The following is a 72,089-nucleotide window of genomic DNA, read 5'->3' as shown; positions in this document are numbered from 1 at the left end:
GGAGTGAGGAAGCCATGCAGAAAGCAAGGAGGGGGGACCAGAGATTTCTCCATTTTTTGTCCATGTCTCAAAGCTGATAACCAAAGGTTGATATGTGCTCGCGAGTCATGGCTTTCACTGGAAAAACGTTATTTTAGTTCGGCGGAAATCAATCTCAGTAGCTGCAATTCCAAAGCTTTTTAAGCTGGTTAGAGCCAGAAATTGAATATCAAACACTTTAGATAACAAAAAAAATTGAATGAATATCAAAGACTTGGATAACATAGCCTTTTGTTTAAAATATCAGTAACTCCGTAGTTACATTGCAAATTTGGTACTAATTTCAGTGCCAACAGGAACCAAACTCTTTGATCTCTCCATTACACACATACTATAACTCAAATATATACATGCAAAGCTGAAAATAGTGCATGCAAATGTTTTTTGTTTTGAAAAAAGGTAGACTACCCAAATCTACAGCTTCCCTTGTTTCAGATTTCTCCAAAACAGGCGTTTGTGTTATAAGACACCAGTTGCATGTTGCTCTATCTTTTATGAATTGTTATGTATAGTTACAACTATCATAACAATTCATAAGCATTGCAATTTGGTATAAGCAATAGAACCAAATCATGCAATGATGCAACTCTGGTAGAAATACATCAAAAACCAAATTTAATACCTGGAAAGATGGAAAACTGGGTTGCATGTCCTCTATCGATCACTGGCTCAGCTCCTCGTACTGCTTGCTTACCACCAGCAAATGGGTCGATGTAGTTCGAAAACTCCAACGAAAAGGGCTTGTTTTGGCCACAATAATCTCCATAAACTGGTTGAGATCCTAAGCCATTCCACCATGGAGCGGAAGTTCCAGATGACAACTGTCCAACAGAATTGTGAACAATTCCTTCGTGTTCTTTCAGGTAAGCAGTCTGCATCGCCATTTTCAGCCTCCAAACGATGTCTTAATACCACCAGGTTGATAAAGTAAACTACTTCCTGAAAGAAAAGATTCAAAAACAGTTAAAACGAAAAAAAAAAGTACTAAAAAAGCAGTTAAAAAAGAGAACAATTTTCCAACAAAGGCAAACAAAATAACAAGGTGGCATGTCTATGTCTACCTCTAGCTTTCAAGATTCTCTTAGCTCCACGAAGCACCTAAAAACCACTAATCTGCCTCAGATTTCTCCACTCATCGACGGCAGCATCAAGCAAAAGGAGAGCTGAAATATAAAAAAGACAAAAAAGTAAACTTCAATTAGCATAGTATACCAATAAAATTATATAAAAGAAAGCAAGAATGTTGCTGAGATCCTGAACCGTGAGTCTCAAAACAAAACTTTAATGCTTCCAAGTGGAACACGAAGATAAAAATACACAGATATATACAATATAGCAGTTGAAGTTAAAGTAAAGTTTAACAGATTGAGCTGCGAAGACGCATTATCTGGGACGAGGAGGAGCAACTAAAGAAAGGGATAACACTCACTTCTGAGAGTGAGTAGTAAAAGTAGAAGAAGAATAAGTAGCAGCATCGATTTCTACGAAGTAGAAGTAGTAGATGAATCACCACCCCAACAGGTTGGAGTCATGTCGGTACTTAATGAAGCAAAACACACACACACATAGTACACTTACACACAAGAGAGAAGAAGGAGCAAAGTGAGAGAAAGGGGCAAAAAGAATTCGTACATGTGATGTAGAAGTAGAAATCAAATCACCTATGTTCTTTGGTATTGATGGGTCGAAAGGATGTGCCTCCTTTTAGTACTATGTTTTTCCGCTTTTTATTATTTTTTTCATTTTTAGATTAATTTATAATAATTTTATGGGTTTTGTGCTAATATTTTAATAAATAAAATATGAACACAGTTTCGCATTTCAATGCACTCCAAAGTTTAAAGTTTTACGATGATGATTTCTTTTCAAAAGGAGACATTACAGGTCCCAGTTTTTATCGGTTGTTAGGTGTAAGAATATGTTTTTACAAGTTTGAAGTCTCAAAATCTCATATTTGTGGTTAACTTTTTGAAATTTAGAATTTTATTGAGGAGTGAAAACACCTGTTTATAGTTTATTATAGTAGTAAATATGAATTTAATTTTACAATCCAATTTTGTAAAATTATCATTTTTAACAAGATTTAAAAGATATATTGTTTGTTAGATTTATTATTCTATTATCTATTGAAGAATTATAAAATTATTTAGTTTCACATTCAACATATATATCTTGGTATAAGAGAGTATATTGGAAATTGTACATTGATTAATTAATGATAATACCATTTTAGAATATTGTAAAATTTAAAAGTATAAAAAACTAATATAAAAATATATATATCTTATTTATCAATGTTACATCACGAAGATATCTATATTTCAAATATAGTGACATTGTGTAAAATTAAAAATTTAGGTTATAAGAATAAAAGAAAATTTCTGTCTTGAAAACCTTAACAATCAAATATGACACTCATTAAAGTATAAAATAAATTAAGACATCATATTATAATTCTTAACTCTTATTATAATGAAGGTGGCTAAAAGAATCTTTAACATGAAGTTTTAATTTATTTTTTCTTAGATCCTCCTAGATATTATCATTTTTAAGACCTCATTGTAAGTTTTATGTTGATAAAAGAGTTTTGTAAGAGCCCACTTTACTAATATGTTTCTTTAATATTTTTAAGAGAAGATCTGCTTTAAAGAAAACAATTTTTTCTTTCTTTTACTTAAGATTTTATCTAAGATCCTAAATCTCAAATTTATAAAATCTAATTTAAAACTTTAAATATGATAGATACCCTTGCAAAAATCCATTCTTATCTTTCTACAACCTTTTTACCAAATATATGAGTAGAGAAGGTGATTATATATAAAGGGGAAATATTTGAACAGGTGTTAGTGGGGATATATATTAAATTAAGAAGTGATTAGTGTTATATTATATATTTGAAGAGAGCAAGTTGGGGTGGGTTGTTCGTATTCGAAAAGTGGTCCCAACAATTTGCATAGTTACTGAGTCATACGGTGCATTAAGATGGGTCTCTGTGGCCCATCATCTCGTGACGAGGTGCGCAGCGTTAGGCTCATTTTTCTATTCAAAATTTTCGATATTCAAGAATCTCGTCGTTGCTTTCAAGGTGATCGTGATCGTGTTGTCATAATAGTCTAATACATATTGTTGCTTTCATCACCTCAAACCGATCATGCCTCTGCCTGACAACTACATTTGATGTAGCCAATTCATTCTTGTAGGCTTATGTAATTACAAAGGTTGTTTCAGTAGATAGATAGATTCAAACCTTGGACTTCCTCTCTCTTTCTCTTCATCTTTAATTCCTTAACCTTACTTTATCGCTTCTAATCTTCATGCATCATAATTAACCAAACAAAACATCATATTAACCTTTGTTCATATGTATCTATCACTAAAAGTTATGCAAAAAGATATGTGTGACTAAAGTTTTACAAGTAACCCTAATTAGCTAAAATGTGGTTGAGTGGCTGTACTTTTTTGCAGACAAAGTATACATGTGTAAAGAGTGAAAGATGTACTACCCCCATAAGAACCATAACATAGGTAAAACAATTTTAACTTTGACCACAAGATATTGTCAACTGTACTAACAACAAACAGGTAAAAGTACACCAGATCTCTGTGTCCTTTTTCAGCTTATGAGTTAACTCACCCATGCATATTCCACAACTAATACTTAAACCCGACATAATTGCATTACATACGGGGAATGTTACCTATGTTAATCACCAAAAGGCAAATTCGAAAGTTTAAGGTAATTTTCTAGTATATGAAACCTTGAAGCTGGTGCATAGTTAACTAGTTATGTCACGGTCATCATCCTAGCAGTTGCTACAGTAGTTAAATTGGACATTTTTAAAAAATCTTAAGCCAAAATTCATCATAAGTCAATTTTAGCTCTTTGCTCTATAGTAAATACACTGTATCAAAGTCTAAATACCTTCAAGCTGAGATTGGGCTATTTTTCAGCCGCCCATCATCAACATTTTTTATTTAAATGTATTAAAAAAAAACTGATTAATTAATGATAAAAAAATGGTTTATACTAGATTTGGCTCTACAATGAAATGAAATCAGTTAGATTCTGTTTTTAGATTCATCATTTTAATTACATTAAGAAACAACATTTTCCGTTTAAGATATAAAAAAAGTCAATCTCATTTGTAGCAACTCTTTTGTTTGCACTATATGTTTCCTTCTAAGTGATACTTTTCGTGCTTTGTTTCTCTTTTAAGAACTTCTTTTTAATTTCTTGTCACTAACTAAGAAAGGAAAAAAATTTCTATTAAACACTTAATTTACCACTAGAGAGAAAAAGAGAGAAGAAATATGAAAAGAAGAAAGAGAGAGATAGATAGAGGGAACAGAGGACCACATGTTAATGTCAATGGGTTGGAATTGTCGGTTCTTTTTTTATGTTCCCAAGATGGTAATGTAGTATTGAATGAATTACTTTTCTTAATCTTGTTTATGTGTCGTTAATTGTTATCAGATAAATAAATGAGAATCAATACCTTCTTCTTCTTTGATAGATGTGCTCTTCATATTATATAAATTATTTTAGTTATTTTGTGAGATTTCTCACTGTTTTACTTTTTCTTCTTAGGATAAGTATGAAGTTGGTAATTAAAAAGATAATGTCAAATCTTCATGCTATGTCCTCCCTAACATAGTTACTAAGATCAATCTTTAACTTTTGGATACTATATTATAAGACACATTTTTATAAAAAAAAATTGTGAAGATTTTTGTAATATGATATTTGTCTTAATGAATATACTAATAGTGTTTATGTTGATCTAGCTATAGAAGAGTAGAATGATATGTTGTTTTATATTTTCCAATGTGCTTCTTTCATAAGTGGAAAGGTTATTTTCTTTTTCTTTTTCTTTTTATTTTTTTCTTCTCAAGAGTTATAAAAGAGAAGAATCCTATGCGGACGCATTCAAGAGAGCCATAGTCGTCTTCAATTTCTAATATTTAAGGTTCATATCGGCATTCACCCCATATAATAAATGTCCAACTACTGAAAAAAAAAAAAGTCAAAGTTCTAATTATTATTTTTTTTTAATTATGAGATTGTTGAAAAAAAATATTTTGTTAAAAATTATTACCAATTCTTTTTTCTACTACGTTTAACCATTTCATCTATAAAATTAATAGACATTTTATATTACTAAAATGATTATCCAAAAAATATAAAGGGTTTGAAATTTTGTTTTAATCCAGATGTTGTGGTTGTTTAAACACTCTAAAATGGGTTGATTCTTAATCCAACTGCTAATTATTTTAAAGAATGGTTTATACAGAACAGTTTTGAATTGGATTGGTTATGGAAAACTCTTAGTAAATGAATTGGTTTCAAATTGGTTTTAGAGATTCAACATGATGAAAAATATTTTGATTTTCATTTTGATTAATCATAATAAATACTAAATAAGTCAATAAATTCAAATAAAAAGAGTTAATTTCCATTTTATTAAATGTGCAATTGAGTGCAATTTTATAGGATCTGATGTTAAGTTTTTTTTTATATATTAATTATCTAGCAACAATTAAACTATTCATTAGGTTGCTATGTCAGATTGTTAATATAAATTTGCAATTTTTTATAATTTGTTCAGCCTTCAAACTTCACTGAAAAAAAAACATATATTATTCTGGATTGAAACATGAAAACAACATAAAGTAAAGAAGGTTCATTGTTATGTACTTTGATTCCTGCAAAAGTTATTTTCAGGACTTATTATTGGATCTCTGGTGAAAATATATATTACTTAAAAAATTTATGCATTCAATAAGCCTATTTTATTTGTTTATTTTTTATCATAGAATACTTTTACAGACTAATGTTTATTTGTCTGCCTTTTACACCAAGTGACATTTATCCAGATTCATGATCATTTGTACTTACCGAGGTGTCAACCAACTCAATTTAAACAGCCTATATGCACTTTTTTTGGTTTAGACTTGTCATTACATTCCAATTTAATATCCCTTTGGGGATTTATAATCAATCAAAGGATGATAAGTCATTTTCTACCTTTTAATTTGATCATATGATAATAAAGAAAATTATCATTTCAGGTATATGGGATGCATGCAGATTTATAATTAGTTCTATGTAGAGTAGAGTATGTTCCTGAAATTTAGAACTCACAACGTATCATCTAATTTTATGCTGGAAAAAAATAATAGGGACGTATTTTTTTTATCATCAAACAATTACATAATTATATTAGAATATTTAGATATTCTAATCTATTTACAAAGTATACGTCTATATTATTTTTCATTTATATCATATATTAAATATTCAATATGTTTATAAAAACCCAATACATGATACTTGTTATCATATTTAAAATCTTTATTATGAAACAAAATATATGCTACTTGTTCTTAAAAAAAATATTAATAGTTGAATGTTATCCTCTTTTTTCACAAACCTTGACAGTATCCGGGTGTAGATATGTTATTGAGGGCTCAAGTTTTGTCCTCATATAGGTGGTGATTTACACCTTTAAGGGCTTATTGTAGCTCTTTCTATATTTTGGCTTTAAGTTGTATGTGCATCACTATTTTCAGGAGGCATTCATGTGTTATCTTGACTTCTCTTTCTCCTTTTATAATTCTTGTGGAGTTGATTGGGTTCTTTCAACTCCTTGACTAGTTTATTATTATTTTTTAAAATATTTCATAATTTCCATAATTAATTGTAGTGTATGAGAATAGTCAACATTGTCCTTTATGTTGTACTTTAGAATGACATATGTAACACAATTTTTTTTTTATAATAGTTAAGACTTGTGGTATTTTTTTAGATTAAATATCTTTAAATATGATCTAACATAACTTTAGAGATATATAATCAATTTTGTTTTTTTATTAACAAGAAAGAATATAATATATAATTGAAATATTTAGAATATTTTAACCCATACAAAAACCTAATTTTAAAAGAGAAGAAAAGATAGAAAATAAAAGAAACATAGATAAGAAGTGTTAAACGGTGGATTTTAAGCCTAACTTAATTTCACAAAATCTGGTTAGGATATGTTTTAAATTGGCTTTAGTATTATGTTAAGAAGTGAATTTAAGTCTAATTCAATCTCACAAAGTTGACTTGTAAGGTGAGGTATGCACCCACATGGATACTTTAAATTGGCATTATCTGTAGTTTATGTGGGACTTTCAACACACCCCTTCACTCCTATCTATATACCTCGGCATGAAGGGAGTGTGTTGGAAGTCTCACATTGACTAGACATGAGATTATTTTAGAGTATATAATTGGATTCAAAGCTCATCTTACAAACCGATATTTTGTGGGGTTGAGTTAAACATAAAATTCACTTTTGAACATGATATCAAAGTTGGGTTAGTCTTGGTAAACAGCTTAGATGAGTACAATGGTTCCTGTATCGAAAGTCTTATTGACAAAAGTTTCAGGTAAGTGTGTTCCATTAAGATGAATGATGGTACAAAAGGGTACTCGTGGTTGGAAATGCTTCCGCTGGAGGGGGAGTATACCAATATAAAAGGGACTTTCTCGCCTCTGCCACTACACCTACCGCAGGTGATGGTGGCAGTGCTGCCATCTACTGCTGCCACCGTCAGAGTTCCAATTTCAACCGGCGACCAAATGATTTTGATCGTTTTAGCTAGGTTACCCACATGCAGTCAAGGATAACCATAAGTGTAAGACCCGTATAAAATAAAAATACTTTTTTATTTTATTATTATATTTTGTTGTATACTAAATACTTAATTATGATAAGTATTTGTGTGAAGGAAATGTTAAAAAAGTGGATAAAAATTTATTAATATTGATTTTTATTTAAAATTTCAAAAATACATTAAATAAGACTTAAGTAGTGTTTTTTGCAATACATTATCATTGAAAGGGACCTTGGTCTAGTGGTTATGTGTACTTGTGTGAAGGGGGGTTGTTGTATGGTTTTGAGTTTAAACCCCCATAGCCCAAAATAATATTCCCTAGCTCCTTTTTCTATTAGTAGAAAGGTGATTGTTAGAGAAAAGAAAAAACCTTAGCTTTTTGTGGTCTTTTTGCTTCCTTTCTCTTTCGAAAAAGACAAAATTGGTTATTCTGGTGAAGTTAAGAAATGAGACATGAGGTTAGTTTAAAGTGGGATATTGGAACAAAATGGTAGAGATATTTGGTCGATATTTTAACTCGATAGTCCTTGAGAAGTTGGAGAGATAGGTCTTAAGTTGCGATGGAAGACGACTCGAATTGTCATGTTTTACGAAACAGGTTTGTACAACAAGTTCAAGGAAACGACATATGTTTGTGTGAATGATCTCGGTTATGAGTTTATTATTGTCATGTAATATGATTTGATGACGGATATACTTTGTGTTTGATGATATTATATTGAATCGTATGCTGTTATATTTCCTAGTTACTCACCCTTGCATGTTTTGATTGTGGTTCCACCTACGATGATCGTACTTGTAGGAGAGTATATTGTGTTGCCAATGAGGTTGGACTGGAGTAACTTGACGAGAGATGAGGAATAATATTTGTTTGGATTTTTATATTGTTTTTTTTACGTATGTTTGATTTTGGTGTTTTAAAGGACAAGTAAGATTTGTTTTGTTATGATGTATGCACATTTGATACGTTTATGGTTTTACTTCTGCGATGATAATTTTTAAATAAATAAATATATATATATATATATATTTGACAAGAACGATTTTATACAATTTGCACTTTATTATTTTTTTACACGTGACACTCTATTAGAGGTGTTACAATAAGAATTCTATAGCTCTCTACAATGTCATTTTCATTGTTGTCCACTATCAGTTGTCGTGGTCTACTGTCATTCCCCGTGAAGGGGAGTCTATTTCTAGGCGCTTTGATGAATAAAAGAGACCATTCTTTTGAAAAGCTCAATCTTCCACCTTCACTGTTTGTCATCTGAACGCAATCATTTTCGTCATTCATCGTGACGGGGAGTTTGTTTTTATGTGGTCCAATGTAGTCCTTGTAATCTATCATTGTCAGCCACTGTAAGCCATCATCCCTTATTAATAACAATATAGTCCCTGTAGTTTGTCGATGCTCGTCGTTAGTAATGCATGGTGGCCTATAGTGGCTGACAATGATAGATTGCAGAGACTAGATTTGACCACATAAAAACAAATTACCTCTCATATTGTCAATATGAAACAAAGAATGTTCTACTACAATATTCATAACCACCCTTCTAATACTTAATAAAATAAATAAATAAGACAATAAGTTCAGTCTGCCTTTTCATTTAGATATAAATATGTTAAGAAATTATATATTTTATGCTATTTTGGTATACCAAAGATTTAAGCACATTCTTGCTAATTGCATGCTATGTTTCCCAAAATTATTTCTTTGATTGAAATATTCTTTTTGTAGTTCACAATCCACAATCCACATGAACTTCAAATAGCCTAATCTTTTGGTTTTATTTTTTAAGCCCTTGTAGATTTATTTTCTCAAGCTAACACATAATTGAAACATTTCTTGTATAGTCCATAATCCACAAGTTCTCACAACTTCCTTAAACTTTTCTTGTAACAGTTGTTTTAGATTTTTATAATGTATTCTTCCTTACAAATAAATCTAATATGTGAAAGGTAAATATATAGAGAAACATTCTCGAAATTTTGATTTTTTACGATAATGTTCATCCATTCTACTTCATTCTTTTTACATTGTATATTTAAAGTAAATGACAAACATTACTAGTGGATTAATATTCTAAATCTTTTTCATTTGACCTACTGGGGGTGATTCATATGATTTGGTTGTTAAATTGTGTAAAAGAATTCTTTTAGAATCTTCTTGTAGTTTTTAAAATGTGAAGATTCTTCTGTCTTGGAATCTACACCTTTTATAATGACCTCCTTAATTTATTCACCAATAATAAAAAAAAAGTTGAGTAGAGAGGTACGTCATTCTGTTGATCCTCCACATATAATAATTATAATAATTGATATTACATGACAGTAGAAATAATTATTTAGTACTAATTTATATTTTGTGGGTTATGCAAGCTACATGATGAGATATAAGTAGATGATTTCGTTTGTCTCAGAGAAGTTATTTAAATACACTTCGTGAGATTAATTAAACTAGTGGCTCTTTTATAGTGTGCAATAAAAAGAACTGATAAGAGAATTTGAACTTAAAAAATAATGAGAGAAGATTTCTTATAGTGAAATATTTTCTCTGAAATATTTATAAATAAAATAATTTGTATTTATAAACTAATTTTAGTTTATAAGAAAATTTACTTCGCTTTATTAAAAGTGTTTGTCAAAAGTTTATGTGAACAATATTCATTTATATATGGTTCCTTTTAAAGAAGTACAGAAAGTAATCTTTAGCCATAATTTTTATGATACAAAATGTAGCTTGCTAATTGGAGGACCTTGGATCCATGCATGTGTTGGTATGGAAAACTCATCTCACCCTAAATTTTAACTGTATTTATTTTGAAAGAATTTAATAGAATATATTCATTATATAAAATTATTTTATATTGTTAACCAATATTAAATTTTCATCATCTGAAAATTATTAAATTCTATAATAATTTTAAAATGAAATAGTGTAATTAATTAGTTAGTAAATTGAATTCATTTTTCAAACAAAAAAATGAACATAAATTCATTAATTCACATAGTCAAATTAAGCATAATTTAGTGAAGGTGTTGATTGTATGAATTGTTGGCAATTATATATATATATAAGGTGTCAAATATCTCATTTCTTAAATATAAGGTGTCAAATATCTCAAATGAAAAGTTAGGTTTTAAAACACCTTAGTTATATCTCATTTTTTAAATATAAGGTGTCAAATATAAGCTCTTTCAGCAAGGCTAACATAAAAACCTATTTAGAAACTTACTTAAGATTTATATAACAGGATATACATCAAACGGTCAACCTAGTTCTTCTAGTAAGTCAGATCTAGCTTTTTATAAAAGCTTATTTCGTTGAAAATATCTAACTTTAGGTCATTGAATGGTCTTTTAGACCTCATGAATTTGTATAAATAATATTTTTTTCTCAATATTATTATTTTAAATTTGTTACTGTATATTAAAATCATATATTTCCTTACCTTTATTAATTATTAAACAATGTATGTGAAAAAGGTCAAATAAGATTGTTTATAGATAAATGTATATTTTCTTTAATGGTCTTAATAAAAGAATAGATTTTTTAATAACAAATTTATTTTGTTCTTTATAAAATAGTTGCCACTTGAATTGAGTCACTTGGTGGTTGTTGAGAAACACCTGGTGAACTAGGCACAATTTGATTAATACAAATAACAGGAATATTGACTACAATGTTAGAAAGAGACATATCACAAGAAGAATGATAGTTAAAATAAAAGGAAGACTCATCATTAAAGGTGACATCTACAAAATTAAAATAGTGGTTAAGAGAAAGAGAAAAACACTTGTATCTTTTTTATCTAGTAAAGCATAAAAAAACACATATGTGTAGACCCAAAAACTTTTAGAGGTAAAGGGTGAATGAGTTCATGAGGAAATAAAATAGAATGAGGTATTTTATTATCTAAAATAGAAGAAGGCATATGACTAATGAGATAACATGCATTAAGAATAGAATAACCATACAAATATTGAGAAATATTACCATAAATTTAAAGAGTTCGAGTTGTTTCAATAAGATGTCTATTTTTGTGTTTAGCCACCCCATTTGTCGATGTGTATAAGCACATGAAGTTTGATGGAAAATATACTGAGAAGCCATAAATTGTTTAAAAGAATGGAAAAGAAATTCACGGTCATTATCAATACGCAAAGTTTGAATAGAAACAACAAACTGAATTTTCATTTCATTATAAAAGGTTTGAAAAATATACAATAAATCAGAATGATTTTTCATTAAAAATAGTGAAGTACATCTAGAATAATCATCCATAAAAGTAACAAAATATTGAAAACCTAAATTAGACTTAACGCAACTAGGTCCCCAAATGTAAGAATTTACTAAAGCAAAAAGAGACGAAGCATGTTGTGAGACACTACAAGAAAAGGAACTATATGAATATGTTTTCCTAATTGACACGACTCACAAACCAGATTGGACAACTTGGATAAGCTAGGAATATAGTGTTGCAATTTGGCAATACTAGATGACCTAATTGAGCATGAAAAAGATAGAGACTTAATAACTACGCTAACATGTGTAGAAGGGTGAAGATGATAAAGACCATGAGACTCACATATGGTGTTAATCACCTGTCTCAAACTTTGGTCCTGTAAACTAACAAAATCTTTGTTAAAAGAAATACTACAATCAAGAGAACGAATTAGACGATTGATGGATAATAAGTTAAAAGAAAACCCAAGGGCATAAAGAACATTATCAATGGATAAAAATAAAAAAATGTTAACAGCCTTAATACCATGAGCTAAAACTCTAAATCCATCAACCATTGTAACAGAAGGTAAAGAATTCAGATAAAACAAAGAAAAAACAAATATTTGTTACTAGTGATGTGATATGTGGCTCTTCAAGAACCCAAGATCCAAGAGAAGAAGATGTAGTCAGACCAACAAAAGATGTACCTATGTGTGCTACAGATGTAGTGGAACTAGAAGATTGTTGATCCTTGTACCATTTGAAAAATTTACTGAAAATAACAGAGTCGTCGGTAATATCGAATGAAGGAGGATTTCTTGTAGATAATTACGAGGGAGGAGCAATCTGAACAATAGTATCATATCTAGGAGGATTACCATGTAATGCATAACACTTGTCAATCTTGTGGCCTGGTCTGCCACAATGGTCACACTTGGGACATCCTTTTTCCGGCTTGGGACGTCATTTTCCCTACTTACGAGAGTGATTGCAATCATGATGTTGAGATGCCAATGTAAAGGAAATAGGTGTATCCTTGATGGGTTTACTAGACACATGTAAAAGAATGGAACAAGTAGAACTCAAAGTGGGTACAACATGTGAACCCAAAACCTAATCATAGGTATGAGAATATTCATTAGCAAGGCCGTACAATGTCAATATCATGAAAAACTTTGATCGTTGCTCTATTTCTTGGGCAGGAGAAGTAGGAGACAATAATTCATTAAATTCATGAAAAAGAGCATGAATTTTATCCATATAATCAGTTATAGAGTCTTTATATCGAGAAGCAACAACATTAAAAAGATCATAACAAACACCTTAAAGACGTTGGGTGTCGTTGGTGTATACTATGTTGAATATAGTAAAAGCTATGTATGTAATTAATCTCCCTTATATTGAATATACATATAAGATACTCTATTTATAATAAAAAATATAGGTTAAGTTTAAAATACAAATAAAAAATAACAAACAAACTAAAAATAAAATATAAAAATAAAATATATAAAGATAAAATATATAAGATATTCAATAATAATATATATAATATATCTAACATATGGTTTATCTTTTTAAATTTTCCATTTAGCTTTTAAGCAAAATAAATCAAAATTTTGAGAAGTGGTGAAGAGGAAGAAAAAGGGTGGGGTAAGCAAAGTCGGAGTGGGCTCTGGTGGATGGAGGACAAAAAAGAAATATGAATTTTAATTTGTTTTAGTTACAGTGATGATTGAAAACAGCTTGCATATATAGTGAATATATTTTTCTAAAAAATTTGTTTTGGTATAGTCAATACGGTTAAATTGTTAAAGTAATAGGTCTAAATTGATAAAAGAATTTAAATCTAAATTTAATAGTCAATACGGGTTTTATTTTTTAAAAATATAAAGGATTAAATTAAATATTTTAAAAGATAAAAACTAAACTGACTGAAAGGATAAAGACATGTAAAACCTTTAATATATACACAAATATATATATATATATATATATATATATATATATATATATATATATATATATATATATATATAATATAATATAATATAATATAATATAATATAATATAAGAAAATTAAAATCATTAATAAGTTTATTTAAATTAATAATATAATAAGTTTATTAGTTTTTTAGAGGTAAGATACCTAAAGACACTTTAAACTGGTATGTCAGAACAAAACCATTTCATTCCAAATCTTTAAGAAAACCTATAACAGATCAAGACTTCATGGTTTTAACAAATGCAATATTCATCCTTTAATTTCTAGAGGAATGAACGGAGAAATAATGCAATTTTTCTTTTCTAAACACAGTTTAAATAATTTTCATCAAACAATAAATAAAATATGATACATTACTAACAATTATATATTGTTTTAGAAAAATACTTTAGAAAGGCATAAAATAAAAACTACAACAAAAATTGAGCACAAATATATATCTTGTAAATTATGATAGTAAAGTTTTAGAAATACAAGTCCAATATTAAAACTTTAATCTAAACTTAATATTTAAAATAATACAGTTATGAACAAACGAAAATTTTAATTATAATGATTTAGATCATGGATGACCACATGTAAGGATTTTAATTATAATGATTTAGATATAATGACAGTAAGGTCGAACATAAATAATACTTATCCATTCGCAAAAAAAATATCATTTATTATCCTCCCGTTATATTTATCAGATATGTATTTTTTTAAAATATCGACAAATACTTTAAAAAATATCCATGGACAATATATAGAGACAAAATAAGATTTAGAGAAAAAAAAATTGAGGTAAAAAAATAAACAATATTTTTATTAGTTGTATTTTTAATACGAGGATTTTGTTGTAATATTTAAATGGTTTTAAATGACATGAACAGTACATATTTATATCAGAACAATACTTAAGATTCAATTTGTTTACCATGAGAGCACTTCGAGCACTTTTAAGGCACTCAAATAGAAGACCCTTTAAATAATTCGTCATCCATGGCAATAGGCAATAGCTAACTGCACCTCGGAATAATATATGGTAACTGTCCACTTGCTAAATAATGGACATGTATCAGTTTATCACATCTCACACACTAATCATTATTTAAATTTCAGCTGAATAATATATGATGATTGATACATGTTAATTTCTCAACAAAAAAAATAGTGTTACTTTGTTTCCTAATTCAGTCCTCCCCTCTCCAATATTAGATGCAAAAACATGCATCGCTCAATAATTCATGTGGAACTAGAAGGACTTTGCATGCTAGTTTGGTCGAAGTTTGGACAAACTACATTCTTCATTCACACTATTTGGAATCTCCTAGTCCAACACAGTTCACTTCAGTCAATAACAAATTCATATGTTTTGTACTCCTTCCAACATAAAACATAACTTTGGTATACAATATACAAGCCATCATTCTGGGTTCTCACAAATATATTGATAAGAGAAGGGTTGGGATGTGGATAACGTAATAACAAGAGCAAATCACAACAGAATGATACAAAACAAAATTAAAAAAAAAAATAACTAAAGGGAATTAGAAAAATTTATCATACTGGCTAGTGAGGGAATCTCTAAGATTTGAATAAAGGCCATACAGTGAATATTGGCGAAGGTTTTTCACTTCATACCAAGAATTGAGAACTGCAAGGTGCTTATCTGTGCCAGAGAATGCCAGCTGTATACCTATGCTGCAATCCACAGTTCCTCCATGGCTCTTGCAACTGGACGTTTGTAGTGCACAATCCTGATTGTTGAGACACACAGCTTTCGAATTACTCGAGCATTTAGCACACCCATCTCTTTTCCAGTATAAATTTTGCAGTCTCCCCTTCTTAAACTCAAGGACCTACAAAGCCAGGTTCAGTTGGTGGTATGGATTATGATTATGACCACAAATATCAAAACACTACTTTCAAAAGATAAACCACTCCTTACAAGAGTAAAACTGGTAACGGTATATGTGCTGTTTGCGACAAAAGCAGGGGGAGACCTTGCTGCATATCTCCTTCCAGCAAATGCAACCATATAGCCATACGTGTCCTGCACAAGAAACAGTTAACAGACACAAAACAATAAAAAATAAATTAATCAACAGAGACAAAAATACGAAAGTTAACCACACTGATAATCAAATCAAATCATGCGTTAGGAACTGTTATAAACTGGCCTTCCATTCGCTTAAGCCCAACCAATATGACATATCTGTATGAAGCCCAAACAACTCCAGGATATTTTGACTATAGTCAAAACAGGGACACTAGTTTATTGCACATACACGCCGTGGTAGCCTATAATTGTCCATAAGGGACCTTTGACCCTCAGCTATAAGGATTCTAGCCTTGAGTTAACAATTATAAATGCTACCAAAATCGTGAAAGATATACATCTACTACATCTAGTTACTTGAGTGAATTATTATTGGTGTCTTGAATGTTGAAGTATCTTTACAAGTACACCACATCTTATACTTTGGACATAAGACATGTCCCGTATGTGTGTCAGTATCATGTTCAATTTTGTGTTAGAGTCGATTTGGTGTTTAATAGATTATTACTTGAATGATCAAGTGTTTTTAAAAAAGTATCATGCATTTTGGCCACTCTAAAGTCTAAGCCTGAATCAATAAGCTCGAATGACTAAACCATCAGTTTGGTCAAATTGTCAATCAATTTGGACTGATCAGTGACCTTGCTCAAACTAGTAGCCCCATCCATTTTTGACAAAAACAGGAACAAATCAGACTCAATTAGGGGGCCAAACAAATTTGAATTTTGCTATAAAACTGAGGCAATGTTTATGTAAGTTGAAAATGCGAAAGTAGAAAATAATAAGAGAATTGAAATTGGAACGAGACAGAGGTTTCAATCAGGTTTCACTAAAAAATAATTTCAACTCACTTTCATACGAAAGGATGCTTAACTAGAAAAAAAAAATTGCATTCTGAGTTGCACTCCACTTTAAACCGTCCATATTGTTATGTTGTAACGAAGAAAGGAGAAATAAGCTTCCTTCCAAATCCCCCAACTCCACAATTTCCAGTTACTCAAACAAGCATAGCTTGAATTTAGCATAAACAAAACATCTCACAAAAAAAAGAGATTCCTATTCACATGAACCAAGGATTATGAAATTAGGGTTTCGTGAATACTTTCTAGTCAACTGGCATAAATGATCGTAGTTCAATGCTAGATTTTGGAGTAGCAAAAGAGAATTAAAAAAAACACACTAATTAACCAAATTATGAATTAACAAAAGAAATTGACTTCGGTTACTTCGATCCCCAAAGGAAACTATACCAATCTCTAATATCAAAATTGAGAAAACAAATAGAGAAACTGAGAACGAACCGCGGTGAATGATGAGGAGTTAACCGTCAGGAGCGAGATTTCGTCGACCTTGGGTCTGAACACAGAGATCTGATAATTCGAATTGGAGAGAGAGAGTCTCGTATCACACGGTGACAGCTGAACGCTGTTATTGTTGTTCAAAAAGAACTTGTCCTTCGGCGCGAACACGATTCCGAACGAGAATCCGTCGGATCTCTGCACACGAGTATCGGAGCAGGGAGAGAATACTTGGTTGTTGTCGCCGGCTTCCGCCGTCAACGCCGCCAGGAGCACCGCCACCACGATTGCCGGCGCTAGTCCTCTGATAACCTCCATGGAAGAATATTCTAGAAGTTTTCCCCAAACCACAGGGAGTCGCTGCGTGCGGCAGAGTGCGAATTTCGGTTTTCTCGCGTTAACTTCAGTCGTTCATCCGGTTGAAGAACTAATGTCGTTTTTAGGTTAAACGACTTCGTTTCTATTAAACAACTACATTTCTATCAAACGGCTTCTTTTGTGTCAAAAGACTTCTGAAAATGCTACAAGCGTTTTTAAATAATAATAATTAGGTCTGGATATACTTTTTTTTTATTCATAGTGTAATTTTGATTTCTTTCAAAAAAAATTATATATTTGATCATCCGGGTTTCAAAATTTAGTAATTTTTCCATTTTAAGAAAAAAATATATTCGTGACCACAAGTTCTTTTAAAATGATTAAGTAATCAATTATTCGTGTGAAAATTATCAGATTGAATTACAGAATTTAAGGATAAAATTTAATTATGCTGGGTAAAATTTTAGAAACTAATTAATAGAGTAAAACTTCGGCTTGACCCACGTTGCTATTGGACTCATGACCGAGATATATATAAATGAGAATGAGAGCTGCTCCCTTCACCACCACAGAGTTCTCCTTGTACTTCTCCAATTTGTTTTAAATTCTAAAATTATCCTTTTTACTTTTAACATTTATCTTTTTTTATTTTTTGTCAAAACCCTAATTATCCTACACCTCCTTCTCATTTTCACTCGCAGTCCCACCCCCTACTCTCACGTTCTCTGTTTGTCTCCGTGTCTGTTTCTTCCTCCTACCATTCTCCATTTCTGTTTCGAATTCCTTCCTTCTTTTGGGACATCTGTTTGGTACTGTTGCTGTTTCAATAAACCTTACCATCTCACTAGTCACTACTTCCCGTTCTTGCATCCCTTCGATTTTCAAATCACTTAATCTTGTATTGATAGCATATGTGCTTATCTCCATACTCTCGTTGTCTTTGAATGCATTTCTCAGTATTAGTTGCAATGAATGAATGATGTCCATTTCATAATCCTTCCAGGGCAAACTTCTTGTCTTCACAACTTCAAGGAAAGCCTTAAATGAAGATATTGGATGCATCCTGCTACCATCATCCCTTTCACCAGGTTCATGCTTTGCACCACCCCATCGAATTTCTGTGGTTGTGTGAGATCGGAACCAGAAAACTATATCTTTGGAAGATATTCTGACAACTGCCATTCCACAAGTTGTATCACCAAGAGTAGTAGCCCCTGGGAAGCCTGTATTAGACAAGCTATATGTACTTAAACCTATGGGATCCTTGTGACATTCAGAGAGCCACAAAGTTATCTCTCTTATTTGGGATTCACTTGGTGTTACCCCTAATCTCCATACCTTGTTTTTATACAACAGTGTTGCATCATCGCACTTAACAAGATCCATTATGTTAGGGCTCTGTGATACAATACCTAGGGGTGCATCTCGCATTAGCATATCGCACAACGGATATAGGACATTCGATGTCCATATACATTCACGGATGTTCGTATCCATTTAGTGAAAGTTAAAATAGAAATTAAAAATTTATAAAAGGGCAAAAGAGCGATGGGGAGGTGCAGGAAGCACATTATGGTGGTGGAGGGAGCAACTCTCTGTATAAATTTGGATTACTTCTTGCATCCTACTATTTTCTTCTTGTATCCAAAAATTTTCTAAATACTATTACTTTTTATTTTTACTATAAAAATATAATTATCCTTTCTCTCTCTTATCTTCACCCCTCACATTTATCCTAACGTTTCACACTCACCCTGTCTCCATCCCACGATTCTTCTACCTCCTTCCTTTGTTCCTACGCTCCACAAAGCACAATATCTCCCCCCCACCACACTCTCTTCTTCACATAACACTCTCTTCAAGTAAATTTTATTCTTATTTTTTTTTATTGCTTATTAATTTGGAAATAACTCGGGGTGAATAAAATTTGAAATTTGACATTTAGATAATTAATTTTGGTTGATAGGTGAAACAAATTTAGAAATTCATAGTAAGTAAGATTTATTGAGAAAGCACCAAATTTTAAAATGATAAATACTGGATTTCAAAATTCGATTAAGATATTAGATTTCAAAATTTCGTTCAGAAAGTTACCTTTTAAAATCTTTTTCAAGTTACCATATGCAAAATCTAACATATATATATATATATATATATATATATATATATATATATATATATAATTTTAATATACTTTTTGGTTGTTTTAATGGTTTATGGTTTTTTTAGAAAAGAATTTTTTTTGTGTTGTTGTTTTGTTTTTTATTCTCTTTAAATTTCGTTAGGTGTATTGTTTTCAATGTTTGTTTGAATTTGTTTATTATAGAAATAACAAGAATACGAGGTGCCTCTACATACTGAGTTGAGAGTTATGCACAAACTAAAACTAGAAAGATACCTACAGTCTCTACTTGTAGATAGGGTCGTGATGGTGAAGCTGGAGATGCTACAACATTAGCTTATCCAGATGTTGATGACTAACAAGAGGGTGTTATTGAGCAGGACCAAGATGTTGTTCACAAAAAAAATGAAGTATTTGAATATCCAAGAGGTTCACATGACACTTATTTGCTCACGAACTATGTTGATTGCGTTGCATTTGCATTGTTGAAAGGCTAGTTTAGTATTATTTAATTTTGTTTTGATGGTTGATGACTTGTTTAAATTTTATATGCAATTTTTATGTGTAGGACCGAGGGAAGATAAATTTGGTCTCCTATGGAAAAAAAATTAAACAAATTTGGAGCATATAATCTCATTGTTCAGAATTATGTGTTGAATTCTAGTTTAATGTCTTTATGCGATATTTCGTACGATTACGCCGATGAGGGGTTGATATTGGCATTTGTTGAAAGATGGCATAGAGACAAACATTTTCCATGTCCCTATTGGTGAGATGATCGTCACACTAGATGATGTGTTTGTGTTGCTACATCTGTTGATAGTGGGACAATTTTTTCAAGCGACTTTGAAAACACTCATGGACCTTTTGGACGTGGATTGCACAAGAGCTACATCTAAATTCAGGCAATGTCGTGGTCCCCACGTAAAACTCAGTTGGTTGAGAGATGTATATAATGATTGTTGTGAGAACTAATAGTAGGAGTATAGCGCACAAGCCTATTTGTTGGATCTTGTTGAATGCACAATTTTTGCAAATAAGAGTGTGTACATCCATGTATCCTACTGGGTGCTCTTTAGATATTTGAGTTCTAGTAAGTATGGGGAGTTGTTGTATTTGCCCACTTGTACGAGCAGTTTGGAGATGCTAACTTTGCAAAGAGAAAGCAATTAGCAGGATATCTAACTCTTTTACAAGTACACATATATATCTTACACTTTGATTTTTTTATTGTTTAATTATTGAAATACATTTTCACTTTTTTGTAAAGTTGGATATATGAGCACTTTTCTAAGATGAGAAGGGAAAAAATTGTGGCTAGCTATGATGAGGCTAGGTCTTGGGCCGCATGTTTTGTGACACAGGGAGGAAAATTTCCAACTTACATGAGGTCAGAGCCCAATTAAATGCCTTGACATATGATGGGTGATTTTTTCCCAAATGGGTCACATCAAACTACATGCCCTTATCTGGCAATTTGTATCTTCTATGGCTTCATCGGGGTAGGTGGGATTGTTCACTTTCATCTACTCGAACGTGTGTTAAGGTAATTTGTGAATAAGTTTATCCCACGATCGTCAAATGTTGTTCTAGAGGCTAAGTTGGAAACTATTGATAATTGTTGGGTTACACTTCACCAAGCATTTATTGGTCAATGTCACAACAGTCTCCTCTTTATCTGCATGTGTTTAAGGATACATGTAGTGATTCAGAAAGGTATCCATCTTTATGTTATTTATGTTGCTGAGGACGACTGATGAGTTAATATTTAATCAATTTCACTTAGCTTATTGTACCGAATTTAATCAGGGAATTGTGCTTAAATGTCCGGTATTTTTCCGTTTTTGTTAAATGTGCTTAATTTGATCGGAAATTCTTATTTTAATTAATTCGAATTACCTGAGCTAATTATTTACATTAGTAATTGCAGGAAAAATTTTGGTAATACAAATTGGGATATTTGAAAGAATATTCATTTGCACACAATGATTGATTAAATTGAAGAGAAGTAACTCGTTAATGATGAAGCACATTCTCATTTCTTTTCTCTATAAGCAAGCACATAGCACACGGCCTTCCCTTGATTGAAGAAAATTATGAAGACATGGGACATGGTGGGGGAACCACTCACGGTTATTTCTATGAATCATAAGCAATGAATATTAAATGAATTGGAGATGCACGTGAAAGGCAACCATCCCATCTAATTCTTGAAAGTTATGAAGCATAATGGAGGGGCACATACAACATCTCTCACGTGTTTGGAAGATAGCAAGTTGCTGGAAAATTCATTTGCCAAGGGATTATCAAAGCTTGAAGTCAAAGTGGGAGCCACCTCCTTGGTGAAGAAGCATTCACGGCAAACAAATGAAGAAATGAAGAGTATTGTTTATCTTTAAGTGGGAGACAACATGTAGGGGCCACCATTGGAGGAGAAACCAAATTGGCTTGAAAGATGTAGAGACATCACACGGCCCTATAGGGTCACCAGTCCAGCACTTAGCATATCACGGCATTCCAGCAGTGTAGTAGCCGTGAGCTGAAGACAAGCCAACGAAAGAGTGAAGAGCAACTGATCCAAAACCAGCAACAAACGTTCAGGAGCTTTCCAGTGGTAACAACATCACTCACGGCTGGAAGTAGGAGCAACGGCGGTGAGCTTGAAGCAGCAGCGTCCTCCATCAGTAGCAGCGGCAGGAGCTGGAGAAGCCACGGGTCCAGGAGAGCAGCTGCATGGTGATGGATGGAAGTATGAGAAGTGTTCACGGGAAGAGAATGGAATAGGAAAGGAAGCACACTCCACACCATGGTCCCGCACGCCTTCAAACCCAGCATACAGCAGCCACAAGTAAGGAGATGAAGGCATGGCTGGAAGCAAAAGAAGAAGCTGGTCTAGCACCACATCACGGTCCATGGCAGCAAGGAAAAGCTGCAGCATCACATGGAAGAGAAGACAATAGCCATTGGTGATGAGAATGGAGGGCTCATGCTTCCTCTTGGTACGTCCATGAAGTGCTGAATAATGGATTGAATAAAGATGGAGAAAAAGACAAAAAGAAGGGGTGTTGGATGGAAATAAAAGTCACGTAAGTGGGTGCATGGACTGCTGGAAGAAGTTGTCACTTAATACAAAAGTGAATAATTACTCTTTTTTTTGCATTTTAAGTGGTATGCTCACGTGAAAGGAAGAGGGGTACACATGGTTAAGAATTTTGACTATAAAATGGGCAGCAGAGAAGTGGATCAAGCAGATTTCAGCATTAGATTTTAGTGGAGTTTAGGATAGCAGCCACCTTGGGAGGAGGCTCTCGCCTCTTCCTTCCCCTAAGCTATCTGTGTTTTTATTTTCCAGTGTAGAATTTTATTTCTGAATGCTTGTTACATTAATTTGATCATTTTCATTTTCATTTTTCATCTGTTGGGAAACATTTTAATTTCAAGTATTGAATCTTTTCCTAAATTTTATTTTCAGTTAAGTGCTTTTAATTTTATTGTCTCTTTTATTTTACCGTTTAGTATTTTCTGCACCGTTAAATTTTACCGTTTCTGCATATTTACTGTTCCGTTTTTACTGTCTTTTACCATTTGGTTTTACCGTTTTCAAAACTTGTTTCAGTGTTTTTTAAATTCTGTTGTGTTTAATTTCAAGTTTTAAATTTTATTTACCACACAAAAATCACAAAAACACCCCCCTACTTCGTGTAAAAATCTGAGACTGAACCCACAAAATTGGTCCTTGAGAGACGACTTAGGAGTCACTTCCTAGTAATATACTGCATTAATTCATGCAATAAAATTTGTATGACCGCGACAGTCTTACCAACGACTGATTAAGTCTCGTACCTCAATTTTGTCAACATCTCCTAGATGATATTTCAATGAGTAGGGGATTGGAGTCAGGACCTATTTTATTCGTATGAAACAAAAAAAAATGTTTATGTATTTATGTTATGAAACAATGTTAATTAGTATGTTGTTATCGTCATTACAAGACACTATCAGACACATTGTGACCATCTTAGAAAGGATGATTGATTGTCGTGATGTGAGTGAAGGCATTGTAGCCTAAGACCAGACTAATGAGGCATTACAGATAGCTCATGGGGCGTTCGAATAACATGCCCTTAACAATAAAGGAAATCACAATGTATGCGATAAACGTTCATCTACATCTGGCTAGTAGCATGATTATTTAATTATCTCTTAACCTATGCTGATTTTCGTGTAATACCAACGTTTTTATTATGACTTATGTTGTTTTGAACTTTAAGACAATGTTTGTAACTAAAAAACTTTGTATTTATTATTTGCATTTATATCATTGTATACATAATACAAATATCAGTTCTGATGCAAGTCAACATAACTGGTATTCGTGCCATCAACTCTACAAATGTTTACATCCTACTGACATAAAAAGATGATCATGCCTGAGCCTTGGGGTAACAATGGGTAGACAATATATTATCCACCATCGTAAAGAACAACCTTCTTGTAGGTGAACTTATAAAGATCAAATTAGTAAATGGAAATTATTTTATTTTGGTAAAAAATACTAATCACTTTACCTACACAAAATGAGAACCATGAACATATCCTATACTTATTAGTTGATGTTGTCTTATATTAAAAGGTTGTCTAGTACGTCGTGGAAATATCGTAATATTTTGAACCAATGACAAATAAACTAAGATGACATTATATCGATTACCAATAACATAATCGATATCTGGTATAGTCATCTACTTCTCCATATTAGCCTGTAATTAATGAAATAAATTTTTATGGAAGAAAAATAAATGACATAATAAGTAAAGTGTGGAGTGTAGCAACACATACTCCTCATTGTGAGTCGATTAGCAAAGACTTTCTTAGTTCTTCTAGTCGATCATAGTTTCCTACTAATATTGCATTAATCGTGCCACTAATTAAGTTCTTTAAACAAATCATGTCAGATAAGGGCTCATGACTCTTCACCTATCCCTAACAAAGCAGTAATGCATTTATACCCTCAATGACCATCAACAACATCAACAATGTAAGCGTAACATATTGGATGGAACTGAAGTAACATGAGTATTTGCCTTTGTTGCCTAAATCCAAATCTTGCATCAGATTTAGCCTTAGATTGCATGTATTTCTTTGTTGAAGAACTATCATGTTTGGAATGCAAGACATCTACACGCTCGAAATACGAGAGTTTAGTCTTTGTAGACCATTAAAATAGATGAACTTTAGTCTTTTTGTTTACCATTTATTTTAACTTTATGCATTGAAGGTACCATTGATGTCATAGCAGGACAAACAATTTCAAGTAACTTCTGTTTGACTGTCACTTTTCCTATAATGTGAACTTTTTTGAAATGATTAAGCATCAAACCAAGTTCCTTTTGAATGCATAACTCTGCATGCGATTCATTTAATGAAATATTTGAAAAGCTCAATCTAGTCCGCATGATATCAATTTCAGACAGAGGAATCATCCCAAGGTCATATCGTGTTAATTCACAAGCATATGGTATATGTTCGTTTCATAACGTAGCCACAACTTTCACTATCAAATCTTATATGTTGAACTCGATCGAACTCCTCATTAATGAGTCTTAAAGCATATTTTGATACATATCCAACCAATCTTTTATCTTACTTAACTTAAAAGCATCACTCATAAGATTTAGACTTTTTTCAAATGATGCCTTTATTTCATTACGTTATAAGATGATGACATTATGAATTGCATCCAACATGAGCAAAGGTGACCCATACTGTTTCCTAATACCTCCTTTAGGCTCTAGTGAGCAAACTCAACACTAATACAAATGACAAGAACAATATCATAAAACATCTAACAAAAAAAACTAAATAAAATAAGATGCAAACACACATGTTTGATGTTGTGTTTCCTAAATGCATTACTCAATTTGCCCATACCTTTGCAAAGTATTTCTTATACGAAATTATCCAAGAGTCATTAAAATATTCAAAGAATAACGGTCATGAATTACAAACATGATGAAGGCGATCAACACAATCACTAAAGGTTGACTTATGTTCACAATTCATGACATTTTTTCATGCTTCCATTATAACTTCCCGTGTCTCGACATAATTAACTAACATTTTGCACTTGACTTGCAGATTGTTTTGAATGTGGAAACGTCATAGGAGATCATAACATTAAGAAAATACAATGTCAATGAAATTTATCAAAACTAGGTCTTTGTCGATAACAATGACTTGTGAATCACCCTCAAATGTTATAAATAATCCTCTTAGCCTTTTCAAGTCGAAGTGAAATTATTTTTTCGTTCACTTGATAAATTACAAAGGCAGCTAAGAAAGTCAATCTTGTTGATGTGACCTCAACTATCTCAAGTATTAGCAACAAATATTTGTTAATTTTGTAGATGTTATTATCCATAAAAAAATAATATTAAATGCATTCAACAATTTTATTGTATCAGCATGTGTCCAAAAGAGGTCACTTATCACCTTTGATTCATCTACACATTTATTCTAGTGGATGTATTTATCATATTCTAACATTATCATCCACCAATGTGATTCAATTCTTGAACCTCTCAATGATTGTTTGCAAGTGCACTATGTATTGTATACTTGCTTAATTGTTGTTACATTACACTCATTATTTTCTTTCAAAGTAAGGAGAATGTTTGTAGGCTTCACTTGACTTTTAGTCAATATCAAAGCAATGATTGTTGAATGAATTTTAACCTATTAGCAAAAGGGTGACCAACTAAAGTCTATGACAAATTATGGTTATAGTATCCACACATTATCTTTAATACCCACCTCTCTCCATTAGAAATTGGTTTATCTCTCAATTTAAAAGGACATTCGCATTTTCTTGTGTAGGATATACTAGGTTGAACATCATATTTATACTTTTTGTACTTTTCACTCCTTTCACATCCTAACAATACATACATCTTTCTCTCAGTTTGATTATTAGCTTTATCAGATCTTATAATGACAACAACAAAACCAAGATCAAAAGCAATCCCTAAAATCCACTTAATTAACTCATAAAGTATGGGAAAATTTTGATCAGTTGTAAAGTTATTTGCGTAATCTCCCTCATACATTTCATTTATAAAAGAAGATAAATTTGACATGTGTTTCGGTGGAAAGTTTTGGGACCGAGAAACTAACCTGTTGATGCGTCTGGGCCGCTCGCTCGCCTCCAAACTCCAGCTGTTGGTCGATCGGTGTTGACGCAAGCCGATCGCTCTCCTTTTGAACGATGGCGGATGTACCTGCAAAAGGTACTCCGACGCCCAAGTTAGGCGTGTGATTTGAAGAGCCTCGGCTCTTGATTGAATATTTAGTGAATGTTTATCACTCTTGAGTATTTGAGAATAACATAGAGTAAATAATGTGTAAGTGGAACATACCTGGCCTTTGGCCCTGGCTTTCTATTTATAATTTACCTCATGGATCTCAAGCTGATATAAGCCCAATAAAATATAAACAGAATAAGATATAAACAGATTACCTGAATATCCGGTTGGTTGTTTGTAACCACTCGGTTAATATTTTATACGATACATGCCCCCCAAGTCCGAGTTAAGCGGTCGGCTTTAGCCGTGGTTAACTATAGGACTGATGAGTTTTGGGGAGGCTGCGTTGGCGGAACCGAAAGCGTTTTACCGCTCGACCTTCAATAGTAACCGAGCGGAATTTACCGCTCGGTCTTTGACATTTGTCGAGAGTGTTTTACCTCTCGACCTTCGACATTTAACCGAGCGGGATTTACCGCTCGTCCTTCAACCGGAACCGAGAGGAATTTACCTCTCGGTCTTCGACATTTGTCGAGAGGGTTTTACCTCTCGATCTTCGACATTCAACCGAGCGGGATTTACCGCTCGTCTTTCAACAGGAACCGAGAGGAATTTACCTCTCGGTCTTCGACATTTGTCGAGAGGGTTTTACCTCTCGACCTTCGACATTTAACTGAGCCGGATTTACCGCTCGTCCTTCAACCGGAACCGAGAGGAATTTACCTCGCGGTCTTCGACATTTGTCGAGAGGGTTTTACCTCTTGACCTTCGACATTTAACTGAGCGGGATTTACCGCTCGTCCTTCAACCGGAACCGAGAGGAATTTACCTCGCGGTCTTCGACATTTGTCGAGAGGGTTCTCGACCTGCGACATGAACCGAGAGGGCTTTACCTCTCGACCTTCGACATTAACCGAGAGGGCTTTACCTCTCGACCTTCGGCATTAACCGAGAGGGCTTTACCTCTCGACCTTCGACATTAACCGAGAGGGCTTTACCTCTCGACCTTCGACATTAACCGAGAGGGCTTTACCTCTCGACCTTCGACATTAACCGAGAGGGCTTTACCTCTCGACCTTCGACATTAACCGAGAGGGCTTTACCTCTCGACCTTCGACATTAACCGAGAGGGCTTTACCTCTCGACCTTCGACATTAACCGAGAGGGCTTTACCTCTCGACCTTCGACATTAACCGAGAGGGCTTTACCTCTCGACCTTCGACATTAACCGAGAGGGCTTTACCTCTCGACCTTCGACATTAACCGAGAGGGCTTTACCTCTCGACCTTCGACATTAACCGAGAGGGCTTTACCTCTCGACCTTCGACATTAACCGAGAGGGCTTTACCTCTCGACCTTCGACATTAACCGAGAGGGCTTTACCTCTCGACCTTCGACATTAACCGAGAGGGCTTTACCTCTCGACCTTCGACACTAACCGAGAGGGCTTTACCTCTCGACCTTCGACATTAACCGAGCGGGGTTTACCGCTCGTCCTTCAATAGGAACCGAGAGGAATTTACCTCTTGGTCTTCGACATTTGTCGAGAGGGTTTTACCTCTTGCCCGAGGGGGATTTACCGCTCGGTCTTCGACCTAGGAGTGCTTCCTAGGGAACGGGCTTTACCGTTCGACTTTGAGAGGGTTTTACCTCTGCTTTGAGCTAGGAGTGTTTCCTTGTGAACGGGATTTACCGTTCGTCGTTGAGAGGGCTTTACCTCTTTCCCGAGGGGGATTTACCGCTCGGTCTTCGACCTAGGAGTGCTTCCTAGGGAACGGGCTTTACCGTTCGACTTTGAGAGGGTTTTACCTCTGCTTTGAGCTAGGAGTGTTTCCTAGTGAACGGGATTTACCGTTCGTCGTTGAGAGGGCTTTACCTCTTGCCCGAGGGGGATTTACCGCTCGGTCTTCGACCTAGGAGTGCTTCCTAGGGAACGGGCTTTACCGTTCGACTTTGAGAGGGTTTTACCTCTGCTTTGAGCTGAAATTCTTGATCGAAATTGGTAACCGATGGTCGAGCGTGAATTGCTCGGTTTTATTCATTGCATAACGAAAGTTTAGTAAAATAACAAAAGTCTAAATCAAGAATTTAAACGTGACATTAAATAGAGATTGGGATTCCTATTTTCAGTTTATAACTCCGCGAACCGATCGTTCACGATGGCGAGCAGGACTACGACTATAGTCTCGCCTTCGTTCGTTCTTCCGATACGCTCGTTCGGGACTTCTTCTTGCTTCCTGTATGTACTTACGGAGGTGTCCTGCCCGAACGAGACGTTCTATTTCGTTTTTGAGCGTAATGCATTCTTCTGTAGTATGTCCACGATTCTGATGAAAATGACAGCGCTTCCTTTCATCTGCGTATCTTGGAGATGGTTTCGTTTGGAGTGTGAGAAGTTCAGCGTTTAGAGCTTCTTCAAGAACCTTTGCCCTAGGTGTGTTGAGGGGTGTATAGTGATTAAATTTAAATGTTCGGGAAAACTCCCCGCTTTTACCATTATTGCCGAACGGTCGCTTACCGTCCTTTCCACCTCCACTTGCCTCAGTTTCTTGTTGTCGCTTTCTTTGTGAAATTCGCATGTCCTCCATGCGGATGAATTCGGCTATCCGTTCTTGGAGCTCCTCCATTGTTTTTGGGGGTCGTGCATACAATTTCTCAGCAAAGTACCCTGGTTTTAGACAGGAAGGCAAATTGGTGATGATAAAAGATTGACTTACCTCTTTGACTCGTCGTGCAGTTTCCATATACCTTTTCATAAAGGCCTTCAAAGTTTCTCCCTTTTCCTGCTTAGTATTTACCAATTCCGCTGGCGTTACTTCCTGATTACGATTGGAGGCGTATTGCCTTTTAAAAAGATTTTCCACAGTGGCGAAGCAATCCACTGTGTTTGGGGGAAGAGTGTTATACCACTCTAATGCTTCGTCCTTGAGTGATAAGGAGAAGGCTCTGCACATAACCGGATCACTGTCCGTGTAGAACACCATTGCATTGGTGAAAATCCTGAGATGATTGTCGGGATCTGTCGAGCCATCGTACTTATCCAATACAGGAGGGTTCTTCTCTGGCATTGGAGCTTGCATGATGATCGCAGTGAAAGGGAGCAGACTGGAGGGCCGATCGGTTCGTAAGGGGGACGGTTCCCTTCTTCCCCGATCGTTCGGGTCAGTATGCCGAGATGGCTGCTGATTACGACTTCCAGCGTTATCATTGTGTTGGTTGTTACCCCGATCGGCTGTGGACTCCGAGTGTTGAGTTGACCGCTCGGCACGACCTCGTTCTGCTCTCAACATTGTAATTTCTTCTGCGTGTCTTCGCTGCATCTCCTGTTGTGCGTGCGTTTGTGCTTGTATGGTTCTGGCTTGTGCCTGTATTTGCGCCTGCATCTGCGCTATCAAATCTCTGGTGTGTTGTTCTTCCTCCATGCTCCTCGTGGTCACCATTTGGGTTTGCCGCTCGGCCCCACGGTGGGCGCCAAAATGTTTCGGTGGAAAGTTTTGGGACCGAGAAACTAACCTGTTGATGCGTCTGGGCCGCTCGCTCGCCTCCAAACTCCAGCTGTTGGTCGATCGGTGTTGACGCAAGCCGATCGGTCTCCTTTTGAACGATGGCGGATGTACCTGCAAAAGGTACTCCGACGCCCAAGTTAGGCGTGTGATTTGAAGAGCCTCGGCTCTTGATTGAATATTTAGTGAATGTTTATCACTCTTGAGTATTTGAGAATAACATAGAGTAAATAATGCGTAAGTGGAACATACCTGGCCTTTGGCCCTGGCTTTCTATTTATAATTTACCTCATGGATCTCAAGCTGATATAAGCCCAATAAAATATAAACAGAATAAGATATAAACAGATTACCTGAATATCCGGTTGGTTGTTATTAACCACTCGGTTAATATTTTATACAATACAACATGAAACTAAAATTTGCTTATAACTCCATAAAACTTAAAGGACAATATTTCATATTAGATATGAAGAGTCTAACCACTTACGATATGACATCAACGTAGAATACCTTATTCAATAATAATAGAGATCAACAAATTCATAAAACAAAAAAGCAAAATAAATTAAAATAAAAAATAAAAAACTATAAACAAAACAAACTAAATAAATTTTAAAAAAAACACCAGATTTTGAAATCTAATGAGTTCCTTAACTAGATTTTGAAATCTAATGAGTTTCTTAACCAGATTTTGAAACTCGATGAGTTTTTCAAAATCTAGTGAGTTTCTAAAATGGATTTCCAAATGTAGTGAGTTTTTAAATCAAATTTTGAAATATAATAAGTTTCTAAATCCAGTAAATTACTTAACCTAATTTTAAAATTCAGTACTTTCTTAAATTAGATTTTGAAATTCGGTATTTTCTTCAATTAGATTTTGAAATTCGATGATTATTAAAAAAATTCACTCAACGACTTTCTGAATCTGATGAATACTTTTACGAACCAAATTTTCAAATCGTACAAAATATAATAAAAATAAATACTAAATTTGACATTAAAATGCAAACATATAAGTGAAGAAGAACTAAGTGAATACGTATTTTTATTTCAAACAAAAAAAAGTTTGAAACGAAGATAGATGAAAATAAAGAAAGAAAACATAAAAACGTCATTAAAAAAATAAAAAAAGATGAAGGTGAAGAAGAGAGAAAACATCATTTGAGTTGCTTCTAAAAGTCACTTGAGTTGCCAACATAAGTAAATATAGCACCGCAGAGGTGCAGGAAGAGAATTTAGGAGGTGCAAGAAGAAAGTTCCGATAAATTTTTACAATGTTTTCAATCATCCTGTGCGTTTTGAGTGTTATTATGTTGTTTTTGGTTTTTACTTTATCATTTTGTAAATCCTAAGCACATGATAGTAGAAGTTAATTTAGTCACCATATTGTTGGCCACGGAAAACATGGTTTTGTTTAGCTTTTTCATTGAGTAAGATGTTTTCTCATAAAATTTGTGGATTTTTGTTGTGTTCAAAAATTGGTTATCTCATGAAAGCCTTATATAATAAATTCTTATTTTTAAAATACTTAAATTTAGTATTGAAAAAAAACTTTGTTAATTATTTTCAATTCTAATTTATAAACAAACTCACATCTAAATAAAATAAATCAAATTTATAAATTTCCAAATCTTATGCAAACAGTCATCTTAACTATTTTTAGCTAATAAAAGGGAGCTAATTAAGCTAATTTAATTTACAATATTTTGAACCATCTTCAAGTTCACTAACAAATAAAACTATAATAATCTTGACATAAGTTGTGTATCCTGTCTAATCCAACCCCATGTATTTGACTTTCTTATCGCAAAGTTTGACATTTATATTTTTCCAAGCTAGTTATTGGGGCAAAAACAATTTGGTAACCAACTTTTCAGTACATAAACATATTATAACTTCTTTAATAATAAAATATTAAATTATGATATTTAATTAAAATATAAATTAAATTATTTAATAAGTAAATAATAAAAATACTGTACATTGGTTGTGCTAAGTTGTATGATTATCAAATTGGCTTGAAGTTGTATATGTTTAAGCTAAAGACATGATAAAAAATAATAACTGCTGAAATCCAAAGTCACAGAGGAGCCAAACACTCAATCGAAAAAAACCAAATTATTGACATTGAGTTCAACAAAAAAAAAAAAACTAGAATGAAAACAAGTGTATTTAACATTTTTCAGTTTGTAGAAATCCTAAAACTGCAAAAGTTTTAGAACACTATTTAACAAAACATGTTAACACATGAAATGAACATTTTTCTCTTTCTAGAAATCCTAAAAGTAAAAGTTCTAAAAACAATTATAACAAAAACATGTTAACACATGAAATGAAATTGTTAATTTTAAAAGAAGATTTAAAACTAAAATAAACAAACACACCCTGTGATTTTGCATTCTTGTTTTTCAGAATCCCTTTTTGGGTTAAATATACATAAAAAAAATAATTGGCCAGTTCACATCTGCTATGGCAAGAAGTTTATGCAATCATGCTTTAAAATAAAGTATACTTAACCACTCTATTTAAATATTATTATACTCGTCCCCATTTTTCTTATTCTATACTTTTTCATTTTTTGAAATTCTTAGTGTTATGACACTTAGTCGTATCAAGGAATTTTTCTTCTTTAACGAATAGTTGTCATCACCTAATGTTTATTTAATGCATTTTTCATACATAGAATTATTACTATATATAAGTTATTCAAATTAAGTTATGGATGTCACCTTTTGCTTGTGACGGATCAAGAGTATACATGTCACACTATTATAGATTTTATTAGTTTTTCTTAGGATATATATATATATATATATATATATATATATATATATATATATATAAATATTAAAGCAATGCAAGTGTAATTTAGCTAGTGAAAGCTTGTTAATTTTGTTATAATTAATACAACAAAGTTAACGTTTAAAACTATACGATCAATATGGATATGCGTTATTATAAATTAAAAAGTTATCAAAATCTACTCTGTTGATTTTCTAATCAAGTGTTATAGTTATACAATTATATTTTTTTTAACTTCTACATCTAATCATCTCACTACTTTATTACAAGAGTCTGATCCAATTATTAATATATTTCATGCTTTTAATTTAAAATACATGCGCTGATCCATACGCAATTTTGTTTACTCTTCTGCAGTTTGACTTTTCTCAACTTAATGATTCTTTTATTAAATAAAAAAAAAATACTACGGTATTAATGTGAACCCAGAAAAATACTTTTGAATTACACTACTAAACTAGAATTATATAAATAACAATAATGAAACTAAAGCTTAAGAATATAGAAATATATAAGAATCAAAACTGCAATCATACTATAAAATGATCAGCCAAAAAATAATAAAACTTGATTCACAACTTTCCTAGCTAGTAATGCATGGAACGTGGCCATTCTCAACCATTGACCAGTGACAGATAAGGTTTTTGTAATATAATGATGTTTTTGTTTGGAAGAAAGTATTGTGAACACAAATGAATCGTAGATACATGGAAATATTGACATCAAGGATCGTTGACCTAAACAAACCAGTGAACATGTAAACATAATCTAACGTTGAGAAATTGGAATGTATTCACATGCAAATGCCTCATTATGTTTTGTTTTCTTTACTTAACCCTAAATACATGTCTTTCCTTCTTTCAAACGCAACCCTTAATTTCTTAACCTTCTTCTTCTTCCTTCTCTCTCTCTCTCTCTCTTTCACATTCATTTTCCGTTGACTTTGTATATCATGAAATCTTGCAGCAGCCAAATCATTAACGTTTCATTGCAAGTTGATCTCATCCATCTCCATGGCTGACATAAACACTTTTCTCAACCCCCTTGAATCCAAAACCATCTTCTAGCAAACACTTTGTGCATGATTTTTCATCATCATCATCATCATCAAGAAGATGAACAACACAAGTGATTCATCTGGGTACCTTGGCTCCAGCAACATAAGTGGCTTTGGCATGGGCATCGGAATTTCAATTGGGATTCTTCTGCTTATCACAACCATCACACTCACCTCCTACTTCTGCACCAGGTCACAGGTACCAACTGTTCCAAGGAGAAGAACTTCTACAGGCCCACAATTCCTGGAGGCACAGCACACAATAGTTGATGTTGGGTTGGATGAAGCCACAATCATGAACTACCCCAAGATGCTGTACTCTGAAGCCAAGCTAAGGAAATCTGATTCCACAGCAACAAGCTGTTCCATATGTCTGGGAGATTACAAAAGTTCTGATGTGCTAAGGGTTTTGCCAGATTGTGAACATGTCTTTCACCTCAAGTGCATAGACCCATGGTTGAGGCTGCATCCAACTTGTCCTCTCTGCAGAACATCCCCTATCCCAACACCTCTCTCGACACCTCTTGCAGAAGTTGTCCCATTAGCAACAAGGCGAGATTAATTCATACTATGTTTTTTCATTCATTGTTGTAGTACTGGTTCACCAAGGTTAAGGTTTATCAGAATTTCATAAAGTACTTTATTGATTGATTCTATATGTAAATTCTTCTCTTCTACCCTTTCTCCAAAACAAAACACATGTTTAAAGTTCACAAATTTTAGTTCATCATCAGTAACTGCTGCAAATTTCTTTATTTTTTTCCTGCTATGGAATCTTGAAAACCTCGCACAGTATTATTCATATGTTTATTTGGAAAGAAAAAAATAATATTAGAGATACCACTTTGACAGATAAAATTAATTTATGATATTTAGATGACTACAAATCTCGTTTTATAAATTTGTTCGTTAAGATTAAGTTAAGTTTAAGGTTGATCAATTAATAATTTAATTTTTATATTTAGAGATTTGATTTATTTTGATCATTATATTTATTTATTCTGTCAATGAGTTCTTATTTTTGTGAAAAAAAAAACCTCGCACAGTGTTATTCATAATATGTTTATTTGGAAAGAAAATATATTATTAACGATATCACTTCAGATATAAAATTAATTTATAATATTTAAATATTATAAATTTGTTGTTAGAATTAAGTTAAGTTTAAAATTCAATTATTAATTTAATTTTTATATTTAGAGATTTGATTTATTTTAACCATTATATTTATTTTTTTTAATTGAGTTTTATTTTTTAGGAAAAAAAACTAATATGACAATTTTGGTTAAATTAATATTAACATTATTGTTTGAATTATTTTTTTATTTTAGAACAGATATGATTTTGATACGTAACACTTTTAAATAGAAAATGATTTAAATTTTGATACATAGAAGTACCAAATTTTAAAACAATATTTTCAAACAACATTAATGTCTATTTAATATAAAGAAATCATATTGAGTTTTAAAAAAAATAGATTCTCAATTAAATTTTTTTAGAACAATAAAAAACTCAATTAAGTAAAAACAAATATAAAGAATAAAACTAATAAAAAACTTAAATATAAGAATTGAATTTTATTTTTAATTCCGATGATGGTTTGGGTACGTGTAATTTCTGAGTTTAAAAGAAGAAGATTAGAATCTATTAAGAATAACTTTTCCAAGTCATTAACTTTTATTTTTAAAATTTACACTTCAATTTATCTTAGCGTGCCACACAATCAATAATTGGATAGGCCATTCAGTTTTGGTCAGGAGACAATTATACCCTTAGTTTTTTAACACCTTAAACAAAAAGAACCAACATAAACTGCTTTTACAAAATATAAATATATGTGATCATCTAAAATAAAAAATAAGACCACTTTAAACAAAATCTAACAAATCGAAAAATTAAAATAAATATATTAAATTTTAAAAAAATTGTTTTTTATTATAAAAATATCATTACTCTATTTTCTATATCAATTATTTCTATATCGATTTTAGCTTTAACCGATATAGAAAATATCATTATTTACAAAATTATGACAGCGTCATTTTCTATACATTAATTAAAAACCGGTATTATATATTTCTATAAAAAGTATTTTTTTTCACGGAGAAGTGATTTTGTGATAATGTATAAGGTCATCTCCAATTAAAAAGATCAAAGTTTTATATTTTAATAACCTCAATTTTGAAGAAAAATTAAAATACCAAACGTTGTCACCAAAATCCAAATAATACGTCATCTTAATTATTGAAATGTCTACGTCAGCTATTTGAAATTAAAAAACACCCAAAACTTCCTTAAAGACAAAAGCATGAACAATGGTCAGACCATTTTAAGACAAGTGGATCAACTTTAAATAAAGTTGACAATCCATTAAGTTAAAATTAATTTGTTGACAATTAAAAAAGTTGGAAAAAATATATTTATGAACTAGATAATACAATTTAGATCATATATGGACTAATTTTAATCTATAAAAAAATACATTTCAAGTTTTTTTCACACTTTTCCATAAAAGAAGCTTATAATAAAGAAGTTCATTTAGATATACCATAGAAAAAACTTTGTCTTTTCTTTATCCTTCTATTATTTTGAACCCAACAAGAATCCATTTTTCTGTGGTTTCATTTCCGAAAAGTGATTCTAAAAAAAATGATAAGTGTGTTGTAATATTTTAAAATCATACACTTGTTACTTATAAAATCCTAAAACATGTTTCTAATTCAAGAACGCTTCTCCTTCTGTTTCACAAGCCTTGGAATATATATACTCAAGAAAAGAAAAAATCAATCATATATTAAAAAGAAGAACATATATATAGTACATGAAAAAGATGAACACTAACTTTAGCACACCATTTACTGATTCATGATTAACACCCACACACTAATTATATGATTAAAATAAACTCTTGTAAAATACAGGTTTTTCGGCTTATATCCAAGTCAACTTTATTCAATAAAAAAAAACAAACAAAATCCTAATTCAACAATACATTTATAAACCGCATTAAAGATGACCTAATACTGAAAATAAGGTTGATTTTTTAATAAAGAAATAAGGAAGAATCAATGTAAGAGAGCATAATAATAATAATAGAACCTATCCAATTCGAGTAGAAAACTTATACAAAAATTCAAATAATAATAATTGTCTTTAATTGCTTTATTTTAGTCCTAAACTAAATTAAATTATTAATTATATAAACCATTTATTGATATAAATTTAAAATCACACATTAACTATATATATATATATATATATATATATATATATATATATATATATATATATATATATATATATATATATATATATATATATATATATATATATATATATATCATTGGTTGGTGTAACAAATCACTGAAAATGGCCAAATGTTGAAGAAGCTGTGGAAAATAAAGATGGTAGAAAATGAGATAGAAGACTAAAAAAAGGAATAGATTTTGCAACAACCAATGTTTGTAGAAAACACCAAACAAAAATAAAATAACTTGAAGCACAAGAATTACGTGTAGCTTTGAGTTCTTTATAGGAAACAAGAGATAACGCTCAAATGGGAAAATAATATTTTAACATCTTTGGAACACTTGGTTAGTTTTTTGTGTTGTATAGGTATTAATGTAATTATTATGCTGAAAAATTCAAAACGTCTTATCTATAATTGTTGTTTGATTGAGACATAGTACTATTTTTTTTTTCTTTTACTAATCTCATGGCTTAATTCTGCTAGTATATATACTATTGGCATATTAGTTATATATAGAAATGATAATAAGTTAGATTGGATATGAATAATGTCTATGGTAACATTTATTCATTACTTATTTCGTTATTTATATGGATATGTATAAAAAATATTTATAAATATTTTAAAATTTATCGATAGTAATAGATATATGCAGATATTTAAAAGAGATATTTTATAATTTTTTAAAATAAAATATAAATAAAATTTTAAAAAAATAAAAATATATATATATATATATATAATATAAATTAAGTTAAATATAAGTTAAAATTTAATTTTAGTTATATTTAACCTAATAAAATATAAATTATTTTAAGTTTAATTAAATTAAATTTAATAAAATATAAATTAAATTTTAATTTTAATTACAACAAATATAGATATATAATAATTACACCTAAATTATTTATAAATAGATATTAAAATATTTCTCATATACTACTATGGATAATAAATATTTACATGTATCAATTATTCCTCATAAATTTTATCTTCATATACTAGACATAAATACTTTTGTATTCTATGAAAAAGAACTATGCCAACATGGACAAATTTATGACTTTGAGTACCTTTTGTATTTACTTTTTTGCATATAGAAGTTAGACTAGTCCAAATACTTCTAATATATTTTCTTTTACAGATAAAATTAAAAATTAAGTGTCAAAGTTCAAAAAATTGAAATTTCAAATACAATTAAATTATATATTTTTAATTCAAACAATTAGTAGAAATTACATGCGCCACTTAAATTAGGTATAAATAGTTCAAATGGGATCGAACCTATAATAATTTTTTTAACCGAGTTGATCAAAATTTATCTATTTTTTATATGATTACCCAACTCTGAATTAGAAGATAATCACAATAATCATTACTATAAGAAAATAATTAAATAATAATTAATCTATAAATAAAAATAATTAATTTATAAATAAAAATAATTAATGACTTTATTAATTAAATTAAATATAATTTTATAACTTAAAAATTATTAATATTTAAAATATATTATCTATAAAATTTATAATTGATTTATGAGTCTGAGTTTAAATTTGTCTTTAATATTAATTTTATAGTTATTGAATTGTAAATTAATCTCTAATAAAAAATATATAAAAAGTTATCATGACTGTAATGGTGAAACATGATTGAATGAAAAAAAAATAGTATTTTCGTTATAATATTATTATTCAAAACCATTTTTTTCTTATTTTTTTTTTATCTTCCCCAAACTAGGTTTATTTCTTGGACCATTTATATACCCTATTATGTTGGGCATGTATCAACAACCACAAAAATATATAACTTAATCATCAATTGATAGAAAACAGAGATTTAAAATATGGACAATTTAGAGCGACAATTGTGTAATATGTAGCAAATAAATTAGTGAAGTAATAATTGTTATGTTGACTAATTAAGGTTAATAAGTAGTAATTGTCCCACTCCAAAACAAATATTGGTTTCATTTTAAAATGCTTTAAATGTTCTCAACAAAAGATAATACAAAATATGTTATTTCATCTATTATTTTTTATTGATTTTTATTTTTCGATTGAAAAGAGCAATAAACTTCTCTTCTACAGAAAAATTAACTTTGATTCATATTTTTCTCTTCTTTATCTATTTTTTTTTTCAACATATACGGCTAAAAGATTATTGAATCTGTTTTAGATCTCTTCGATATTAATTAAGAAGAGACATGGACATTAATTGAGAAATTTTATTAAATAAAAAACTTTTCAATTTCTTTTCACTTACCCTTATTTTATGGTCCATATTTTTCAGTAATTTTTTCAAAAAAAATTTCGAGTTTCTTTATGAGTTTTTTCGAATCCAGTAGAAAATCGGCCTACTTTGGTGGAAAAATGAACAATAAAAAATTAATTCAAAATTCCTAATATTCGAACCCCACTTTACATCTTATCAATTTTTAAAATCACAACCCTCACCACGTAAACCTTGTGTGAATGAAAAGAAAAATTATGATTTCATGTTTAATTAATTAATAATGTCTTTATAATAAGATAATCATTTTATAATCATATAATAATAGCATAGTTTGATTTAATTATTAATGATTTAATGTTTTATTAAATAATTAAGTAAGTCACAGTGAATTTATATAGAAAATAAGACTGACAATCAATATATTAGTACTTAAAATAAAAACTAAAACCCTGCCCCCATATATATATATATATATATATATATATATATATATATATATATATATATATATATATATATATATATATATATATATATATAGTTTCTACACTGTAATTAATTATAATTATAAAATTATATTATTTATTATAAAACGTAAAAACATTAAATAATTATAATATTATTGTGTGATAACAGTGAAAGAATACAAATTGTTAAAATATTTTAGTTAGTAAATTTATTCCTTCATATTGTTTATTATTTTTTTATGTATTATTTGAATCAAAATATAATTAGTAACTTGGTATATAATTTATGTAAAATATGTTAGATTATGCCCTCATACATGTTAATAATAAGCAATTAAACCTACAATTAATTAAACAATCTTTAATATATATATATATATATATATATATATATATATATATATATTTTAAATTTTGTGAGGTTAAAATTCTCATTATATATGTTTTGAGTATATTAAAAAATCTCATTCATTAATTACATTTGTATATAGAATCAAAATAATTTTTTATTATATTAATGACAACTAAACCTGACCATAATCATTAATATTGATAAAACCAAATGACATGAATTTATAGTGAAATGTGTAATATGAAAGTTATGTGAATGTGACATATACACTTTTACTTTTAACTAGTTTTTAGTCTATTTCAATAAGATTAATAGTAACCTTAATATATAAAGTGTAGTTTCTGAATAATAAACCATATATTTATAAAATCAAATATGTTTCAAAGATAATGTATGCATACGTAAAAACAAAAATAGAACACAAAACATATAAAAGTGACGAACTCTCACTAAACCAAAGATTTCTCAAACAACAAAATACAAGTATTTGTAACGATTACCAACTTGCGATTACCAACAAAACATATAAAAGTAATAAAAACTTGTGATTACCAACTATCTATCTCGGATTTTATTTGCAACGAACACAAGTATTTTTACCATCTTTACTCATATCACACTACTAATTCTATAGTCATAGTGAATGTTGCTTGACATTGCACCAAGAAACACCAACTAGTATGAAAAGATAATCTAAAGTAAATCTCATACTCTCTCAGCATCCTGCAAATCGGAGTTAGAGTATCTAGTAATCTGTAATCTTCTAACCTCTTGTATGTGATTATATAACCTTTTGTTCTATGTGAATACCTCATAACTCTTTTTGTTGTTTTCCAATGATTCATTTTTGAATTGCTTCAACATTTACCTAATACTCCAACTATATATGTATGTTATATTGGACGTGTATGTACTTGGACATACATCAAACTCCTTCCAGCATATGCATATGAAATTTTCTGCATTTTTTGTATTTCCAAAATTTTTAAATTTTGTTTTGGACATTGATTGAGACTAATTTTGTCTCAACAACTAGAATATTCTTTTATTACAATCTTGGATACCAAATTTTTTAAGCATCTTTTCAACATAACTTTTTTATGATAATCCTAACATCTCTGGATAAATTTCAATGTATTTGAATTCTTAATACAAAGTAGGCGTCACCAGAAATATTTCCTGAAGACTATTGAATGTGACGCTTAATTATCACTGGGATTTCAATTGTTATGATTGAATTTTACTTCAAGAAAGGAGTTCAATTTCCTAGTTTCTCTTATTTCAATACGAGAACGGATTTTAGTTTTAATTTGTTCATCAAACTTTCCTAAACTTATTACTTCTGTAAAGAGGATCTCATTCGGTGTGAAAAAAAAACATCAAAATACTCAATTAAAGTAAAAAAAAAAAAAAAGACATATTAATTTTAGTTAGATGCCCTTTTCATTCAAATAACATAACATGAGGAAACTACACGCCCTACTGTCAAAAAAACAAAAAGCACATAAAGAACACACACTTCACCAACACTTGATGAAGATTATTCAAGACAACGAAAACTATAGAATCCTAGGTAATCAATCCTAACCATGTCCCACAGCAAAAGTTAAACAAACAGATCCTAAGAATTTAAAGAGGGCATCATATCAGAAGGTCTTCCACGTCAGAATCCGTACAAAAAGTTGCCACAAAATGTTCCCGTCAATCACACAAAAGCCATGCGCTTCTACAACGACAATGGCGGATGTATAGTTTCAGAGTTATCAACACTGGAAAAGGAGTTGTTTCCACCTGTGAGAAACTGAGTGGGTGAGTTGTAAGCAAAAGTGGTCTGAAGGAGGAGCTTCTCACGTTTTTCATTCACACATTCCTTCAGATCCTCCAACATCTTCTTGTACTTCTCCAGCTGAGCATCGTTCATGCTATCCATCGGCATGGCCCACCACGAGTGTTCCTCCACATCCTTCATCAGACGTTTCAGAGCCTCTTCGTGCTTCTTCTCCGCCGCCATCTGGTCGGACAAGTTGTTGAGTTGCGCATGGAGTTCTCCCTCGTCCACGGTGCTGTGAGCCTCGTTCAGGTCCAGCGTGAGGAGCGGAGGTGGACCTTGCGCCGTGTAGCGTTGGATAACAGGATCAACATTAGGGCTTCCGAAGGAGAAAACCTGGTTACTGGGTGAAAACATGATGACAGCAATGTCCACACCACAGAGGGTAGCAAGTTCGCTGGCTTTCTTGAAAATCCCAGTTCGACGCTTGGAGAAGGTGACCCGAAGGTTATGCTCGTTGCTCATCTTTTTTATCTCAATCTTCTGACGACCCTTGGTCTTCTTCATGGTCTTCTTTGCCATGTTCTTGGAATCCATGTTTTATTCTAAGGTATGTTATCTGATATATGAGGTGTGTGACAGACTAAGGTTTGGGTTGAATTTATAGGAATATTCAGAGTCTGGTTTGGCCATCCAAAAGAGCTTTTGTAAACTTGGTAGCCTTTGTTTTCAATGCATTAAGTGGTTTCTAGATTAAGAATGGGAACCTCATTCGACCTTCCATATGAGGCTTCTCAGATAAACATATTTATACCTGCAGGTGTTTTTTTTTCATCATGCTTTTCTCAATCTAATAATTTCTTTTTAAACAGTATTTTTTTTAATAATTAATTATGTACACCAAAGGTAAGTATTTACTATATGCCAAAACTGTTTTTCCTACATTTGACTTTGTACTTCCTGTACTGTTCTTTCTGCTTCCAAATGTTATAAACTATCTCAGGAAAAGGAGAGTAACGTTACAACTTTCTATCATACGTACCCTGTAAATAATATATTTATTTATTTATTTATATCAACATACATATATAGTGTTCATTACACAATTCACAAATTTATACCTGTATTCAAATTTACTATTTTCTAAAGTGAAAATGGTGATTATATAACTCAGAAATTACATTGTTGTATTGTTGTATTGTGAAGAGTGTCCCTCAATAACACTCCCAATTAATACCTTCAGAACATATAGTCTACAAGCTACTTAAATCTTTAGTCATAAGCCGCACCTAATGTTTTTACTTGAGACTAACACCTATCCTAGGTCAAGGTAGTTCATACATATATGTAAGCGTAATATATCAACCTTCTTCAATTTTTCATCACATTTTATTTTAATTTACACTATGAGCTTGCATGTTTAACACTCCACCACATATATTATTAGCCATAGGTTCATATCACCTCAATTTCCACAAAGATATCATCGTACACACATATATCATAAAGATATCATCTTATGTGTCAAAATGGATTGTAAGCCAACTAACCCGTCAATCCATCAAAACAGGATAAATTAAGTTGAAATTTTGGATTGGAATTTTCAGTCTGCCGTTCGTTTTGGTGTAGCTTGTTTAACCCATTAAATTGGCGGACTAAAAGTGGATCACTTAGTCCATTTTGTTTTTAATTATTTAAATTAAAAATTAAAAAAAATTATTAAAAAATTAAAGTTTCTATATTATATTCTTACAAATATGTAAATATATAAAACTATTATAATTTAAATTTAAATCATTAACACATACCAATTAAATTCCAATTATTAGTTATAATAAAATAATTTAAATGTAAATATAATAATTATTATAATTTATCCAATTAAAAATTTAGAAAATATTTATATGATTAAATATATTTTAAATATTTACTAATAAGTGTTTATACAAAGAAATTTTAAAAGTAAAATTAAAAATTCTTATGTATTTGTACATTTTTGTTTTGATATTATCCATAAAAAACCCCATCAAAGGCTATCACATACACCATTAAGCAATAATTTAGTGAGTCATGACTTACATGGGAGCAATTCTAAAGAGTGATCGAGATATATTCTATATTTTATATAAAGAAAGGTGACATGGAGGTTTGGGAATGAAGACAAAATAAAAAGAAAATTCCACTTCAAGACTTTTCACAAACTTATAGAGAGATATGCAAATAAGTTAGCCTTCAATGAAAACCAATTATTAATCAAAAATAAAATGTTATGTTTAGAGAAAAAAATTCTTTAAAGTAAAACAACATATTGCATAAATATTTTTTTAAAATTTGTTGAGAGCTCTAAATCTATAAAATCTCTCTTCACTTGGACATGCATCAAAAGTTTAACCTAAAGTATGACAAACATGTTAAGAAACATTTCCAAGATTCTTGTCATAGTAGTTATAAGTTTGGACAAGATACTCAAACATATGAGATGCAAATACAAACAAGAATACGGTACATTTGTTTTGATTTCATATATATATATATATATATATATATATATATATATATATATATATATATATATATATATATATATATATATATATATATATATATATATATATATATATATATATATATATATATATATATATATATATATATATATATATATATATATATATATATATATATATATATATATATATATATATATATATATATATATATATATATATATATATATATATATTCTTAACTACTGTGAATTTAAGTGTATTTAAAAAATTACAATGTTTATTATTTTTTGAATATTTTTTTTATATAAATGACGTATTATTTTTCGAATATCATAAAAATAATAAGTATTTGTTTTTAAACTACTTTATATTAATATGTATGAATTAGTTATTTTAATTCCTATTAAAAATAATATTTTTAATTTTAAAAATTTTAAATTTTACAATTTTCATCTATGCTGTTAAAGATAACCTCTAAATAATCATATAATACACGAAATCATCGAACCTTCTGTGTTATTTCATATCGATCTCACTGTAAAAGTCAAAATAGAAAAATTATTAAATGATAAAATAAGTATATTGGATAAACAAATAACTTATTTTAAGAAGCAAAAAAATACATTATACATATATAACCCCTTTAAAAACGTTGCTGTAAATATTAAAAAAATAGTAAACATATTTATTAATTTCGTATAATTTCCTGTATCATATATAAAAATGGAAAACATAGTGTGGAAAGGTGTCATTTATCTAAAAATATGATAATATTGTTTTGTAATTAAGGGTGACAGCGAAAATTAAACAAACAAAACAAAAACTATGAATAATATCCTTAAGCCTATGCTTATCCATTCCTATAAAACGTGGCAGAGAAGAACATTAAGAAGTTAACCTGCGGAAGCAAAGTTGCTTGAGCTCTTTCCAACTACCCTTCTCCATGAAAACCTTAAGCTCCAAGTTCTTCTTCTTTTCGACTCTCTGTCTTCTCTGCGCATTTACCAACGCCGCAGATATTCGCTATTGCGGTTAATCCCTTAACTCTTTCTCCTGTTTTTTTTTTCTCCCTAACATATGATCTTATCAAGTTTAATTTTTTTCTTTTTGGGTAAAAGGTTTCAAATTTTAGTTCCAGAAGCATTTATAGGCCAATTCTTGGTGCTGCGGAAAATTATGGGAATAAGGTTTGGTACTGGAACTGTGTTGCAGAAACCCCCAAAATTTCGGTGGCGGGTTTTTTCAAACCCCGGATCTGTATTCTTTAAATGAATATTGTTTCCCTGATTTGGGGTTTGAAAGTTTTAAACTTTCCCTCGAAAATGATTTTATTAAACAATTGGGTTTCTGTATACGGTTTTTTATTTATTCGTTCGTGCGTAAATATTTCGTCTTTATCTGTTTCTTGGCACTGGCTTTTGTTCAGTTTGGGAGATTTTTTATTTGTATAATAATCTGAGTATAACTGAATAATGAGTTTTGCTGAGTTGATTTAACGTATTGGCTACTGCTTGGAAATTGTCTTTTAGTTTCTAAGGATTTTTTTCTCTTTGATTAGTCTTATTATTTAATTATTTATTGATGTTTTGTTGCACTATATTACTTCTTTTTTTTATCGTTATTGAATAAACTATTGCTATCTCAGATAAGAAAGCCGACTACGATGTTGAGGTCAGCGGGGTTGAGATATCTCCTGATCCCATTGCACGAGGTCAGCCTGCTACATTCAGCATTGCTGCAACTACAGGTACTCTGTGATTTAACATGTTTGTTATGATACTGTGTTTCATTTCATTTTTATCATATTTTAATTTCTGTTATTGTATCCATTCCATGCAAATGGTGTTGTTTGTTGAATGTTTGCTATCATACTTATTTTCATTTGTTTATTCTGTTCTCACTACACGGCTCTTGTTACAAGGCAGATAGCTGAATGAAACTGCTGTTGTTGATTTTTTGTATGCATGTATTCTGAATGTAGAAAGTAAGTTTATTTGGGGATTTGAAGGGAATTGGTAGCACTGCGTATCTGTTTGTATATGTAGCATAGTGATACTATTCAGGTAGAGATGGATGAGATTTTGGTGGAATAATTTGCCTATTTTCTCTGAATCAAGCATTTCATGATTCAGGTAAAGCATTGTCAGGAGGGAAGCTAGTGATTGATGTGTCGTATTTCGGATGGCACATACATAGTGAGACTCATGACCTTTGTGGAGAAACCACTTGCCCTGTTTCCATTGGTGATTTCGTCATTGCTCATTCACAAGTTTTACCTGGATTCACTCCACCTGTGAGTCAATGTTCTCTTCATTCATTGTTCATGTGTGCGTGGTTAGGTTGAAGAGGAAATCTTTCTATTTATCTATCTGTTTAATGTCTCATTTCCTGATCTGGGTTTCTCATATAATCATTGGAATTTGGAAAGAAATCCTTGTACTCATGTTATGGGATGTATATGTATTATACAATGAGGTCCCATTTCTTGTTCAATGCTAATTTATGATGTTGTATTTGCAGGGTTCATACACTCTGAAGATGAAGATGTTCGATGGAAATAAGCATGAGTTAACTTGCATCACATTTGGTTTTGATATTGGGTTTGGTTCCTCTGTTGCAGATATCTAATTCACATTGGTTGTTTAAGTTTATGATCAAGAACAAATCTATATAATTTGTACAAACTGCAGAGTATCATTGTATTACCAGATCCTTTTCTATAATCCAGCATGCTTGGAAAGTAAAATGTGTTGAAGTTCTTTCAGGATTCGAAAACACAAAATTTCCTTACATGTGTGTCTGTCTTATTATTTCTTGTTCGAAGAGAAGTTGAGTGTGGTGGGAAATAGAACAGATAAACCATATTAAGCCACTTTAGAAACCTAAAGGACAAAATTGGATTTCTCTTTTGAAATATAAGAAACCAAACTAAATGAAATAAGAAAGATACAGGCCCAATTAAATAATTTATGTGTGTATATCAAATTACACCAGTCCAACTTTTATAAAAATAAGTTCCATTTATTCATAAAGGTTGAATTAGAATTTTGTTAAAATTTTAAAAAATAAACAAATGATTCAATTTTTAAGTATATTTTAAACAGGATACCTTATGTGAACTTTTATTTATATAAGTAATGCATAAAATAATTATATACATCATTTATGTGAAATAAATTCTCAATTTAACTTTAGATTTTGAAAACCAAACATTATATAATAAAAAAGATGAATGTATGACATTAGGCAGAACATGTGTTTCATTTTTGTAAAAGGTTTAAATAACATTTTTTCCTCGAAGAAATTATTTTTTTAAATTGGAAAATATTACGAAATTACATAAGCATTGAAATTTAATTTATTTAAATAACTAATTTCAAATTATGTATAATTATTTTCATATACCAATTAAAAAAAAATGTTAAATCCATATTTAAAAAATGTTAAATCTAAACATTACTTTTGAGTTTAGAAAAATGATACTTTGACACACTTTTTTACATTCATTTGACACTATTTTTTCTTATTTTTACTTTCTTTCTTTTTCGAAAAATTATTTTAAGATCATTTTATCTTATTAGGTGTGTTAAATGAATGTCAATGTGTATCATGTTATCTTGAATTTATATCTAACAATATTTAAAATGTGTATCATGTTATCATACTCTTGAGTTTATATCTAATAATATTTAAAGTATTTTCTTATCTTTTGAAAGGGATTAAATTGAGGGAATAATTTTGGTGTGGTAAAATGTTGGGGTCAAAGTTAAACTTGTTCTACATAGTGTAGTGAAAATTGAGAGTGAGATTTTGTGAAAGCCAAACTTTAGCTTTTCTTTTACCTCGTTTGGTGATTGGAGCTTATTACCAAAATATTAATCTCTTCAACACTCCAGTGAAAGCAGTGATACATTTGTAACTTGAATGGTTCAATAATATAGGACATGATTTCTTATCACTGTTGGATTTAATAAGGAAGAGGTTAACCGGGAAGACACAAAATCACCAATAACATTTGAGTCCAACTATATAAGGGATTGACACCACTATTTATCCAAAACCTTGAGGCAATGAGTTAATGTTTCTTTCATTTTTATATAGTGTTTCATTTTTTCATTTCTATCTAATGTGAGACTTAGACTCATACTTGAATTCCCAACAAAAGCAATGGTATTGCTAAATCCACGTAACCATGTGCAAGATTAAAAGCTATAAAGTTGGTTTGAAGAGTCCGAAAGCAAAGATGGGGGAGTATGATTGCATGAGATGGGTCAGCTTGGAAAGCTTTTGGAAGGAACATCACTTGACTTTGCTGATGCTTCTTGCAAAGGTTGTGCCTGTACAAGGTTTGTTATTTGCTACATGAATAATTGATATTATCGATGGCCATAACTCATTGGTAATGTATAAAATATGTCGATAATTGTCGTTTATCAACGACTTATCGACGAAATTTTGACCATCGATAAAAACTTGTCGGTAAATTTTATCGACAGACTTCGGTAAAAACGTTGTCGGTAATATTTACCGTTAGATTTACTGAAGACTTTTGACCGTTGGTAAAAAATAAAAAAAAATCGTCAATAAATCCGTCGAAAATGGAAACATATCAACGGATGCATATCCATCGGTAAAAACCATCGATAATATTAATAATTTTTATAGTTTGCAAAGTTTTCACTGGTGACAACGAACACGAATGTTTTCATTTGCTGCTACAAATTGACATAAGAGAAAGGTTAATTATGAGTATTTCTCCTTTTTCTCTCATCTTATAACTTTTGATTGGAAACCTACTAGGAAAGAAAAAGTCTTCCAAAATGTGAAAACTATAATTATTAGTTTCTAACTTATGATTGTAAATTCAATTCAATATCATATATGTAAAATAAGGTTTACACTACTTTTGTGAAAAATATACACTCATTTATATACTAAAAATTAATTTGATTTCTAATTAATGTGAAAATTCTAACACTTAAAAAAGTTAACCAATATGTACTAAAATATATTTAAGCAAAAAGTCTAAATTTTTATTTTATTAATTTTTAAATAGAAATGATGGTTTAATAAAACATAAAATAAAAGTGTATTATGAAATTTCAAAATACAAAAAGTATATTTTAAAATTATTATTGTATTTAAAATGATTATTTTGTAATATTCTACTACATGAAATGCATTAATAAGTTGATTCATACAAAAAAAAATTGTTAATCCGATAACAAGATTATATTATCTAAAATAAGTACCATTTACTATTATCCGAAGATATTCATAGATGAAATAATACAGAGGAGATGATAACACGATATATTTACTTATTGTTTTAATTTGTAGTTATGGAAAGAAAATTATGAGGTGGAAGAGGTTTTAGCCTTAAAGTATTGCTTCTGCATCATACTTCCAATATCAAAGTTGATAACGAGATTGGTATTTTTTTTAAGTACACAACAAATCAACAAATAAAGATATTATATATACAAATTTTATTTTTAACAGACATTTTTTTTTAATGTTAAACTAATAATAATTTTAAAAAAATATTTTTTTTAAACTTAACCCATTTTATAATTTGTTGTGTTAATCCGTCACACTAACTCTATTTTGACAGTTCTTTAACATTATAAAATAATCCATTTACTAAAAAAAAATAGTAAACAAATTAATAAAGAAAATTAAAAGTATCAATAAATGAACAATAGAATCGAAGAACATAACAAGGGCCAGCATAAACCCGACATGACAAAGCCCACAAAAGATTTTCTTGCTAAGGCTTATGATCTTATCTCTCAATTTGTAAACCGCCCATCCAATCCCTAGAAAGTTGAAAAATATTGTGCGGTGTTGTACTATTTAATTGAAAAAAACAATTAATATGTTTTCCTAAAAGCAAATACAGAGGAAGTTAGATGATATATATACATAAAAAAAAACAGCAAAAAATACTATACTTAAAAAATAAAAAAAAACATGTTTAACCATGGTAAATAAACTTCAAGGAATTGTTTTACAGTAGAAAGATGCCATGGTGTATCTTATGTTTCAAATATTCATAATTGTTTCTTAAATTTTATTTAAATACTTTATATTTTGTAATCTTTCATATAAATTAACTATACTTTCATTTTCTATTAATTACTAGATGACATCTCTAAACAAGAGACTTAATTTGAACAACTACAAAATTAAATCAAGTAACTAAAATTAGGGGAGAATAAAATAAGTATATAAATTAATTAAAATGTAGAAACTATAAACAATGTGGGGACATAGTTTATCAAGTGAAATTTCATGCTAATTTTACTAATAAACAATGGGGACATAGTTTGAAAAACTAGTCACATATCATAAAGGGATTAAGTCAAACTCTTGGTGATCATGTAATCAAATATAAATATCATTGATGTAAATAGGATTTGTAGAAGAAACATGCATAATGCTATATTTGACCTAATTCATACACACTTTGAATTTATGTTCTCCTATTCTTGGACAGGGTGCGAATAAGTGACGTGTTTTTTTGTTTTGATCATCACTCCAAAGAAAGTAAAAATGCTATGAACAAAGGTTTGACCAGAAAAAAAAACTACTAGCATTGAAGATATGTGGCAGTTTTTACTTTTTGTAAAGTTATTTTATTGTGTTGGAAATTGTTCATCCAAGATAAACTTAAAACATTTGTGTTCAAAGTCGTAGAAATAGTTCTAAGTGAAAGTGAGAATGAAAAATTGTTCATAAAAAGTAACTTTGTACTAATGCACATTTTCCCTTGTTTATGTTATTTAATGTTTGAGAATGAAAAACCTCTAACAATTACAATAATAATACAATAATGAGCTCACAAAATGAATATATTATGCTATCTGCCATTGCATTGTACTTTGTAGGTCAGATTTCCTTGGCTTTGGGCAATCAAAAGGATCAAACATGGTAAAGACAAAACCATCAGCAGAGTTTCTGATCACCAAAATTAGAAAGGAAGAGTGCAATGAGGGAAAAGAAAAAGTGCATTTTACTTGGTCAGTTGTTCACTTTAATCTAATTATAGAGCAGCCTCTGTAACCTTACTTGTCTCCAACCTTTGGAACCATCCACCAAACCAACTCACATCAACATCGATCTCAGAATCAGCATATGTAAGAACACCTCATCACATGTGTTCTGTCATCTCAATAGAATGTCACTGGATTATATTTATCTTATCAGTCTTAGGTTTTTCTTGTTAAATCTACTTCCATTGAAGACATCTTTTCCAACTTACTAAATTATTATAATTTTACTTGTAATACTATCATTGTTATTAACTTTGTGAATTTTACATAGAACAAAATCAACCTTTAATTCAATATTAAATTATGTTTAATCTTTTAAGATATATTAAATTATTAGATATTTAAAATATATTTTTTTATTTTGTTTGTTATTATTTTTTATTTGTGTTTTGAGCTTAGTTCAACTCTTTTATATAAATGTAAAACTTTATGTGTATATCGAATATAAGAGAGTTTAATTTTATACATAATTTTATTATACTAAACATGGTATCATAGCCACATTATTTTAGAAAAAAAAAAATTTATCACCTCTGTTACTGCATCTACTATTGCTTATGACGGTTTGTCTGTCGTTGTCACTGAAGTTTTAGTTTGGACTGGCGATTACACGGTTTTGATCCTCTCGATCAGACAATCACCATATCATTAACAACGCCTTCATCGGAGCTCATATATGCTCTCAACGCTTTTCAAAGTTGAGGACATGCTCCATTTTTTGTCGTGCATAGTAACGTGTCTGTCTCTCATACAATCATTCAAAGCATTGAGATCGCCTCTTTTTTCTCTTTCAATGGAGAATATTGGATTTGTAGAGTTTATTTCTTCCATTCATACATGGCTTCTTCCTCTGCCTTCTAACATTTCTTTTGTCACTAATGTGTTTGATCCTTTTATATATACTTGTTTTCCATTTACAAAGATGATTTTTTGTTAGTTTATTTATACTCATTGAAACTTTTCAACAATGATCTTTTTATCAAATAAATGTCAACAATATATTTTTCAAAAAAATATTTATACGGAGTAACCTCATATTTGTTGTCTAGTAAGTCTTCTAGATTGGTATGTATTTTTTTTTCATCCTCGTAAATCATTACTAATTTACTATCAGTACATAAGCAAATATATATATATATATATATTCAATGCAACATATATTATTTCGATACATAATTTTCTTTATAGAACAAATCTTGTTAGACCGACTAAAATCTTAAGCTGCTAACTTAACCAAATGGACTGATGTTTCTATTTTCTTATATATGGAAGTCGATATTTACTTATATTCTTTTATTATTATGGATCTTTTCAACAAACTTGATTAGAATCTAATTTTACTTGTAACACTCTTAATGAATTTTTACAAACAAGAATCCAGATCGATCATTTTAACTTCCGTTTTATGTGTTGTAAACTGACTAAAATATTTGAAAGAATCAATTTTTCAGGACACCCAGAACTGATTAAGCAGCTACAAACATTTGTAACAGAACTATGTAGACTGAGACATGGGGAGATGTGTTTGGATATGGATCCAACGAAAACCCCAACCGCTATTCACATGACGCACAGTTCTTCCTCTGTTGATGCAGACCTGATATGCTTGGAGATTACACGTGTAGTTAATAAACTCGCCGATTTTCTAGCAATTGAAGCATTAATTATAGTGTTTGATGTATATACATGCATTATACATTTTCCCCCAACCTGATGCTTCTATGAACCCCACTAGCCAAAGACATTATTTTACATTAGAAGACACTTCAATTCGACTAATAAAAGTATATTCCAACGTAATTCGTAGACAGACTTTGATTATAACTAAAATAGACAATTTGAGAAAAAAAATAAACTTTAACCAGTTGTCATTGTCGAACGTTTGAAATTGCATTTAAATTAACGAAGTACTAAACTATTGTAAACATTCAAACCATATAACAAGGTGGAATAATAGCCAACAAAGATCAAATATTCCTTTGTGTAACCTCGAGGACAGTGAACAGTTGAGAATAGCAGTGCTATCAGTAAATCATACAAAACGAAAGATTGGAATCATAGTGCAAAATGTTTATGAAGCCAATTCACAGGTCTTTTGCAAACTACAGGTTAGGTGCAAAAAGTTTGAGCTCACATGAGAGAGGAAATTACAGAGTCATTTACAGATACTCTTCCTTAGAAAGATGAAGCAAAACAAGGCCTTTTTGTAAACTCAAATCAGAAAACACTCTTAAAGTAGTAAGACTAGTTAGAATAACCGCGTTCCGTCCAATATACAGTAAAATCATGCGGCAACCTCAGTTACAGCGAGTGCAAGAGTATCTGGCATAGTCATGGATGCTGCTACGGCCACAGGAGGTGCAACATAAGACGGCAAAAACTGAGTGTAGTGAAACTCAATTTGTAGCCTATGATGAAATGGTGTTTGAGTGGATGATATTAAACCTTTCTTGACATCTGTTTGCAATTCTCTAATAGGGATCGCAGCCAAGAAGCTTTTGATATATTCTTTGCATGCTTCCTTTCCTCGGCACACAACCTCCTCTTCCTGGTCATTCTTCACCTGTTCTTCAGTATCCACAACAGAGTCCACCTCTTTACCGTTGATTGGCTGGATTTGCCTGTCATTCTGCTCTAATACTTCTGCAACAGTTTGCAGGTCATTGGCGGTTTTTTCTCCTGATCCTTGAGCAACATCTTGCATCTTGTATATGACCGTGTTGCTGTCAAATTTCAAGATATATGCCTGATTGCATCCTTCATAAAGCCTCTCTCCCAAAGTGTCAATTATGCAGTAAGCATCAGCTTCAACTTTGAGGATGAAGAAATGGTCGTTCCAGCTAATAATGTAAATCTGGGGTTCATCATTACTAGTGCACTCCTGTCCAGCACGACTTATCTCATCCCAGATGTTATCAAAGGACATGGCCCCATGCAGAAAATCAAATCTGCCTTCATCCATTCCTTCTGGATGAAAAAATCCAATAAAGGATTTGCCGGGAACCACAGCAAGGGGACGAATTTTGGCTTGAATGACTGTTTCAAGATCAAAATGTTTGTCAGGGAATCGCTCCCTGTAGGTTTGGTTTTCACATAAGTTCCTCCATTCCAATGAGCCATCTCGAATAAGACTATCAAATTGGGACTTTATGGGCATAAGATCATGATTGTTTTGGAACCAATCAGCTATTACTGCAACAAGAGCAGTACATGCACTCTCACCTGCTGCACGTTCACTACGCTGATCAATTGATGCAAAGAAGACCTGTGTCTGAAGTTTCATGTGGCCATCACGGCTCAATACTTCTTTCTGCTCCCAACTCCCAACAGCAAAATTGTCATCCCCGAATTCAGATACTGATGATCGATTCGCACCTGAATCATCTTCAGTCTTCTGCAAGACAGTCATACAGTAAAACAGTTATTAGCAACAGTTCTCAAGAGTACCCCCAAAAGTTCAGAAGCTACTGTCACTAATTCCTTACGAAACATATATGGCCAGCCATAAATGTCAGATTACGAGTACAAGAGTACTAATCAGTAGTCACAAAGACAAAAGAATCAATTTTCAGGACACCCAGCAATCTATTATTTCATTCGTTTGAGCCAAATCATGTAGATTAAAAAACTCAAAGACAACAAACAAACAAATTCTTACCCCAAGTGAAAGGGATTCATCAGAGCTAAGCTGTCTGCGATCATAATCAATGTCATCACCACCTTCTTCACCATAAGCCTTCTTTAACAATGGCTCCCCCTTAGATTTAGGAGATCTGAAACTCAGCTTCCTCTTCCTCCAAGGCAGTATACTACGCCTTGAGCTCTGCAAGACAGAAGGCTCGGTCGCTGACACGGTGGAATCGTCTTTGTGCGAAATCCCAACATCCGATCTGTGATTGCTATAGTAAACCCAGTCTTCGTCCTCACCATTCACCCTCATGCTGGAATAAAACGCCCCTCCAGCATTTGCATATGCCAGTTTTCCATAACTAAACGACTTCCTCACACTGGAATCCTCTTTAACCTCATCGGACTCACCCTCTTCGAAATCATCAAGTGAATCGGAGTCAAAAGGGTAATTGTATTCACCATCCTCACTCCTGCCAGAGAAATTGCCCTCACTTCCCTCCTCCTCATGGCCAGCTTTCTTTGCCTTCCTAACAGACACAAACTCAGTCAAAATCTTCACTTTCCGAAGACCAGCTTTGAAGGTCGAAAGCTCATCTTTCTCAACCAAGGTAGTTTCTCCTGGCTGAACCATGGGTGAAGAAGGCACGGGCACTATTGATTTATGAACTATTTCTGTGCTCTCTTGAGCCGCTCTTAATTCCACCAAACTAATCGATATCTGCAAGCAACAACCAAAAGCTACCACTATGAACACAAAAACAACAAACACAAAGGCGCAATGTTGATTAAGAAAACAGTCACCAGTCTCTCGACAGAATCAACTAAAAAATCGTGGATGATAGACATACACTAAGTAAAGGAGAGGACTCCGCAGCACCACCAGAAACTGTAATAGGAATGTTTAAATCAAAATCCTTTTGATCAACCACAGATGCAAATTCAGCCAGATTCAAAGTTGCAGTTCCAACCACGGGAACCTTAGTCTTTGACCTTTGATTCAAACCCTGAAACACAGAACCAACCAATTAACATCAAATTCAAAGGAACAACAACAACAAAAATCATTATTATAATTATATAATAATTCACGAAAACAAGAAAAAGAAAAAGAAAAACACCCCTTTTCCAATCAACCCCCAAAATCACTTCTTTAAACTAAAATAAAAAATCAATTTACGAGATATGAAAAAAAAAATCCCAAAACAAAATTAATCTAAAATTCTAAAATTGCAGCAGAGAAAAAAAAAACACGAAATAGAGAGGGAGAGAGAGAAAGAGAGACAGACATTGAAGAGAGAGAAAGCGATTTCCCAGGGGTGAAAGGCATTGTCTTTGTAGGCAGAGAGGGTGCAGAGCGTGTGAAACTCCTCGTCCCAGAAAACGACGTCGTCAGGTTGAGGTTGCGCCTCTCTGGTGAAGTTCCTGGCTATGGCGTTTCTACGCAGCGAGCTAAGCGTGAGTTTGGGACCCTTCCACTTAATCTGGAGTACCAGACCCTTATCTGCGCCGGGCCGCACCAGATCGCATCCCTGGAGAGTGAGGGTCTTCACCACCATCGTAACCTCGTACTTCTTCGACACCAGCGGCGGCCACGGCCTCCACCGCATCATCTTCACCACCATGTACCCAATACGGTGTCGTTGGGTCAGGGGAAGGAAGGACAACGGAGACAGAGAGAGAAAGAGAAAGAGAGAGAAAGAGAGCTTAGAGAGAAACGGAAAACGAAAGAAAGTGCGATACAGAGAAGGATTGGGACGCCGTTATATTAACGTCATTTTGTCATTTTTCTGAGGTACAAAAGATAAAATTACAATTAAAGCAACTTTTATTGGTTTTGTCAGGATATACCTCATTTATGGAATTTATCACCATTTTTCTTTTTTTACTTTCTTAATTTTAATTTTTAAAATTAATTGTTGTGATTAATTTTAAAATTAAAAATGTGTATACGTAGTAGAAGAGAAATAAATAAATAAATAAATGTTATCAAAGAACTTCAATAGTCAATTAGGCTACAATGTTAATATGCTTTAAAAAGTTGGTCATTCTAATTTATTCAAAGTAAATGATGTAACAGTTAAAAAAATTTGGGCCAAATAGAAAATAAATAATTTAATACGCGTGTAGCGTAAATATAAAAGCTTTTATAGCATCATTAATTAAATACTGTTTCGGATGTATTTTCTAAAATAAAAATTAAAAAGGTCAACGGAAGTGTTGTGTGTAATATTTATAACTGAAGAACTTTTAAACTGCAAGTTTCTTTATTATCTGTAGCATAATAAATTTTCACAGAGATATTTTTCATGTAAGATTTAAAATGAATCTTCTAAGAGAATAAAAAATATTTTTAAATTAAATCTAACATGAAAATTAGAAAAGATTAAGGATTTAATTTTTAAAATGTAATGTAAGTAAAATTGTATATGGAATAACTCAAGGAACGTTTGGTATAGTTTAGAAAATCATGATTAGGAATTATGAATTTTGTGTAAATCATTTTTTATTTATTTATTTAGGAATCATACGAGAATTATAATCCTGTAGATGTTTAAATTTTTTTGGTCGAACAAATTTATTTTTCAGAATATTTACGTAAAGTCTTAAGAAAAAACGTTATACAAAATAATTAATTTATTGTTCTATTAAATATTTTTTCCAATTAGCTTGTCAACTCTGGTCGTAGGAATTTTCAGTTTTCACAACTTTAGATTCCCAAAAAATACTAAACAATATATTTCTAAAAGGAAAAAAATAACAACAAATCATTAATTTAATATTTAAGGTTGTGTTTGACCAGACTAGTTAATAAATTGTTAAAAGAATTCAGTGTTAAATTTTTAAAAAAACATATTAACTATAACACATATTATTTACAAGATTTTATATTAGAAAAAAAAATTCTCTTAAAGTATGAGATCTTATCACGATTTTATATATATTAGAGGAAGAGATAAAACATTTCTCTTAAAGAATTAGTTCTTATCTCTAAAATAATAAAAGATATTTTATTCAAATTTCTTTCCAAAAAAACTTATTCTAAAAGTTACAAAAACTTACTTAAATCTTAAACAAATATACTACTATAGTAAAAATTAAATGAGATGTTATATCTTAATTATATGTATAGACACCAACCAAAACAAAAATTGTCAAAGCTCAAAATAAGATATCTTACAATATATTCTGAAGGACTAATAAATTAAATTTTAGAAAATAACAATAATAAGTAAAAAGTAATTAAAATATACATTAAAAAAGTATAATAATAAAATAAAATAAAATAAAATATTTACCATCAATTGAAATAACTACAATTTATGAATTTAAAACTCCAAATATAATTTAATTTATGGTATTTCATCAAACATGATTGAATTAGCAAAACTAAGGCTATAATTGAATTAAATAAGTGAATAAGTAAAGTATTTATCCAACAAAATACATTTTATATAATAATAATATTGGATAAGAATCCTTAAAATAATGGAAAAATTGCACTGTATCCTGAGACTTTGCTTATTGGCAAAGATAATGTAAAAAGAGTAACTGCAAGGGTTTTGTCATTATTATGATGCCCATAAATCATAATTTCAAATGCTTAAACATCATCCACCATTATCACCTTCTTCTTCCTTCTATCTATACCTTAATTACATCAGTAACTTTTTCAGAAAACATGATTAAGTTTTACATTAAATGTTTTGTGATTGAGTCATGATTCAGAACCTTAATCTTGAAGGATAAATAGACTTGTTGGAAACCTTTGAAGACCCTATCGTTGTTGCAAGAACAAAGACACAGCACGTGCTATTCATTTCCAATTACTTACAAGGAAAGTATATGAAGGTAGTTAAATGCAATTGAATTCACCATCTTAACACATCAAACAGAAATAGCCTAATTATGATGTTTTATTACAATTTAAAACTATATATATAGTAAAATAAACTTACTTTTTTAAATGTGGAAAGAGGATGATGGTACTACAAAATCTTTCTTTTTATTTCATTATTATAATCTTTTTAATTTCATCTTGACTTTTTAAAAAGTTCTAAATTTAGTTTTATTTTCTTTTAAAATGAGTTAATGGTGACTACATGGATGGATGAAATGTGTTATTCCTTATTTATATTATCTATCAATTTTATAAATAAGTCAATTTTTATTAACTAGATATCATCTAGGTTTTTATCATACATAAAAATGGAATTTTTTTAATGCAATGGTGTGATTTTATAGGTTATAATTACTAAAATGGAAAAGTTGTAAAATTTTTATTGATATAGTAATTCTTATTTGCCTTATATGATTTTATTGTAAAAAGTTATATATGCATGACTCGACTTCAAGCTGAAGTCATCATGATTATGCATGACTTCTTTATGAAAATAAAAACTGTGTGAGTCAAATATAATTTTTTATTTTTTTTTTAATTTGAATTAAAGTAATGATGATACAACTTCAATCCAATCTTATTTCTATTGGAATCATGTAGGGGTATATATGATTTATTTTTCTCACCTAGAATTATATTTGAACATAAGTCGAAAAGGAATTCACACAATTTATCATTTCATCCAAAAAAAATCGTGTAAAGCCAACATGACTTCACTTAAATGTTATAGTTATATCATGCATGCATTCCCAATAAAGTGATGTCATATGACTTATCATATGAATAGAAATTTTTAAACTTGTCCATTTCAATAATTATCATTTAAAATTATCCATTATGTTAAAAAAAATCCAAAAAAAAGAGGTTATATTGGTTTGCTTTAAAAAAAATAAACTCATATTAAAAGAAAAAACAAAATTAAAATACTAAAGTAATAGAAAATAATGTATTAATATTAGTGATTGCACGAAACAAAAGGGGTAAATAACATTTACTTTTTAATATTTGTGTGTGATAATACACTTTTATATTTATTTGATACATGTTATAAGGATAAAATGGTAATAAAAAAATACGTTTTTATATTTAAAAATAAAAAAAAAATAGTGTGAAATGAATGCAAAAATTTTATGTATATCAAAATATATTTTTCATAAACAATTAAACCTAATCTGTACTATTATATTTGTAAGTGAAGAAATAATTTTTTCTTTTCATAAATAAATTTATTTCCTGTCCTAAATGCACTGATGATACCTAGTAGAACTTTAAACTAAAATATTGGCATGAATCCTAAATGTATTCTCCACATTTATCATAACTTTTGAATGACTTTTACAATGTGCAATATATATAATCCCATCTAAAATCCATTAATAGAAGTTGTTACAGCATCTCGATCGATATTATTCAACACACACATGTGTCGAAGCTTAGCTTATGCATTATCATATTTTAAAATTGGAATTAAAAGTTGCATGTAAGTCCAAAAATCATATATGATAAGAGTATGTGGGAACATGGCATCTTCCTTAAATATAGCCAAGTAGCAAAGAAAAAACCCTTAACAAATGAATTTGAATATACTCAAGAAAAGGAAAATAATACCTTTTTATGATAATAAAATACAAGTCATGGCTTTGGATATAGTTAGGTAGATGGATAAAGAAAAACGAAATCTCTCCTAACTACTATCACGGAAAAGCATAATAATGTGTTTCAAAAGTTAAAAAATCAAAAATTAAATAGATAGAGTGGAGTCAACTACCACGTTATTACGGCGTTAAAATCTAAACCTTAACCTTTAACTATAACCGTGGCTAAGGTTAAGTTTCCAAGGTAAGACAGATAGATACACGCGTATGTCTTTGTTTCTTACTCATTATGTGGTTCTCATTCCAACAACAAAAATAACGGCTAACGCGCTTCCGTTCCCACCGGACGAATCTTCCCGGAAAGATCCTATTCCGGTTTCTCAGCATTACATTCTGTCAGACAATTTCAACTTACAAATATTTTATTTATTAGATTTTAAATACTTATCAATTTTAAGTGTTTTTTTAACGTTAAATATGTTTTTGTTTTTTACTTTTAAGTGAAAATTAAAATTAATATTTTTTAAAAATTTGGTTTAATTTAATTTTTCAATTTTAGAAATGTATAAATTTAATTCTTTTAACTAAATTTTATTTCACGTTTTAAATGGATTTTATGATAATATTTAAATTATTTATAGACATATTTTAATTAAGAAATATGTTTAAAATATTAAATAAATTTAATAAAATTTGATTAAAATAACTAAATTTATTGTACTAAAAATGATTAAATTAATTTAAAGTTTTAAAAAGTAACTAAGTCTAAAATTTATTAAAAATTAAGAAACTAAAAATATATTTAATCTTAATTTTGTTATGAATTTTGATATTTTTTTATTAATTTTTTTGCTGATGAGTAATATGAGTGTTATTTTCGTATTCTTTCTCGTGATCTAGCACGATCATCTAGTTCTTATAGGTTAACTCTCTCTTGGAATGAAAAAAAAGAAAAACTTGTTGAAAAGAGAATTAGAGAAGATTAAAGATAAAAGTATAATTTGATGTGTGAAATGTGATTGACAACAAAAATCATATGGCGTCATATTTAAATAAAATAATATTTTGAATACTAAATATAATAAACTTTAATAAAAACATCTAAATTTATTTGATAATTAAAATTTGATTAAGATTATTTATTTATAAGTAAAAAAATAATTAATTATTCAACAATGTTAAATTAAATATTAATGCAGAACATTGCTTTTTGTTTGGCTCAATTCTTGTAAATAGGTTCCGATTTCAAATTATGTAAACAAGAAAAATGTAATTAAACTGTGAGATTCTATATATATTAAGGATGATTCGATGTTTCGTATGTATTTAATTTTACACGATTCCTCCATTTATATAATAACATAAATTGACAAAGTGTTTTTTTTTTCTATGCAAATTTATAGATTAAGAAGGGCTTAGATTGTGTTAAAAACTACAGAGATAATTTCATTAGGATTTGAGCATAATACTAATGTTTCCTTAATATTATCATATCAACGAATTTTTTCTTATAAAAAAATGTTACAAGACGCATATGGGAGATTTATATTAACATATTAAAACAAACGCTAAAGAAAGTTTGGAAATTAACATTACTTAATATAATTAATAGTTGTGTCTTTTAATTAAGTAGTCATACATTAATTTAGGTATAAAATAAGGAATACCTACATATTCATACATATACCTAACCATTTAAATTATTATATGAAGATAAATAATTCTGAAAAATACTAAGATCAAGAAGAAGTTGTGTGTCTGTGATTTAATTTGGTGATTAATCATTCTTATGATATGGTCCACCAGATTTTATATTGGTAAGACAACCCTAGCCATAAACTTTATCAATTAAACACATTATTAATCCAACGCATCATACCACATATAAGACTTTGAATTCCACTTTGAATGGTGCTGGTACCACCAATGCATGGCCACTGCATAAATTTCATATGAATGAACCCTCCACAGTGCAAGTCAACATTTATTATATTTATTATATGAATAATAAATGTAGCCAATGTTTGTTAGATAAATATATATATATATATATATATATATATATATATATATATATATATATATATATATTTATATATTATATTTTATATTTTATATTTTACATTTTAATTTATAATTTGTCTCGTGGGGGTGTAATTGAAAGTATAACAAAGATTTGACTTGGTGGTCCACAGAGAGCATGTGGATGCTATTGCTTCAAAAGTAGGGTTAGGATACTCTCTTCTTCAATCTTCTCGTCCATGCATCTACCGTTGGATCAATCTCCTTTGTGAAGACAACATGAAGAGGAAAGAGTCTTGTCTTTGTAGGACACCTTGCCTTTACAGCTTGGCTTCAAGAGATTAACTTCCTTACAAGTTTTGGGAGCCCTTTCGTTTTTGTACACCCTATAGAGGAATCTCTTTGCCCTAATTCTTTAATTCTTCTACACTTTTAACTAAACTTCACTTCTTCCTTCCCTATTTTCTTTGCATTTCTATGCATGTTCCTCCTAGATTTTGGGGGCATCCCAAATGTTTTAAAGGCATATACTAAAACTTAGGCTATTTGCATAATTCAGAAAGAAAATGAAGATTGAAAGATGGTTGGTGTATGTATACTAATTTTATAAGTTAAAAAGTATCATTCGTATGGCAAAAATATGATAATACTAGTCAATGAAACTTTAACACTCAAGTTAAAGTTAAGATTTCATTCCATCTAGAAAAAATGATAGAAAAAAATGTTTACAAATACTCCATAAAAAAAAATAGTTTCTAGGACTAAAATGTAGGTTAGTCCCAATCCTACAACATTAATCAATTTCAAGGTACTCCACAATCACCATCATAAGACCTAGTTTCTAGGTAGAAATTTTCTTATAAAAAACATTCCAAAATTGCATGACATTGGTTCAACTTGTCAAATGAATGCATGCTAAACTTTAATTTTGTAAATGCATATGTAACTTAATATTAGAAATTTTGGGTCATATATATTATTTAAATGTATTTTGATTATTATTTGGTTAGTTAATATTGAAAAATAGTTTGTTAATACTAAGTTTATGGTTAAGGCATAATTGTTAGAAAGGTTATTATCTAGATACTTAAAGTAATATTATGATTTGATAAGAGACTAAATTAGAATTATTAAATTATAAAATTTGACTTATTATAGTTATAAAATGGGTTATGATCTTCATTTGTAGATAAAGTAACATTATGTATTGTGTTAGGATTTTCTTTTTCTTCATCCCATCGAGAGAGAAAACAAAAATGGTACCTAAAGCTTTCACATGCCTCTTGTTGTTGATACCCTTATCCACATCACTCTTGATAACATTCATGTACACTTTCACATTCTATTTTCATCATAAATTAACTTATGGGTTCATTAAAATTAATATGGTGGTAGGTCGTAGATATTGTGAGATGAAATAATTAAATGTGAAGTTATATGTATTATAAGTGGTTAGTAAGTATTGACAAGTTTGTTCTAAATGTGGTGGTGATTTGAGTTTGAATGATGATGACAAACAAAATATTTTGCATTATCTAAACATCACTAAAATATTGTTAAGAAATAGATTTTGAGTCTAATTTCAGAATGATACTAAAATATTTAAAATATTGTACTAACTTATATATTATAAAGTAGTCTTATATATAATTGATGTAAGACTTCCAACACATCTCTCATGCTACATCTCGAACGTGAAACTAAACACTGATGAATAGTTCAATAGTGAGAAAAACAACAAACCCAACAATATAAGTTTTGTTAGGATAACTTTAATACCATATTAAGAAGTGAATTTTAAACTTAATTCAACCTTACAAAGTTACCTTACAAAATGAAATTTATACTCACTTATATATTGTAAATTGACCTTATATTTAATTTATGTAAAGCTTCCAACATATGATACATTACAATAATAATGATTATACTGCTTTAAGCATTAGAAAGGAAATTACCACCACTACAAAAAAGGACTTTGACATTTGTCATTTTCCAATCTTTAACGTCTATAAAAACAATGACATCATATAGGAAGACATTACTTGATGTCTAAAAATAATATCGACGTTCTTTGACAACGTCGAAAAACATAGTCATCGACGTCTTATAGTGTTGAGCAAATCCCCTTTACACTTAGCGAAGGTCTACTAGGTGCTCTTTATAATTGAAAAGGGGGCAAGTTGACATCGAAATGTAAGGTCTTTATAAAGAGACACTGTAAGGTCTTTATAAAAGTTTCATTTTTACAATTTCACCAAAACCTAAAAATCAGAAAACCAATTTTTCATTTTATATATTCACAATTGATATGAATAAAGACTATACTATTCACAATTCAAACTATAACGAAAGTTATGACAAATAAAACTAAAAACTAAAACTATTAATATCAAAACACAAGGAATTAAAACTAAATTATAGTATGCCTAACTTCCTCTCTAAAAAAACCTCTAGTAAATTTGTGATTGTGGTCTCTCAAAACAAATAAACTTTTAGAAAATAATTTATTATAATATAAGAAAAGAATGTACTAAGAAATTTATTTTAATACTCATTTATTTTTGTTGACAAGTGTTTTAAAAATTAACTTTTTAGTGATTGGGCATTTTTAATTTTTTAATTTTAATGCATATATATGAAAGTTATTTTACTTTTTTTATTTTTTTTTATTTTTTTTTGTTTATATTTATTTTTCTATCATGGAAGTTATTTTACTTTTTTATTCATTTATTTTATTTTTAAACTGATTATTTATTTATATTTATTTTTTTCCATATATGCATATAATTTATTTTACATTTTTATCCATTTATTTTATTTGTAAACTAATTTTTTATTATATTTATTTTGTTATAACATGTGTATGAAATTATTTTGTTAATCAATTATTTATTGTCTATTATTTATTATCATGTAAAAATTAAAATAATATTTATTATTTATTATAATATAATAAAAGAGGATACTAGGAAAATTACCTTCTTATCCATATTTATTCTGTTGATAAATATTTTAATTGCCAATTTTTTTTTCGTTTACTATTTTTATGATATTAATTATATTTTTCTACACTACTTTTTTTCTTTCTTTTATGATATTTCATTACTTAGTTACTTAATAAAAATTTATTTTAAAAATATATTTTAATTTTTTTAAAAATACTATCATTTAAAAATAATAATAATAATTTAATTTTTTTAAAAATATCAATAATAAAATATATTTATATTAAATTATAATATATATATTATTGGATATTTTTTATATATTTTAGTATGTAAAATTTAAATTGATATTACCTAATAAATAATTACACTAATAATGTCTACATAAAATTCTGTATAAATATTGTATTTAATAATTCATTTAAAAGAGTTAAAGTGTATATATTTGTAATATAAAAAAAGCACTCTGCAATATTGTAAATTTTATTTTATATTTTTTTACACTAATAATGTCTACATAAAATTCTGTATAAATATTGTATTTAATAATTCATTTAAAAGAGTTAAAGTGTATATATTTGTAATATAAAAAAAAGCACTCTGCAATATTGTAAATTTTATTTTATATTTTTTTACACTAATAATGTCTACATAAAATTCTGTATAAATATTGTATTTAATAATTCATTTAAAAGAGTTAAAGTGTATATATTTGTAATATAAAAAAAAGCACTCTGCAATATTGTAAATTTTATTTTATATTTTTTAATTCATTTAAGTAATGTAAACTACTTTATGAAATTTAAAATCTTTAAATAAATCTTTAGAAATATATGTTGAGGTGAGCAATTAAATTTAGCACTTAAATATTCCAAATCACAAAAACTCAAAATTATTTTTAATATAACAATTTTTCATATACCAAAATAGTAATTTACTCATATAACTAACACAATTTAGTTGTTTACTTTATTTAATATTTTTTTTATTTGGCAAACTAATCTTGTACACAACTTAATAGTATCTAAAGTTGAATTATTTTGTCAATCAATATTTTTTATCAGTACAAAACAAATAGAATATCTTAAGTCAATTTCTTTTAAATAATAAATAGAAAATATACCTTTTAATCCTATTGCATTCTTAAAAATTATTTTTAAAGTAAATTGATTTTTAAAATAAACATATAAATAGTTCTTTTTAATATGTGTGCTTACACACATTTAACTATTATTAAAAGTTTTTTCTTATATACTTTCAACATATTTATTACGTTAAATAATAATTTATATTTAAAGTATTACTTTTTGTATACATAAATAATAATTTATATTAAAAATATTACTTTTGTATACTTTTTTTTATGATTTATAATTACTTAGTCATTTAATAAAATTTAATTTATAAAAATATATTTTATTTTTATTTTTTTATAATAATATTATTTAAAAAATAATCTATGATTATTGATAATAAAATATAAAAGAAACTGATGAAATAATTTAATCGTAAAATTTTTTATCAATAAACAAATATATTTATCATTTTTATCTTAAACAATAATATAAACATTCTTTTCCTCTTTAGTATGTAAAAGTTAAATTGATTTTATCTAATAAAGATTAGCATTAATGATATATGTACATAAAACTCCATATAAGATTTTAAATAATTGTATTAAAATAGAATAAATTAAAATATTGTATTTAATCATTTATTTCAAGGTTTAAAATATATATTTGTAATAAAAAAAAGTTACATTACTTAATATTATGATTTTTGTTTACTTAATACTTCATTTCAAATTTTAAAAAAATATATTTATAATAAAAAAATCATACTTTTTAATATTATAATTTTGTTTTACATTTTTTTTAATTTATCTTTTTTTATTTTTAACTTCATAATGTAACAACTATAGAAAGAGCGAAACAAAAGATAAAAGCTAACAAACTTATTGTTTTAAAATATATCAATTATGTATTTATATTTTCATTAGATAAGTATAAAAATATATATTAAACCTACATTAATTAGATGGGTCTATAAACACACGTTAAATGACTATAGAAAAAATTAGACTAAGTTTAATAATACACAATGGACAACAACGTCCATACACTAATTAGATAAGTCTAGCAATATACATAAGAGAAATCTATCTCTATACTAATTAAACAAGTATAACAAAAAATATTAGATGAACCATTTTATTCATTAATTAAACGAATATAACCAAAATTATTAAACAGGTCTTGCAATACACCTTATACCAATCTATCCGTATACTTATTAGATTACTATAACAAAAAACATTATATAAGTTTAACAATATACATTAGACGAGTCGTTCATGTACTAATTAAACAAGTATAACAAACAAATTAGACGAGTAATTTCATTCATTGATTAAACAAATATAACAAAAAGCATCAAACGAGTCTATTGATGCACTTATTAAACAAGTCTAACAATACAGGTTAAACGAGTTTATTCATACAATTAGTAGACAAGTATAAGAAAAATCATTAAATGAGACATTTCATACATTGATTACACGAGTCTAGGAATACTCATTAGAGGACTCTATCCAAATATTGATTAGATGAGTCTACCAACAACATACATTAATAAGATGACCTTATCAATATACATTAGACAAGTCTATTTATACACAAATAAGACAAGTCTATTAATACAATACATGTTTGTTCATTCACTAATTAGACGAGTCTTGCAATACACTTTAAACAAGTTTAAACAAGTTTGAACAAACATTGATTAGACAAATTTGTTCATACCTTAATGAATCAAGTTCAGAAAAAATAATTAGATGAGTCATTTTATACATTTATTATATGAGTCTAAGCATACTCATTAGACAAGTTTGTCCATACATTGATTATATGAGTCTATCAACAAACACTAGACCAATTTGTCTATACATTGATAAGACAAGTTTAGAAAAACAAGTATTTTCATATATAAATTAGACAAGTTTATTAATATACATTAAACGAGTCTGTTCACTCATTGATTATATGAGTCTTACAATACACATTAGACAAGTTTGAACATACACCTATTATACGAGTCTAACAGTATACATTATAAGAGTGTGTCCATATACTTATGAGACAAGTATAGCAATACATATTAGAAGAGTTTGTCAATGCACTAATTAGACGAGTTTAAGAATACACATCAAACAAGTTTTTTCATACACTTAATAGACAAGTATTGCAAAAAATATTACACGAGTCTAACAATACATATAAAATGAGACTATAAACACACTAATTGTAATAGTATAACAAAAATATATTAAAGGGTCATTCCATACGTGATTAAATGAGTTTAAGAATAATTTGATTAAATGAGTTGTCGATCTAATACTCATGTAACAATTCACATTAGACAAGTCATTCATATTTTGATTAGATGAGTATAACATTATACTAGCTTTTTCATACACATATTAAACGAGTCTATTAATATAAATTAGACGAGTATGTTCATTAACTGATTAGATGAATATTTCAATATACCTTAGACTAGTCTGTTCATACATAATTAGACAAGTTTTTCCATGTACTAATTAGACAAGTATTTTATGCATAAAACATAAAATAAGTCATTGCATGCATTAATTAGACGAGTCTAAGAATACATATTAGGTGAATCTATTCATACACAGATTAAACGAGTCTTGCAACACACATTAGATGTGTTTGTCCATGTACTAATTAAATGAGTCTAACAATATATATATATTCATATATATATATATATATATATATATATATATATATATATATTATAAGATTATATTTATATACATATTATACAATTATATTCATTCTTTAGTTAGATGTGTTTTGCAATACATTAGAAGAGTTTGTCCATACACATTAGATAAGTGTAGTAATACACATTAGATAAGTGTAATAATACACATTAAATGAGTTTGTTCATATACTAATTAGACGAGTCTAACACTAGATATTAAATGAATTTTTCGATATACTAATTATGTGAATCTAAGGATATACATTAGACCAATATATTTATACACTAATTTGTATTTATAATAAATATACTCAACATATTTTTGTATAATTTATTCTTTGTATTTTTAGAGAGTTTATTCTATATTTTTTCATATGTTATATCTTTTTGTATTTTTACAAAATTTACTCTTTATATATATATATATATATTATTATTTTTTACTTTCTAAATTTATAAATAATTTTTCACATTAATTTTATTCAAAATTTAAATATAAACTTAAAATTATTATTATTTTTTTCTCAACTTCTAAATATCTTTTAATATAATATATCTTTAAATATATTTTAATATAATATATATTTATTAACATAAAAAATACATACAAAACATCAATTCTAGACACAAATTTAAAACTAATTATCTCTTTAAAAAAATAACAAATATGAACATTTTCACTAAAGTTCCAAGCTTGTTAACTAAATTTTAAAGTCATTATAAGTCTCCTTTTTAGGTTCATTTTAAATTGGAATCATTTTCCTCAATCTATGGCCAACACCCATTGACCATTATGAGATTGCAAAATCTCAACTGCTCTGTGCAATGACTTTGACACATTATTAACTACAAAGAACAACCTCATTGGTTAGTCAAAGAGTGATTAAACCATTGCAAAAGTCACACAAACCACATTACATATATATCTCTTCGGGAAGTGAATATTACTTAGGTCATTCATTGCTTATTTATTTAACGTCAAAAAACTAGGTTAAATTTTTATTACTATATATATACATGTAATTTTTTATTTTTATTATATATATATATATATATATATGTATATACACACACACTAAAGAAAATGGTACATTAACTTTATTTATTTTATTGGTAGATATTTAGTAAAGATGAGTGAAAAATATCCACAGACCAAACTCACCTTATTATTGCTTTTAGTGAAAGGTCTCATCAAAACGTCAATCATATTAACTATTTCGGTAAAAATAAATCATATCAATTCTTAAATAGTGAAAATTAGGCATAACTTTTTTAATATTTAGTTATATAGGTTGATTTTCATTCTAAGAACATTAAAATATATTTTAGAGATAAGTTTATGGATCACATATATATACATATTTAAATTTACGAGGATTGTTTTTTCCATTTAGAATACAGTGCAGTAAGATCAAATTATTTTTAAAAGAAATCACTTTTTAATTTTATTATATCTCTTTTAAATTTATTTTGTCCTTCTCCTAAAATATAATATCATCAATATTATTATGAGACTAATTAAATCACTTACAAAAATATTTTGTATCACTCTTTATTTAAGTTTACAGTAGTAATTATTCTATCAAAAGTATGTTAAAAGAAAAAATGGAAGGAAATACAATAAATTTATTTTATACTTAAGATTAAAAATTTTAATTAATAATTTTCTGAAAGACAAAATTGGTAAATAATAAAATGATAATTCTATTTCATCTATATATATATATATATATATATATATATATATATGATTTTTTCACATTTTTTTTTCTAATTTTATCATTAAAATATCTTTTCAAAATTAAAATAATTATTTTATCAATATTTGATTATTTATTTAAATCTAACTGTTTTTTATTTATAATTATTTTTAATTAAAAAATTATCTAAAATAAATAAGAATTACTTACAATAAAATTATAAAAGTTATTTATACTTAATTTTGTAATTATGATAATAACGAAAATAATAATTTTATTAATTTTTATTATTATAAAAAATAAGCATGCATCACGTAACACGCATGTATATTCACTATTATAATAATAATAATAATAATAATAATTTTATTCCGTATAATAATAATTTATGATGGAAGTAGGCTAGAAATTACAACTTAAACCAAATATTAAATAATAAATAAATAAAAGTTTAAACAATTATTATCATCGAGAAATA

General features: G+C 29.4%; 8 protein-coding genes across 11 annotated transcripts in view; 2 read left to right on the top strand and 6 right to left on the bottom strand.

Annotated features, from left to right (window-relative positions):
* The window catches only part of LOC108324249 (nuclear transcription factor Y subunit A-10), a 4,629-nt gene extending 2,882 nt beyond the window's left edge, over positions 1-1,747 (bottom strand). The window contains exons 1-3 of one of the 4 annotated variants that reach the window (XM_017557136.2): positions 1,672-1,747; positions 1,101-1,202; positions 662-978 (exon numbers count right to left, since the gene is read on the bottom strand). In XM_017557136.2, the coding sequence (XP_017412625.1) occupies positions 662-923 (262 nt within the window). In that variant the 5' untranslated portion in view covers positions 924-978; positions 1,101-1,202; positions 1,672-1,747. The other 3 variants (XM_017557139.2, XM_017557138.2, XM_017557140.2) reach the window with 3 other exon arrangements.
* A 13,525-nt stretch (positions 1,748-15,272) lies between these two features.
* On the bottom strand, positions 15,273-17,782 carry LOC108324210 (uncharacterized). Its single transcript, XM_017557073.2, has 3 exons — positions 17,287-17,782; positions 15,875-15,979; positions 15,273-15,785 (listed from the first exon to the last, which is right to left on the bottom strand). Exons 1-3 carry the CDS (start codon positions 17,599-17,601, stop codon positions 15,474-15,476), a joined length of 732 nt encoding a protein of 243 aa, XP_017412562.1. The 5' UTR covers positions 17,602-17,782; the 3' UTR covers positions 15,273-15,473.
* Positions 17,783-18,273: 491 nt separating this feature from the next.
* Positions 18,274-19,098, bottom strand: LOC108324398 (phytochrome A-2-like). The gene has a single exon (XM_017557346.1). The coding sequence runs from the start codon at positions 19,096-19,098 to the stop codon at positions 18,274-18,276; it is 825 nt and encodes a 274-aa protein (XP_017412835.1).
* Positions 19,099-29,150: 10,052 nt separating this feature from the next.
* Positions 29,151-30,464, bottom strand: LOC108322765 (uncharacterized). Its single transcript, XM_017554997.2, has one exon. It carries the CDS (start codon positions 30,462-30,464, stop codon positions 29,151-29,153), a length of 1,314 nt encoding a protein of 437 aa, XP_017410486.2.
* A 3,749-nt stretch (positions 30,465-34,213) lies between these two features.
* On the top strand, positions 34,214-35,045 carry LOC108325765 (RING-H2 finger protein ATL70). The gene has a single exon (XM_017558853.2). It carries the CDS (start codon positions 34,448-34,450, stop codon positions 34,949-34,951), a length of 504 nt encoding a protein of 167 aa, XP_017414342.1. The 5' UTR covers positions 34,214-34,447; the 3' UTR covers positions 34,952-35,045.
* Positions 35,046-42,422: 7,377 nt separating this feature from the next.
* LOC108324399 (agamous-like MADS-box protein AGL62) lies at positions 42,423-43,061 on the bottom strand. Its single transcript, XM_017557347.1, has one exon. The coding sequence runs from the start codon at positions 43,059-43,061 to the stop codon at positions 42,423-42,425; it is 639 nt and encodes a 212-aa protein (XP_017412836.1).
* Positions 43,062-45,846: 2,785 nt separating this feature from the next.
* On the top strand, positions 45,847-47,764 carry LOC108325177 (uncharacterized). The gene is made up of 4 exons (XM_017558199.2): positions 45,847-46,005; positions 46,620-46,721; positions 47,107-47,267; positions 47,495-47,764. Exons 1-4 carry the CDS (start codon positions 45,918-45,920, stop codon positions 47,600-47,602), a joined length of 459 nt encoding a protein of 152 aa, XP_017413688.1. The 5' UTR covers positions 45,847-45,917; the 3' UTR covers positions 47,603-47,764.
* Positions 47,765-54,122: 6,358 nt separating this feature from the next.
* LOC108326276 (uncharacterized) lies at positions 54,123-57,421 on the bottom strand. Its single transcript, XM_017559671.2, has 4 exons — positions 56,946-57,421; positions 56,508-56,663; positions 55,688-56,377; positions 54,123-55,423 (listed from the first exon to the last, which is right to left on the bottom strand). Exons 1-4 carry the CDS (start codon positions 57,279-57,281, stop codon positions 54,314-54,316), a joined length of 2,292 nt encoding a protein of 763 aa, XP_017415160.1. The 5' UTR covers positions 57,282-57,421; the 3' UTR covers positions 54,123-54,313.
* Positions 57,422-72,089: the final 14,668 nt, after the last annotated feature.

Source organism: Vigna angularis, chromosome 3, assembly GCF_016808095.1.
Source record: "Vigna angularis cultivar LongXiaoDou No.4 chromosome 3, ASM1680809v1, whole genome shotgun sequence".
In the NCBI taxonomy this organism is placed as follows: Eukaryota; Viridiplantae; Streptophyta; class Magnoliopsida; order Fabales; family Fabaceae; genus Vigna; species Vigna angularis.
The sequence above is the reverse complement of the archived record's forward strand: the minus strand, read 5'-3'. Positions and strand labels throughout refer to the sequence as shown.

Excerpts from the sequence above, each read along its gene's own strand:
- LOC108324210 (XM_017557073.2), bottom strand. The coding sequence starts at position 17,601 with ATGGAGGTTATCAGAGGACTAGCGCCGGCAATCGTGGTGGCGGTGCTC. Across the intron at positions 15,980-17,286 it reads ACTCCTCATCATTCACCGCG|GACACGTATGGCTATATGGT; the intron begins GTTCGTTCTCAG and ends TTTCTTGTGCAG. Across the intron at positions 15,786-15,874 it reads CCGTTACCAGTTTTACTCTT|GTCCTTGAGTTTAAGAAGGG; the intron begins GTAAGGAGTGGT and ends CTGGCTTTGTAG.
- LOC108324398 (XM_017557346.1), bottom strand. The coding sequence starts at position 19,098 with ATGGATACGAACATCCGTGAATGTATATGGACATCGAATGTCCTATAT.
- LOC108322765 (XM_017554997.2), bottom strand. The coding sequence starts at position 30,464 with ATGGTGACCACGAGGAGCATGGAGGAAGAACAACACACCAGAGATTTG.
- LOC108325765 (XM_017558853.2), top strand. The coding sequence starts at position 34,448 with ATGAACAACACAAGTGATTCATCTGGGTACCTTGGCTCCAGCAACATA.
- LOC108324399 (XM_017557347.1), bottom strand. The coding sequence starts at position 43,061 with ATGGATTCCAAGAACATGGCAAAGAAGACCATGAAGAAGACCAAGGGT.
- LOC108325177 (XM_017558199.2), top strand. The coding sequence starts at position 45,918 with ATGAAAACCTTAAGCTCCAAGTTCTTCTTCTTTTCGACTCTCTGTCTT. Across the intron at positions 46,722-47,106 it reads CAGCATTGCTGCAACTACAG|GTAAAGCATTGTCAGGAGGG; the intron begins GTACTCTGTGAT and ends TTCATGATTCAG. Across the intron at positions 47,268-47,494 it reads TACCTGGATTCACTCCACCT|GGTTCATACACTCTGAAGAT; the intron begins GTGAGTCAATGT and ends TTGTATTTGCAG.
- LOC108326276 (XM_017559671.2), bottom strand. The coding sequence starts at position 57,281 with ATGGTGGTGAAGATGATGCGGTGGAGGCCGTGGCCGCCGCTGGTGTCG. Across the intron at positions 56,664-56,945 it reads TCGCTTTCTCTCTCTTCAAT|GGTTTGAATCAAAGGTCAAA; the intron begins GTCTGTCTCTCT and ends TCTGTGTTTCAG. Across the intron at positions 56,378-56,507 it reads AGTCCTCTCCTTTACTTAGT|ATATCGATTAGTTTGGTGGA; the intron begins GTATGTCTATCA and ends TGTTGCTTGCAG.